The 72,089-nt window shown below is 45.9% G+C and overlaps 1 protein-coding gene across 4 annotated transcripts; it reads left to right on the forward strand.

Moving 5' to 3' along the window:
- Nucleotides 1–357: 357 nt before the first annotated feature.
- On the forward strand, nucleotides 358–43,448 carry znf516 (zinc finger protein 516). 4 transcript variants are annotated; one of them, XM_018750286.2, is made up of 5 exons: nucleotides 358–958; nucleotides 29,594–31,592; nucleotides 34,917–36,152; nucleotides 38,615–38,719; nucleotides 42,293–43,448. In XM_018750286.2, the coding sequence occupies exons 2-5, from the start codon at nucleotides 29,822–29,824 to the stop codon at nucleotides 42,496–42,498; spliced, it is 3,318 nt and encodes a 1,105-aa protein (XP_018605802.2). In that variant the 5' UTR covers nucleotides 358–958; nucleotides 29,594–29,821; the 3' UTR covers nucleotides 42,499–43,448. The 4 variants fall into 4 exon arrangements, with proteins under 4 accessions (XP_018605802.2, XP_018605803.2, XP_029104020.1 ...); XM_018750287.2 differs by having other exon boundaries at nucleotides 358–834; XM_029248186.1 differs by lacking the exon at nucleotides 358–958 and adding an exon at nucleotides 24,439–24,494.
- Nucleotides 43,449–72,089: the final 28,641 nt, after the last annotated feature.

A 72,089-nucleotide genomic window follows, 5' to 3' on the forward strand; every position in this document is an offset into this window, starting at 1 on the left:
GGAACGGGGGCAGTTTATCAGCGCAACGGCTTTGGCGGATCGGACGATCGCAGAGCAGAAGAACAAGAGGACCGGCTGTGACGTGTGAAACGCACACTGAGGAGCGTCACGCTTTTTATTCACATCTACATTTTCATTTTCACAACGGGAAACAGGCGCCTCTTTCCGAATGGTTACAGTATCGACGCCTATGCACGCAAAGCACTTGGAAATTAATTAGTTACAATCAAATTAATCAATATACTCAAAAAGATAATGCATGATGAACGTGGACTGCACTGCTTCATTTTAATTTAACTACTCTCATCGATTACCATTACCAATGGCAAATCATGCATTTGAAATCATCCCAGGTTCAATCATGAGACGTACAGTTCTGGATGATAATATATAACGTGCAGCAACTATTTAATCAAACTGCACAACATCATCATCGTGTCATGCAAATGAACTAGCCCGTCGCGATCGCCTACTACTGTAACGCGTGTTCGGCGCAACAACTTCGGAGACTTTCGGTCCCCCCCAGCATCCGCACTTGTTTTTCTCTGCATCGCCAGAACTTCTTGCTGATGAGAGGATAAGAGATTTGACACGGGAGAAACCATCGTGGCCTCAGGTGCAGCGAGAGCCCAAACTGACGTAGGAGCGCGGGCTCGCGTGACGCTCCCGTCGAAACGTCTTCTTCTTTTGTGGTGGTGTTTCCATCATCAGGCGCTGTCCCGCGCCGTCTTTCACCTTTGCCCATGCAGATGGTGACTGACCGGGGACGAAGCCGTTCTGGGAGGGGGGGGGATCATCCGCGTTTCGATTCAGGACATTTGTGCGCCATTGAAGGTAATCCCTGCTGGAATAATGGACGCGGCTCACTCATGTGCAAACGTAACATGCAGTCTCACCTTCAGCTGCTTTTCCCCCTTTATGATGATCTCTTATCTGAAACACTGATAATGCTGCGAAGGTAGGCATCGCTGCTATTATTTCGATCCCGTCTTACTCTTAGTTAGGGCATGACGGTCCACAATGTCTTCTTAGATCTCATTTATAATGGATGCATGCTGCTCTCTGAGGTATTATAATCATGATGGAATAACTTTCCTTCCGAAATGCTCGCGCGAAATGCCTCAAACGCGCCTTTGAAAACAGTGCTGCTGTAAAAGTAGCGAGTTGGTGTAACGGCGGCGCTTATCCTTTATTAGGCTGTGCGCTTGAGCTCGTTGCAGTTCCAAAGTAAGGGGTGAAATGGATAAAACACTCGGGAGAAACGCGCTGTTTATTATTATTGTGCGTCCTCATAGCTCCACGGTGTTGAATTTTGAACACGCGAAGGAAGGACTGGGCTGCGGCTTTTCTGGTCTATTTTGGGAAGTTGTGGGTTGTGACCGTTTCGCAGACGCGAAATCAACTTAACGTCGCAGCTGGGAATCTCCTTGGCAAATAAAGCTGACACCTCATTTATTCTTTGCGAGTGTTTATTACAATTGCATATGTGCTGTAAATGCAGGCAGAGCGACTGAATAAGCCTGGGAGACAAGTGAAGTGGGCTGATGGATTGCTGCTCCGGCTTACTTGTTTATGAGCCGACAAAGGGGCGTTCGGGCGTGTTTCTTTAATATTTTTACTTTGAAATTCTTAGCAGTCGAACTTAAAAATAAATAAATAAATAAATAAATAATCACAAGGTTTATGTATCACGTTCTGCAGCATTTCTTCCAGCAACGCAAATGGCAGTTGTGGAGATTGCTTGCACATCCTGTTAGAAGTGTTTTCATGAATTCCTCTTTCATGGTACTTCAAGAGCTAAAATGTTGCAATGCTTTTGGCGTGCTTGCATTTTACTGATCTTGACTTTTATTTCTTTCTCGAATGGCGCAGAGTGAAATGACTAACGTATTTGGTGTGACTTTTAAACCTAGATTGGCGTTGTTCTGGAAAAAGCAACTTCTACATAAAGGGGAAAAAAAAAAAAAAAAAAAACTTCTTGTAACACACCCGTGCTTTTAATACACCCGAAAACAGTAATAGTTAAAACTGAAAAGGACATTTCACATGTCGATTACTTAAAGGGCTTCAATAATGGTTTATATTTTATCACTAGAAGTTTCATTTTAAATGCAAAAAAATATATGCTGCCTGCCAAAACCTCAATTTCCTGAAATGAATACTGAGCTCATTCATTGTCGGTGATACGAGAAAAGACAGTTGACTTTTCATGCACACGTCAGGGAAGCGATTTGCTGGCTTGTAAGTTGAACGCAAGACGCGTTTGGATTTCCAGTCTGAATGTTTTAGTGCGTTTGCGACGGACGGTTCTTATTAGTACCTGCGTACAGTTTCCTGGGGGTCAAGTCACGTGTGACATGTCATGTGCGCAGCATCCTTTATTGTTGGGGTGAGCGAATGCATTTGATGTAAAGCTTTATAATGCTCGTGAGGGGTTACAGATCCATGAAAGAGCCTTCAAAGTCCACTTCGTCCATGAACACAATAGCAGTCGAAATAATTGTCTCGGCAACCCCCAACACACACGCACACAGACCCAAACTAAGGAATATATGCAGTGGAGGATATGGACAGCAATGGGCCTAATGTTGTTGTTGTTGTTATTATTATTATTATTATCATCATCAATAATAAGAATGAATCAGTACAGAATTGCTCCGCGTGTCCGAGAGCTTCGCTCCCACCAGCCACCAGGGTTCTAGACACAATACCCATATTCAATTCAGTGGGAGGACTGTTTCTACTGACGGAGAGTAACGGAATTGCTTTTCATAACCCACTTCCACAGTGGGAGGCCAACGAACGACGCCGGTACTCACTTTTTTTTTCAATAGTAATTGAGGCTCTCGAAACCAGGCCATTCGACACGGCACGCGCTCCCCTTCTCAACGCGCAAACGCGTACGTGCGTGGGCTGCGCGGAATTTGAAAAGCAACTTTTAAGCACTTGTCTTACTTTGAACATCACGGGGCCACTGTAGTATATATACGGTGGAGATGTGTTTCGGCTGGTGGAGTTGCTACTGTAGCTAGTGGCGTTACGCCCCCACGAAGAGACGAAACTCTTCCGTTTGCACCTGAAAGCGATAGCCGAGCTGTTCGAACGCAATTACGGCCTGTGGGCGGGGCTTGGACTCCTTTCCTTTCTTTGGAGCGACTTTGTTCGCGGTGACGTCACGCGCACGGGCAGGGTGCGTTCGCTCCGCGGAGCGAGACACCTACCGCCGCGAGCCGCAGGGGGAGACCCTCACTTCTACGGCGGGCGGCGCTGGGGGCCACTGGCGCGCCGCTGGAATTCTGTTCACGGCGCGCGCGCGCGCGCAAGGGCGGGCGGAACTTTGAGGAGGAGGAAAATGTGACAGGGACAGTAGTTCTAATAAACGGAAGCGATTTCACCGGCTAGTGGATGGTGGCAGTGCCCGACGCTTTGTGAATTTGGTCTTTTTTTTTTTTTTGTTTTTTTCCCCCCCGATCATCTCTCTCATTCCCCGGAGTCTCTGTGGATGTAACTAAACTGGAGGGATGTATATGTAACTGCGCTCATCTTGCGTTGTGTGCCACCTCTAAGGCAGAAATCCTGCGAGGAAATAACACTTTAGCACGCCGCGAACTTTTTTTTGGACGACGACTGCGCTGACAGATTTCATTTTCTCGTGCTGAACTTTTTTTTTTTTTTTTTTTTTTTTTCCCCACAAGAGTCCCTGAAACGCTCGGATGCTGTTCAGCGAAGACTACACTTCGCGTGAGTTCATTTAACGGAAAACTGCAGTTTATTCATAGCAGCAGCGTAAGTATAATACGCCCTTCTCTTAAATAACTATGTGGGCATGATGATGGTAGATTGAACGAAGAGCAGACGGGGAAAGCACGTTGACGCTTATATATGATAATGATATCGATGCTGTAAATTAAGTGTGCGGAGTTTCTGTTCTGTTTCAGAAACGCGTAACTTATTACCTGACACAGTCGACGTGCGCCGAACTCGATTACGTACAATTTTGAGACACAAACATGCGTGATGCAAAGCGTTCTCCGTTCCTGAAATTTGCATGTGGTTCAACTGAAAGATAGCGAGGCGGATGGATGTTGTCACAAGAGGAGCCCGAGTGATTCCCAATGAGAGGAGCTTGCGCTCCGCTCGCGGCCGCAACAGGTTGACCTCCCATGCGGGACCCCCCCCCCCTCCTGCTTGCTGAGGCTGGACGGCTCTACATCACCAGTCTCTCACATTTATTCATTTCTCTAAAGCCACTTACCCTTTTTCACCCATTGGTACCTGGCTCAAGGGTACTACAGCTGAGACTTGAACCTGCAACCTTTGGGTCTAAGGCAGCAGCGCTAACTACTGCCCCACATCAAAGTCTTTCTTGGGCCCCAAATCCCTTTAAGACATCGATGAAAGCTAAGGACCCGCTCCTGGAAAAATATCCAAATACATTTTTAAATATCGGACCGAATTTATTGTACTGCAGTTGATTACCTTTACAGTACATTTACATTTATTCATTTAGCAGAAGCGTTTGTCCAAAGCGACGTACATCTCAGCAAAAGTACAATTTCGTGCAAACATGATTAGAGAAAGAGGCATGGCTGCAGACATGTGATTCTTAAGTAAACCTAGTTTGTTACCTTCCACTTGATGCACCGATGTTCATCGCTCAAGTAGGTGCATAAAACACAAGATAGATGAATCCTGATAACCTCCTTCCATTTTTTTTTATTAATATAAGATACACAAACAATCACACACAGTAGAATTGTGATCTTGTCAGTCAGTGCCTGGTAGCATTCTGTCACATTTTAAACTTTTCTTTAATTAGACTGTGTTGTTTAGTTGGACTGTCTTATTGTTATTCTGAGTCACCTCGGTGAATGAGGTGTGTGGGCTGGTAACACTGCATAGAGTTCATTGGAAGTTGCTTTGGAGAAAAGCATTGCTTAAATAAATAAATAAATGCAAATGTTGCAATAAGATAAAGCATTTCATTGGTGAGGGCGCAGCGGTGCAGCAGGTTTGGCCTGTGCCTGCTCTCTGGTGGGTCTGGGGTTTGAGTCCTGCTTGGGGTGCCTTCCGACAGACTGGTGTCCCATCCTGGGTGTGTTCCCTCCCCCTCCAGCCTTACGGCCTGTGTTGCCGGGTTAAGCTCAGGCTCATCGGGACCAGTGGTTTTAGTGTGTGTGTGTGTGTGTGTGTGTGTGTGTGTGTGTGTGTGTGTGTGTGTGTGTGTGTGTGTGATTTCTTTGTTCGGTTACTGATGTTTAACATAAAAGGGTCTCACTGAGGGTGGTGTGGTGGGTTTCTCCTGTGCCTGCTCTCTGGTGTGTCCAGGGTTCAAGTCCTGCTTGGGGTGCCTTGTGATGGTCTGGTATCCCATCCTGGGAATATCCCCCTCCCCCTTTAGCCTTGCACCCTGTGTTGCTGGGTTAGGCTTTGGTTCACCACAACCCTGCTTGGGAGGAGTGGTTTCAGACAGCGTGTCAATGTCACCGATTCAGTCTGCTTACTAGTTTAATAAACAGCCTGCCCTTAAAATTGGGGAACTTCTTGCACTGATTTCAGAATTCCATTTTTTCAATGTTGTGGCTCCATGTGGCAACATGTGGAGCACTTTGGAGCAAATGCGAGATCGCAGATTGTATAGCACCGGGTGGATCTGATGCCCCAGATTCAGACCTCAACTCTGCTTTATCTGTGGCATCTCAATTGACAAAAGACCCATGCTGTTGTTGCTCTGCTGCTTCTGAGAATGGGCTCATCAGCATTTATATTCACACTGGGTAAAATGCCTCTTTTTCTGGGCGTTTAAAAAAAAGCTTACTGCAAACACAAACACTGTGCGCTCTCTCATTAGCAGGTGTGTATCATATACACTGCTTCAGTATACTTAGTACTACCGCGTGAGCAGGAAACCAGGAAGGCAAACAACAACGTTAATTAAAAGAAAACAGAGTGGTTCAGTATTAGAGCTACATTTTAAACTCTAGTACCATACTGGGTTCAGGCGTAAGTTTAAGTGAGAGATGTTACGGTTTTTAGGGGTTACAGACCACGGCTATAGTTTCAGTAATGCTCCTTCACTGCGATTTCATGCTGTCATTTAGCTGCTGATCACACACTTTTATCCGATGCAGCTGAAGTCTGCCAAGCTTGCAGGTACACACAGCATTAGCAGAAGTCAACTTCCTTAATCACTAAGCTGCCTACTGCAGTATCACCACTTCCTGTGTAATTTGTCCTTAGAAATTAGGGTGGAGGATGTCAGCGGTGGACGTGTGTCCTGTAACCCGTCGGTAGCCTCAGCTCGCTCATTCGTCGGCCTTTCTATGTCAAAGGCTTTCCGAACAAAATTTCCTATTGAAGTTTTTGCCCCCCCCCCCTTTTTTTTGTGGGAGTTAATTGGAAGTATCGTTCTCGCTGAGAATATTCGGATGCATGTTTGCGACCTTCCCAAACAAAGGAGACAAAGCTGCCATTGTAACGGATCGGCAACAGATTACTGAAATGCCTCTTTTACGGACTCAATGGACTTTCAGTTCCTTCGTCTGGCCTCGCAAAATGTCAGCTTTTGCATCTCAAATATTTTCAAATATTCATTCTCATGTTGCTCTCACAAGGGTTTATTAGGACACGATTTGCTGGTTTTCATTGTGTGTCGCTTTATCCATTGCCCGGTTCTGTTGCGTCCTTCATAGTTTGTGGCCTGTTTCAATTGGAACAGATTTGATGAGGTAGATTTTAATCACTGTTTGAATTTGATGGGGCAAGAGGATAGATGTGGTATTATTTTCGAGAGAAAAATGCCCGATGGGTGATCCCATTGTAAAAGTACACGATTAGGGTAGGGATGTGAGGTACACCCTGGCATCTCCAATGCAAAAAAAAAAAAAAAAAAAAAAACTGGAATCAATGAAAAGGACAGCGTCTTCCTAATGGAAGTTGTGAAGGGCATCGTTTATTTGTATGCTAAAAGTCTTGAATTCTTTCCACTTGTCAGAAGGGCTAGACACCATGCCTTAGAGATGATATGCTCGCCTAGCATGTGGTACCTAATCCTGCTATTAGGGTAATCTTCTTTATATTGCGATCGATATAGAGCATGCATGGCAGCTATCGAGAAAAATAGCGAGCAAGAATTAGGGCAAAAGAAAACTAATTTAATAATCATTGGGATTAAGGAAGTGGGGGGGGGTGGGCTTTGAGAGAGGGATTTAGCGCGCAGTGCTGCGATTGGTGTGTACAAGTTGGTGGTCTTAAATGGGGGTCGGCTTGCCGCTCTTTTCAGGGTCGATTAGGGATTAAAGAGTGTATTTCCCTAATTTTAGCACAGACCGCTGCACTGGCAGATCGTCTCCATCCTCATTTAGTGCTTGCGTTTATCTGTCGTATTTCTAGTAATTGTCTTAATTCCTAGTTCTTCATAAGGTCCGTTTCCGAAAATATTCGCGCGCATTGGAGTGTAGCAGGAGGCCAGATGCATTGAGAGTATTGGTGCATAAACTGGAGTGTAAGCAAATCTATTATTCACGCAGCTGGTGTACTAATGAATCATAACTGGCAGTGCCTGGTGTCAGAACTTTGCAGAACTTTCAGCGCACTTTGGTTTTTTGCCAGCACTCTCAGCTTTGTATTCACACGTGGAGAAATTGAAGCGGCGCTCTGCAAACCGCAGCCGCCGTCTCTTTCGTCGGCAGGGCAACTGGGCAATGTGGCAAAAAGGCTATAAGATCAGGCACAACCGCGCGGTCCGTCTTCCCGGCAGGCCTGTGAGTCACTCGACTTTCCCCTTTCGCAACGTGAGTCGTGAACTAAATAAGCGAAACCTCCACCAGCGTGACTGAGGCCCTCTGAATGAATAGGTGGCTGTTAATTAATGGGCCGAGAGTGTAAACCCCTCCACCCCACCACCGTGCTGGGCCACCCTTGGTACTTGTGGTGTGCGAAAGCCTGGTGAACCAGAGATGTTGCTCACCTGGCACCACTCACACCCCTGTATTGTGACCGGGGTAGGCGGCCTGTCGGGCACCGATCTGAAAGAACGAGGACCGAACGCCGGTAAGGTCCACGTGTGTTCTCGTCGAGTCCAGATTGTGTTTCCCACCACCGCGAGAATGAGCGATAGAATTGTGCTAAAATCTGTGGGATGACTGGTAAACGCGGCGATCTCGTACCGTGGCTGCAAAACTCTCGCACGGAAAAAACGTTGCCATTAAAGGTGTGGATCTGTGCACATGTTGACTGTAAATATTTACAAGATACAAGGCAGAAGCGGTTCCATGACATGAGATTTGGTAAAGAGTCTAACTCTGCCGCATTAGTGTTGTTTTATTTGTATTGCATTTGGAGGTACTTTGGTCATTATTACAATTTCTCATTACAAATTATCATACATTATTCAATAATTGTATAAAAATCAAAGATATGGCAGCGCTCCATTCCATTTCTGGAAGTTTCCATTCATTTAGGTTATTATACATTCTGAATATGAAGACCATGGAGAATATTGGTGGTCTTCGTAGCTCGGGTTGATGGCAACCGAACACCTCAACATTCTGAATACGTTTGCAGTAAGAGTTCGACCAAGAGTTCAACCAAGAGGACCATCATTGGAGCCCATGTGACTTAAATATTTGCCCTCTTCCTTAAGTTGTGACAATTAGTACAAGAGTTTTGTTGTTCCCGAAAGTAAAATATGATTAAAATTGACAGTTATTTACACCACTGTTGCAATTATGTCAAAAAAGGTTCCTTCTTGGAAATGCTAAGCTGACTCAGAAGAAATGTAACTCGATGTGCTACTTTTTAATACTCACTTATTATCCAGAAACTGTACAATTGCTGTTCAGTTGGAACATGTTCCACTCCCTTTCCTGTCACCCACAGTGTGTTCAGTCTTCTTTTTAGTTGGCTGAAAAATCATATTCCTGTTGACAGTTTTACCACTCGTTTACCCAGATGTACTGTTGCGTTTACTTTCGTGTAACAGAAATTGTGGCTTTTCCTCAGTGCTCTTCCAGTGGAAGTCCTTGGGATCGTTTGTAATTTAAATCAGAAATTATTCACCGTGTAGTCAGAGATGTACGCGCACTTTTGAGTGAGATTGTGATCTGCGGCGCGCTGCATGAAAAGCGCATTATTTGTGCAAATCCACTCCTACTGGTCGCATAACATGGCACTGTATTACTTGTATGGCACTCTGTTACAGCCCTGTGTGCGTTTCTAAAAAGAGCGATAGAAAACGGAGCGAGTCAGAGGCACTATTGACCAGCGGAGCTGTTTGTCAGCCCCAGATGTCAGTAATGCATGGAATTGATCTCTCTGTCCTCTGCATGGCTTGCTAATCATATCTGATTGAAAGGAGTGTTTCTATAAGTACATCACGTACCCCAAACACGTGAGAGTGCAGAGACTCCTGAAACGCTCTCCTTTGGGTTGGCGTCCGCAATGACATGTTTTCTTAATGCAATTAGTCTTCCTATTAAATCACTTGGAGATGAAAAGTAACTACAGATTTACAAAACCGCGATTTATTTTATAACGTTACAACTAGTAATTGTGACATGGGCAGCACAGCGAATAGCGCTGCTGCCTCACGGCGCCTGGGTGGTGCGAGAGGACGTGGGCTCGATCCCCGCTCAGTCTGTGTGGGGTCTGTATGCTGTCTCCGTGGGTTTCCTCCGGGTGCTCTGGTTTCCTCCCACAGTCCAAAGACATGCTGTTCAGGTTCACCCAAAGTATGAGTGACACAGAGAGAGTGTGTTCCACTGCTATATGGGTGAGTGACCCAGTGTAAGTCACCGTGGTGAATAAGGTGTGTGGCCTGGTAACACTACATAGAGTTCATTGGAAGTCGCTTTGGAGAAAAGCACCAGCTAAATAAATAACTGTAGTGTTATTATTATTTAGCTGGTGCTTTTCTCCAAAGCCACTTCTAATGTTGTTGTTGTTGTTGTTATATAGTGAAACTATTACAGTTATTTTCCCTTGATTTACCTTTTTATGTCGCTATACAGGAATTATGAGCATGCAAGTGAATGTCACGGTGTACCTGTGTAACACAGCTCATTGTATCCTTTAAGATGGAACACAGCCTGAAGGCCATGAAACACAATGAATGAGGGCTGCCATCTGTAAAAATGCTGTTTCATACAGTACAGCTCCAATGGAGAGGCACGAGGAGGTATCAGAGTGTACCTTTGTGTGCTTTCAGTGTGCCAGCAGCTAGTGTGTGTATGTGCCAGCAGGCTTGCACAAAGAGCCTCTGACAGTAGACCCTCTCTTCTCTTTTATGAATGCATAAGTCATAATAGAAGATCTGTGTTTTACGTGGGCTCAATCCCCCGGCTCGCGCTGCCGTTTCTCTCGCTCCGTGCTGCGCCCTGTCCCCGCCCTGCCGCGTGCCCCGTCCCCGTCGCGTCCCCACGCCCCTCCCCTTCCCGAATGTCTCGTCCATTTTTGATGAGCTTGGCGTGCGGGACTGCTGGGCTCACATTGCAGATCGCCACCAGGCACACGGGATCATAAAGCCTCAGCCACGGTGACGTCGTGAGTCGAGCGGGCCTGTTCCAAATCAAAATCAATCCCACCCCCCCAGAAAAAAAAAAAAAAAAAAGCGTTGTACTTGACACCTGTGCTTATTGCCCGTGTGACAGGAAGTCCCTGCTCTGCTGTCAGATGGATTTCCTGTTAGACAGAGGTGTGTCCAGGAGAGTGCAGATGCGCAGATGCTGGCGATAAAGCAGTATGACCTTGAGGAGATCCCAGTTTTGCTGGCTTTGCACGCCTCCTTTCTAAACTCCGCCACCAACGTGGAGCAGAGTAATTAAACTCTCTTGCTGAGCGCGGTGCTGCACAGCTGGGGGTGCATGTCGTAATTAGATTAGCACTTCTGCAGTTGTGGCAGATCCTGCTTTTCAGTAGATTCTTTGGGAGGCCGGCCCTGTCATTTGAGGTTCACGCCATTAGGCCCATTGATTAAAATACTCGTACTCGGTCTACTGAAAAATCGTGATTGTCTGCAAGGTACAAGTATATTTAAATCTGTAGTCCTCTACCCTCGCCACTTTTTATAGTGCCCACATGTTATTTTACTCACGTTTCAAGTCAGTTATTACTGAATGTAAGTAGTCCTAAGGCATGGTCGTGGCGGTCCAGAGCAGGGTCCACCCAGGGTGACGCCGGTTTCGCTTGGGGAAAATGCGCCTGAGTGGAGGATGCATGTTGGCCTGTGAAACAAGGACCCGTCTTTATGGACACTGCATGTCATATTTTAATCGGCAGACATATAGTTAACGTAGCTAATGGATTTAATTGAAGTTTCTTATTGTTACCTGAGAGCCAAAAAGGAGGCGCAAATTAAAGTAGCCCCATTAAAATCATCTGTGCTCTTTGTCTTCTACCATTGCGATAATTCCCAAACCAAAGTGGTAGGTAAACTGAATGTATTATTTATTTCCTTTTATGTAATACTGTCTTTCTTTTAATTATTTATCACGTCCAGAGTACAGAATTAACTGAAACAAAAAGCTGGGTTAATATCCTTATGTCATTTGTGAAAGCTTGGTGACTTTTTGTCTGAATTATTCATGAAAGAAAATCGTAAATATCTTTAGGCAATATTGAATCTTTTTCCAGCTAATGCGTTTATTGGACCCGGAGAGCCGGGCCACATGCGGGACTGTTTGGCGCTGCGGAGAGGCATGCAGCTCAACTCAACTTGCCAAAGTCATGTAAAAGGAAGGAAGAGGGGAGTGAGGCTTTTTCTGGGGTCCATCTACAGTTTGCCACCTTCTCCACCTCAAAATGAGGGAAAGTGGCCATTGTTTTCCATAGTACTCTGCATACCGACGGCTTCTCTCTGATTACTACGAAATTTCAGGGTTTGATTTTAGACCCCGAAACACACACGTATTGTAGTGCAGGAGCCGTGGGTTTCGAAAACCCGACATTCCCCGAAGGGACGTCCCCATCTGAAGGGTTAACTGTGGTTTCCAGCCCCTTTGAAGTCTGTGGTCCGGCAGTGGGGGTTGTACAGTAAAAACACAGACAGGCGCCCCCTCGCCTGGCTCCTCCCTTACCAGATCGGTCCCAGATCGCAGGCCCCCCGTGTCTTTTCACTTCCCCGGCTCCCACATTGTGGCCACATGGAGGAGGAGAAGCGACGTCCAGGCTGATCCGCAGTAGTAATAAAAGCAGAGGCTGGAGGCAGATCCCTCTGCTCACCTCCCTTATGCAGAGTTAGGTTTCCCGGTGTAAGGTTACCAGGGAGACCCGCTCCTTTCAGGTTTGACGTTAGCCACCTCTGATTTTGCCTCTCTGGGAGGCCTCCGGTATTAACGCGTAATCTCGTTTTTGGTGTAACATTAACACATCACGTGGCTCACTTTTCGCCGTAACGGGACGTATAGATAGCGGATTCTGGCCTTTTCTCGCCTCCTTTCTCTTGTTAGGGATTTCCTCCCGGGATTTCCTGTAGGTCCATGTGTCCAAATGATGCTTTTTTTTTTTAGTCTGATGATTTTGGAAGGCGCCCACTGGCCAGTACCCGTCAAGCTCACCAATCAGAAGACAGCCAAGTATTAAAACTTAGATTAAAAGGTTTAGATTTCTCCATTTGGCTTTCTTTTTTTTTTTTTTCGTGGGGACAGCCCAAGCTGTGTTGTATAGTGTGGTATAGACAGATGAACTTTATTGATCAGACAACTGTGCAAGGTCTGATTCTGCCGTTCCCTCACAAGGTCAGCGTTGTCCGCTCGATGTGGGGTTGGGGGGGTGGCGCTGTGCTGCTCACCTGACACTTAACGCTGCAGTCAACCTGCACTCAGGACTCATTCATCCTTCGCTGCTCTTAACAGCAGACCTTCCTGCAGTCACTCTCACATACTTCAGTTTAAACATGCGGCGTTTCCCTCAGTAGCGTTAACTGGCGTTCAGCCGAGACCTTAGTCCAAGGCGAAGTGCAAGGTCACGCACTCATTCAGCTGACGCGACACACACAGCGTGCAGTTTTGATTCACCAGATCACCAAACATACGTGTCTTTGCACTGTGGGAGGAATCCCATGTGAGCATGGAGAGGACATGCAAACTCCTCACAGACCGGGCTCGATTTGAACCCACAACCGCAGTGTTTTACACCTTCTTTAATATTATGAATAATAATAATAAAAAAAAACCTCAGAGTATTCCAAATAAGCTCTCTCCCGTTTGTTTTTTGGGTTTTCAAACGGTACAAAATGCTCTGTTTTTTACCCACTAATATTCCTTGATTGTTTCACAGCAAGTGCCGCTCAGTATTCTTCCCTTTTTATTCGGGTGGCATGTTATAAATAATAATAATAATAATAATAAAAAAAAAACCACATCATTTGAAGTGATACTTTCAGGGACTCCCCCTCCAGTGAGGGACCTCGCACAGGGCATTACCTCCGTTTCATGACCAAGAGCGCTGTCAGCTCACCGCAGTGCAGAGACACCGTCAGAGGCGACCTGCCCGCGATAATCTAATCCCTGTCCACAGCGCTTTATTTAGAGAGAAAGCTAATGCTGTCAGATTACACCTGGGCCACGTTCCAACGCAACCAATCAATGCGGAGCACGGCGGTCGACAAAACAAATATTGAATGCGTCTGGTTATGAATGCATAAATGAGTGGTGCGCGGCACCTCAGGTGACGCTTAATTGGAGATGGCGGGGCGTTGTCTCGGACGGTCACGCAGCTACCCGAACAGAGCGCTTCCGCTGGTCTGGGCCCGATGAGGGAGGATGGGGTTCCCTTCCTGCTCGGCCGTGCGGCGGGTTACCCCGAGCGACCTTCGCTTGCGGCAAGGCTTGATCTGCCTGGCTGGGAGGGGTATTGCTGAAACACGCTCCTGTCTCCGTGTTTGGAGGACACGCAGCGGTGTCACAGGCTGAGTGGCTCCTTGCCCTTATGTAAGCATCCCGCATCCAAACTGCGTCGCGGTCCTTACATAAGGGCTTTCGGCCGCTTCCCGCCTTCATCATCGCCACTCTAAATATTTACCTCTAGCAATATTTTATTTATTTATTTATTTTTTTTTGCTGAATACGTACCAGAGCTCATTGGCATGCTTCGTACTTAAAACTGGTAGGGAAAGTGGTCATAAATCACAGTGACTGCACAAACATGCCATATTTATGGTGAACATCTATTCGTTTTTTCCTTCTTTCCAATATGGGAAAGTCTTGCTGCCTAGATGGCTCTTTGTTTTCCTCATAATGTGTGTAAAAAGACAAATAATCCATTCAGCACTTAGCAAAATTCTAAAAGGACTAATCCTTGCTTATTTGTTGTGTAACAGGGTTAAGGGTTTAGTGCCGGGGTTCACTCTGGGAGCGAAGGGCAACTTGTACTCCCATCGCCATTCGTGATGCGCACTTTGCGCCAAGGCCTCCGGCTTAAAAGAGCGAGAGGGGGTTCGGGCGACAGCAGCGCAAACCGTACCGTCAGCTGATCGGCCGCCGCAGAAGGAGAAAATCCCGGACGAGAGGACCGACTCGTTCCTCTCCGCGTTGTTGTTTTCCCGGCTGAGCCGGCGCCACCTTCATCTTTGTCAGCGGTTCTGTCAAAGGTTACGGCGTGACTGAACATTAATTACCCAAAAGCCTTGTTATTCACCATCCTTTACCTGATGTGCGTGATGGATAGCCATGTGTCTCTGCCGGCGTGTGTATGGTAATTTACTGATTCTGGAAGCAGGTGAGCCGCACTTCGTACTGACATCCCGAGATCACGAAGGACGAATCCCGGGTGACGTCTAAAATTAGAGGCATGCGGAACAGCGGAGGCCTAAGGTGCACGTGGCCACGGGGAAGGGAGTAATTAGTCATTGCTGAACTTTCTACGGTCTAGGCGCATTCCGGCTTGAGCGCCGTTAAAAGAATACATGGTTAAATCCTGGTATTGCCAAATTATGTGTTAATTTCACAGATGTATTTCTCCAGAATAGCTTATGATTTGAACACTAAGCTACTCACAATGAGCCATTTTTCCCTCCATCGATTCAGGGTGAGAATCTTGGTTGAGGGTACTTCACTGAGAATTGGGGTTTGAACCCGAGCCCTTTCGCTGCAAGGCGATAGCTCCAAGCGCTATGCTTCCCTGCCGCCTCCCAAAGCCCTGCACCCGTCAGTGCCGGGAAACAGCACGTGAAGAATATGACATGCACACACACACTGTCTACAACCACCTCGTCCTGAGCGGGGTCGCGGTGAGCCGGAGCCTAACCCGGCAACACAGGGCGCAAGGCTGGAGGAGGCACACCCAGGACGGGACACCAGTCCATCGCAAGGGACCCCAAGCGGGACTCGAACCCGGCCAAACCCGCTGCGCCACCACACCCCCCCCCCCTCCCCCCGTGAAGAATTTCTAAAGTTTAAGTTTTTCGTTCTCTAGCTGGCGTGTTCTTTAATCTCAAAAAGCAGAGCAAGGCCAACGCGACGGCGCGTTTTATTCCGAAAAGGCACACCGAACACATGCTTGTTGAAAAGTTGTAAGCGCGCTCGCTTTGTACGGCACGGCCGTGCGTGTGTGGGTTCGCCGGAGCCGGAGCCTCCGCGCCTCAATGTGAATGCACGTCTATCTGACCCTTGGGCTGAATATGAAAAGCAGTTGTGAGCAGTCCTTTGCTGCGAAGACAAAAAGCATTGTTTGCCACAGAAAAGGGAGGCATCACAGCGGTGGCGGTTATTTTCCTCTTCACGTCGCAAGGTACCTGGGTCTGGGCATGTCGGCAAAGCAGAGACAATTTGCACAAAGACTGTTTTAATTAGGATTCCAGAAAGCTTTCAGGGAAGGAAATAACGCTGCTGGTGAGCGTCAAAGCTATTTTAAAGGTATTTTCTGTACTCATGAATGCGGTTGTGTAAGACTTGGGCAAGAATGGGACGGAAAATAGGGTTTTTGCTTTTGAGAATGACATTTTAAAATGACACATCTCTTAATCGCTTTGCCATTGTTGGCTTGCGGCTGCCGTAACAATTGCTGTCTTTAGCAGCCTGCAATATATCTGGTTTTCCGCACGAAGCTGTCTGATGTCCGTTAGGGGGATGGAGCTTCCCATTAAGTGTTACTTGTGCCATTTGGTGCACGTTGCTCAGCCAGGCCCTACGTCTGTTTACCTGCGGCAGCATCTTGCAGCATCTCTGCAGCAGGCCGGCAGGGTTAGGCAGGTAGGGATGGATACGTGTATTGCAGAGGTATATAGAACCGCTCAAAAGTATTTTTCCATATCACGTTTCTTTTTTTCTCTTCTTTTAAAGACCGAACCTTTCCCTTCTATGAAAGCAAAACAATGCAGATAAACCTTTAAGATTTTATCATAACAGCAGTTGTTTTACCCCACTTTGCATTGTCAGCTTGCTTGTTTGTTCGTTGCTGCTAAAACCAAAATTAATCTGGATCAAAAGTCCAAAGGTGGGTGTAAGACGACTGAGGAACACTTTTTGGGGGGGGGGAACTGCATAAGAAAAACATTTCTGAGCAACATTATATAAGATAACCGGTAAGATAATGTTCTTTTTCATGAAAACAAAACCTTATCTTATATACCCAGAGCATTGCCGAGAGTGTAAGTGTTCTTCCGCTTGGTGAAATATATATTTCTTTCACGGGTAATGTTTTCCTTCAGTCCCTTATAATAATCTATAACACTGTGTTTTGGGAAAAACATTTTTCCCCCCTACCATTAGTTTTCATCAGACCTAATACTGAATTAAGGATGGTCTGAAACAGCCCATTGTATAGTCCCACAGTGGTAGGGTAAATGGCATTCAAGTCTGTCCAGAGCCATCTTACCGAACAAAGCCGTATTTACCAGGCCCTCAGCTGTGACCTCAGTCGTGTCCCATACCCGTCGTCCGGAGCGCGGCATGCTGCTGGGACTCGACGGCAAAAAGGGTGTGCTTTGTGAGAGCGTGAGCAGGGGAGCGAGGAGAACATCGGTGATTTGACATACGAGCGTGGACGCCTGCTGGGGACCGTCCAGCAGACACGTCTGGAGGGCGGAGCCTAGCAGTGCCATCGGATTAAAAAACAGACCTTTTGCGTGTTGAATTTAATCCCTGGATCCTGCGCCAAGGCTCTCTTTGTTTGTGCGCCGTTGTGCTCCATCACCTGGACATTGTGTCTCCAGATGACTCTAAATGACCACCAGCATTAATGTGTGATGTGAAATCTCAGCTCCCTACTCAATATACTGTATGGGGAATAAAGGGTGAAATATTCTAAGGGCTCATATGTTACACTGCGACACGTCTTCCAACATAAGTTTTGTCTGGTTTTTGTTAAAGACCCCCCCCCCCAAAAAAAAAAATCTTAATACTTACATTCATAAAACAAAAACAGTAGTGTTCGACACATTTCGTTCTCACAAACATAAACTCAGCTGTAATGGGTGGATTGCCAGCTCTCACTTTGTCGTCCAACAAGTCACATTTCCCCGAGTCCAAAATTAATACCAGATGCCTGTTTAACTTATTTTGCCCATTTTTGTCACGTTTCGGTAGCTTGAAAAGATTTCCCTTGGGAAAAATTGTTTCTTAAAAAAATTACTGGAAACATTTATACATTAAATAATACAATTTATAATACATTTCCCAGTGCTGCAGCAGTAAGGAATGGAGCCCCGAGGAGCTGTATGATTGCTTTCCGGGAGATACGCGTTCTCGACGTACATTTATATTTTGCGTTCAGTCTTCGGAAACGCGCGCTGACGGATTTTTTTCATCTTCTCCGTCCGACTGAATGGGTTCTGTGTTCTGTGGTGCGTGTTTGACACACTGCCCTGGCTACAGCTGTTCTGAGGTCAGAGTAACAAGTTGTTGTCTGCCATGCGCTGCGCTGATGTAACACGCAGGCTTTAACTCTGCAGCTAAATAAAGGAATTTTACAGGCACCGACAGTCACGTACACCTACGCGGACACAGCGATGACTGTGCAAAACACACACGCGCGCGCGCGCAGCCATACTTACAGAAAGAGAGCGCGAGGCACGCTCAGCTGGAGCGGTTGCTTAGCGAGAGGTGTCGCGCTCATGTGACCTGGGCACCAGTGTGCGTTTGCCATCTGCGCGTTGAGCGGCTCAGGCCCCTGTTATACACGGGTTTGCTGAGCTTGTCAGGACATCTGGCCGAATAACGGCCGGACAGCTGACTGGACGCAGTGGCGCTCCGAACAAAGGCGGCGGGACCGAAAAAGAGGCCAGAAGAGCTGGGTATCACCTTCCCGGGGTCCGTGCGAGATGTGCGTGCCGAGCCTTTCCTCTCGCCGCACGCTGTGCTTGCTGCTTACCTGTGCCCCCCCCCGCGGCTCTTCTTTAACAGTCGTCCAGCCTTCCGCTGTCCCTCGACAGCTGACTCCTCGATCACCTGCGGGCACATTAAGCAGGAGCTGCGAATTTCCCCGTAAAATGGGCAGGGCCGGATTCATAATTAGGCAGAGCGGGGAACCGGCCTAGGGATGCCAAGATTTGGGGGCGGCAAATGTTGCGGCTAAAATCGAAAAAGAAACTGTGATCGTATAGAAAATATTAAGAAGAATAAAATAACTTCCTAAAAATAAAGCAGCAATTTTATTAGAAAATTGGAGATCTCACACCTTATATATATTACATGTTGTATGAAAGGGTAAATGATTGTAAGCATGTAATAACTGTCACCTTAACATTGTGAGTCGCTTTGGAGAAAAGCGTCAGCTAAATGAATAAATGTAAATGTAAAAATCGTTGCCGCTCCGTGTCATTGAAATGTAACAAGTGTGTAGTTTTCGTTTTCTATGAAACAAACTGTCAGTCTGTGAACTTCAGTCACGAAAATGATTTTAGTCAGTATTTTAAGATACGTTTGTGCTCTCTGTATATGGAATGTTCATATAGTGTAATATATCTAGCAATAGCATTATTATGCATTTTATTTGCATAATTACATGAAATAAATGTTATATATTCAAAATATATCTTCCCTTCTTTGTGATCTGCATGTATTGATATCTGAAATATTTTTTTTATGTGTGTATTTACAAGTTTTACATATTTTTCTCAGAAAACATACTTGTTTTAATATATTTATTTATGTGCGTGTACCTTTATTAATTGCCAGATAGAAGTCTAAGGGGTGCAGGACTGATTGTCGCCCAGGGTGGTGCCAGAAATCGTAGCGCCGGCCTTGGAAATGAGACCGAGTTGGTCTGCGAAGTAGGAATCTGTCCTTCACACGGTCACGCGAGAGCGGCTGGGGGCCCAGGTCCGAGAGATCTTCCGCCTTCCCAGCACGCGGTGCGTCAGCGGGGCAGATGCGGCGTTCGCGGATCCAGGGTGGCGCGGGCGGGGGCTGCCGGCTCGAACCCGTGTCTGTGCGCTTTTGCCGGACCGCCGAGCGCCGGTTACAGAGCAGCGGCAGCTCGGCTCGCCGCGCATCCCATCCCCTCTCGATCGGCCCTCGTTTCTGTTCTAAAAATAATCCTCAAGGGGTGAAGCACGTTTGGACATATGTTCAATATGCCAGCGTAGCCAGCATTCCCGAAAAGAAGGTGGTTTGAGGCTGATGTACCATGGGAAACCCAGTAACAACAGCTTGTGCGAAGACACGAGTGGAAAAATGTTAGCCGAAGTGCAAGTAACAAACCCCCTTTAGCTTTGGCCCATTTTGCAAGCGGTGTTTGTTCATTCCTTGGGATGACTGGCTTTTGGAGACATGAAGTTCTTAATTTGCTCTCAGGATTTTCAAGATTAATCAGATAAAATGCAGTAATCCTTCCAGCGTGAAAACAATGCAGCTATAGTACACCGCGCTGTGAATTTTTACTCTAGTGGTAACTCAAGACTTGAGAGAGCAGAAACAGGAACAGTTTCCTGTGCAAAATCATACGTCTCTCTCTCTTTTTTTTTTTTTTTTTTTTTTGTCTGCGGAGGGCTCGGCCTGCTGTTAGCTTTGGGATGGACGCTGCTTGCTGAAGATTAACCGCTAAGACACTCAAAGCTGACATGACAGATATTTGGTCGCGTCTCGGCGAGCCTCTATCAGTTTCTTTAAAGCGTTTTCCTCTCTTCGTCGCCGCGTGCGAAGCTCTGCGTGAGCTGCGTTAGCTGCGCAGGCGCAGTTTTCGCGCTCGCGTGACGGACGACTGAACACAATTTCGTCAAATGCCAAACTCGTCACGTGATGCTGTTAAGCCAAGTAAGCCAGTTAAAGCGTTATCGTTCTCACGTCCTCGCAGCAGGTGGCGCAGTGGTTAGTGCCGTCACATGATTTGGGTCCGAGTCCCATTCCTGCCATAGGACCCTTGATCATTACCATGCTTATAGATGGGTAAATATTCTTGAGTTTCCAAGCATTCAAGCCTAACATTATCAAAAAGGACAACAGCAACATGTAATAAATGCAGTGTTATATTGGCTATATTCTGATGAGGATTGGGCTATGTCAGGGTGTATTTATTTTAACTTGGTCAAAGAAATACTAAAAATCTTTCCTTCATTGATTCTTTCATTAGCGGTAAGTGTCGGTGGCAGTGCTCCGGAGCCCCGAAGAAAGGCATCTGCTGACTAATGGATAATTGTCATAATATTATGTACAAGACCACATGACTTGGCACGTCTAGGAGCATTATGTATGGAAATGGGAAAAGAAAAAAAAAAGAAAATCATTCAGGATGCCGAATCCGAGGAAGTTGCCGCACAAAATCAGCAGTTACGTGAACTCTGCGGAAGTTCACGCGATCGCTGCGTTTCCAGATCGGCTCAGAGCTGCTTCGACTCCGCTCGAGTTCATTCCCCCGCCGCTAACGCTGTATGACGCGCGTGTGGCGGCTGCGCTCGTTTGCCACGCGGAATCGTGTTCGAGGAGCCGTGGCGCGAGCGCAAACAGCGGCGCGGAGGGGCTGCCGGAGGTCGGAAAGCTGCGTGAGAAAAACGTAGGAGGCTGCTGGGGTCACAAGTGTCCTGTTGCATGTGGAGTTTGCACTGCGACTGGATTTTCAGAAAGGAAAGAAGAAAGTTGGTTATTTTAAGGGTGTGGGTGTTGTTGTCGTCCCCCCACCCCACCCCACCCCACCCCCATGGCGCTGATTGTCTCACAGCTGTCGACTCCATTTTGGCTTGGAGGGCTCTTGTACCTCATTCACATGTAATCAATGGGCGGACAAAGAGGAAGCGGGGCCATTCACTGTCTGTCAGCGGTGCTGCGGGCCCCACGGGGACAGGCGGACCCCGGGGGGGGGCGAGCTCGGTCTGATCCTGCTCCTGCCCCGGCCCAGCTTACCCAGGCGTCACGGCCCCCGCTCGCCAGCACATTGTACCTGGATCCGGCTTGTGTTACGCTCGGCTCTCGGCGTCCGGCTGCGGGCGTTGATTCTTATAGCTACTGTTGACTCTGTTTTCAAAATCTTTTAGATGAAACACCGCCATCTGTAATAATAATAAAAAAAAAAACTGAGTGTATGCTGTTATGTAGGGAAGCTGAATATACTGTAATAGCTACAGTATGTCTTTATTATAGAGTTTTACAGGGCTGTACAGTTACCCAGTGGGGGAAAAGGTGTGTATACACACACACACACTTACATAAATTGATATGTGTATATTTATGCATGCATAGCTCTGCCGCGCATATCATATGTACATACATAATATACAAATGTACATATATAGGGGTGTGTGAGACAGCCGATAGCATAGTGGTTAGAGCTACTACCTTTGAAGCCACAGGTTTGAGCCTCACCTCTGGCTGTAGTTCCCTTGAGCAAAGTACTTGCCTTAAATGGCTCCAGTAAAATTACCCAGCTGTTTAAATGGGTGAATAATTGTAACCTTAACATTGTAAGCTCCTTTGGAGAAAAGGTCGGCTAAATATGCACACACCTACAGTAGGAAGTGTGTGTGTATATATATATATATATATATATATATATATATATATATATATATATATATACACACTTACATTATATATTTGTCTGTGTAGTAGCAGTCATTTTTGACAATGTTGTGTAAGTAGCCAATACCTGACGAAATTGAAAGCCCATTTATATCCGCGCTTTGCCGTAACAACAGCTCCGCAGACAAGGACTGCCGCCGCGTATGTTTCTAGCGAGTGACGTGTTTTGACCCGTAAGAGAAGTAATTTTTGTTCTCGTTTCCTTGTTTTGCGACCTCTTCCTCCCCGAGCCTGTTCCCGATCTCCGCGGCTCGTTCGTTTCCGGCGCGCGGGCGACAGTCGCCGCGGACAGCCGGCCTGCGGTTTGCTTCTGCTTCGACCTTAATTACGCTCTCGAGCGCGGAGCTTCCCTTGTTGAGTCGGCGCAGCACGCGGCCGCTCCCTCCAAAATCTAATCTGACAGCGGCGGGCCGGACACCTGCCGTCGCACCCCTCCTCCTCGCCCGCCGATCCGTTTGAGGGAACGAGCGAGCGAGTTCGCGACTTTAGGGCGCTCGGCCTCTCGAGCGGACGGCCCGCGCGGCCCGGCTTTCTCTTTGTGCGCCGCTGCCCAGACGTCTCCCGGCAGGGCCCTTGGCTGGGCCCGCGCTCCCTCCGCGACAAGGGGCGCCCCCGACCCCCGCTGTCCCATTGAGGTGCGGACATGAGGTGTTGTGACAGCTCCGGGGCGGCCCTTCGGGACTCGTGCGGCGAGGAGCCTCGGACCCCGCTGGGGCGCGCGATGCGGAGAACGTCCTCGCTGCCAGCCTTTGGTCGCAGCCAGCTGGTCGGCTTTGGACACTTACAGCTTCACGCCTTCTAACACTGATCGTTACATCTCTGTTTATTTCTCATGTTCTGCCACCGCTTGTCTGTGTTGTTGAAAAACAGCACGCTTGGTGTGTGGATGACGGAGCTGCGTGGCTTACGCTGGAAAACTCAACGTCTGATGTGCGTCGTAAGCCTCGCGAACTTTGCACCGTTTCTGTTGAGTATTGTACGTTTTTGCTCTCGTGTCGCATTTATTTGCATCTTTATTTCCTCTATATTCTGGTTCTGGCTCTCTTCTGTTCAGTTGTTAATAAAATAAAAAAAAAAAAAGAGAACAACGAAGTGTGTCGGCTAAATGCAAAAGGAACACAACTAAGATAAGTAGATAAAAAAAGTTTAGTCTAATATACAGTATGTATATGTATGACAGGGCCTAATATATGTATATGTGTATGTATATAGGGGGTGTGGGTTGGACCGGGTCCTGTTCTGTGGTGGGTCTGGGGTTCGAGTCCCGCTTCGGGTGCCTTGCGGCGGACTGGCATCCCGTCCTGGGTGTGTCCCCTCCCCCTTACGCCCTGTGTTGCTGGGTTAGGCTCCGGTTCCCCGTGACCCCGTATGGGACAAGCGGTTCTGAAAATGTGTGTGTGTGTGTGTGTGTGTGTGTGTGTGTATGTATATATGTGTATATGTACTGTGTGTATATATATATATATATGTGTGTGTAGGTATAGATATATATATGTGTGTGTGTGTGTGTATACACTGTATATATTTGGGCAGGGCACAGTGGGTTTGATCGGGTCCTGCTCTCTGGTGGGTCTGGGGTTCGAGTCCTGGTTGGGGTACCTTGTGATGGACTGGCATCCCATCCTGGGTGTGTCTCTTCCCCCTCCAGCCTTGTGTCCTGTGTTGCTAGGTTAGGCTCCAGCTTGCCGTGACCCCACTCGGGAGAAGTGGTTTCACTCAGTGTGTGTGTGTGTGTGTGTGTGTGTGTATATATATATATATATATATATATATATATATATGTATGTATGTATAAGCTGTGTTCAACATTAAACTTTTGCTCGAGTTTCTTTAGTTGGACACCACTTCTGAAGAATACTTTCCAACCACTGACATGAAGACAGGAAACATGCTGTTTACGCAAACCTCCTTTATTCTTATTTTAACCTACATCCTGGATGTTCCTGGATTTTTCCCAATCCTCACTGCTCGCTGGTGCCCCATGCTGATTGTTTCACAAAGCTCACACTTTATTTAGTCAGCAACTCCTGTTTTTTTTTTTTTTTTTTTTTTTTTATACGCAGGATTAAACGGCAGCGGTTTAATGAGTAATTGTGGAACTCGAGGGCAAACCTTAATGTTTCATCAGAGGCAAGAAACAAGTGGGTGATTATTGACAGTCACGTTGCAATGTGTAAATTCCGTGAGTAATTCGATAACGCTGTCCCTCTTTTTTGGGCTCGTAAAATAATTGATATGGGAAGGAAAAAGTGGTTGTTGATGCAAGGTGTCATTTACAGAGCCCTCCAAAATGGCACTATACAGTGAAGTGACATTCTGAAGTTTAATAAGAAAATAGTACACATGTTCAACGGTGTAAGAAATCCTTCTTATCTCGCTCTTACACATGTGCTGCAGTGCAATTCCCGGCAGCGGGTCACCTTTGTAAACAGGATGCTTCTCTGAAGCTCCCCTGACATCAGCTGCTCAATTTGAAAAATGTTGTGGTCTTGTTTGACGGAGCCCCGAGATCGACTGACGGTGGGAATTTGGGTCAGCGGCGTCGAGGTAAGCTGTCGGGGAAGGACCACGTCTAGAAAAAAAAAGCCCCTCCGTTGTGGCAGCGCAGCCGAAAACAAGCCGTAGTGCAGTTGGAAGAGGGCGGGATGTGTGTGCTGCGATAAAGGCCCAGCGTGCCACAGAGATACGAGAAGTTTCCAGAGTCAAGCACTGCAATTAGGGCTGTTCTGGCTTTTTATCTTTATCTCCGTGCGAAAACGTGCTCGTCCTTTCTTTTCTCAAGCCCGAATAAGACGCGTCGTCGCTACGAGTGCGGAGCACCGTGCGGACGTTTAACAGTGAGTTTGTCGTCGTCGTTTGCATCCCGGGCTCGTGAATCACCGAAGAAATAGGCGTAGAGCAGCGAGTGCTGTGATTCACTTAATCTCCCTCCTCGTGTGTGATTGAAAGGCATCCGCGGGGACGGGCGTCCGCCGCAGCTGAGCCGATCGCCCTTCGTGCATGCATTCCTTCTAAATATTATTTCTCCCTCTGCTCTCTGTGGTGGGGCCTCCAGTCACACTCTTTGTCTCTTTTTCCCTGGATGTGGGAGATGAAATGCAGTTTGTTCGTAATGGATTATCGATTGGTCTGAGAACAGACAGGCCTGGAGGCCTCAGCCTCAGCCTCAGCCTGCTGCCACCGCTCTTCTCCCCGGCGCTGAATGTGCGGTTTTCACGCGCGGCTTCATACGTGGCGTCTCGCGCTCCGTCCGGCCGTTGGAGCTCGGGGGGCCTGGCTCCGCCAGCGCTTACTGCCGGCACTAAGGGTCTGCTCATCTTAACTGGGCGATTGCTGAGGTGCTCATGTGGAGCGTTCTGGTGGTATGTGGGTCAGACACACCGGATCTCTAATGCCCATATAGCTGGGACAGCTGGTAGCGAAGTGGTTAAAGCTGCTGCCTTGGACCCAAAGTAGTACCCTTGAGCAAGGTACTTACCCTAAATTGCTCCGGTAAAAAAAATCACCCAGCTGTGTAAATGGCTGAATAATTGTAAGCTTGTAGTAATCGTAACCTTAACATCGTAAGTCGCTTTGGAGAAAAGGGTCGGCTAAATGTAGAATGAATGGACCGGTTGGCGATGGAGGTATGTACACCAGGACCCTGTGGTGCATCGACTGAAAACAAAGAAAAAGCATTGAATGTGTTTGCTAACGGTCTTACCAGTTGTGAAAAGAAAGTAAACACCACGGTTTCCTGCCTTGAAGGGCGTGGGCCTGCTCTCCACAATAATTCCTCTTCTCCTTCGTGCGACGCTCAAGCGCAAGGGCTCTTTCGCACGAGCGCGTCAGTGAAAACCCGAGACGGCTCGCGGCGTGGAATTCGGTGCGCGGGACGCAGCGTTGATGGCAATAGGCTTTCTTACGGGAAAGGGTCATCATCAGCGCAGGACCTACAGCGTTCTTTCTAGCTGAAGCTAATCTCATTAAAGTCCAATTTAGGGAACATGTGACTGGTGCATGGGTGACATGTTTAACTCGCAGCGCTGGCCGCATCAGCAGGCTGGTCTTTGGTGCTCAAAACGTTTCGATCCGAAAAACAATAGAGGCCCTGCTGAGAAAATGGAAAGGAGGTTTTCTGTGATGTTTGACTGGGAAAGAAGTGGTGCAGAGGTGAGCTGAGAACACAAGGAAACTGCGGCGCCGCAAGGTTTTTCAAAGACTGGAAGAAGGAGCCTTGAGGAGCGCGAAGATCATTCCGTTCCCTCCAAAGCTTTCGCTCCTCCAGAAATGAGTCCCTGCAGTCCCCGCAAGTCACTGTAAACCCGTAGGTTTTTGCCGCACCGTGTTTCCGCCCTACGGGCTCCGGTTAATCGGCAGCGACGCTGGGCGATTTGTCTCGAGTGAGGAACTCGGTGCGGTCGAAGCTCCCCGGTATCAGAGCTGGGCTGGATCGTTCACTCGGCTTTATCTGATCCAGCAGGGAGCAGATTCCGCTTTTGGATTACGCCCCCATCCTCAAGCACTCCTAGGTCCAAGGCAGCACAAGCGATCGCAGTTTTGAGCATCACGGGTGGGTGGGGTGAGTCTCACACGGCGGTGGGGCGGTGGTCCGTGATGAGCGCCCCTATTCCCCCCAGGCGAAGCACATGGGGAGGAGGTCTGCCGGCGAAATGAGCACGTGCTTGTGGACCGCACCGCGGCGGTGAATGGACGCTCTGTACCAGAGTATGGCTGGCTGCCTGTAACCCAGCTCTGGAGTCACAACAGGAACCCTTCAACCGAGTTCTCAAACATCTCGCCTTCTCCGCCACTCTGCTGCGACACGAGGTGATGTAGTCCAGGACGCTGGTTTCACAAGTTGTTGATCTCAAGTTCTTTTATGCCTGCTCTCCGTCTCCTCTGCTCACAGTTTGCTGGAAACATTATTAGCTGGGAGGAGTGCTTTGGAAATGCTTCCGCTGGTAAAGATTTTTCATTATCCGCTGGAGTTTGAGCCCAATTATTTGATTGTGCTCTGAATCGCATCTTTGTTTCATATAGAAGAGTCATTGATAAGTTTCAAAATAATAGGAAGAGGAGATTACAGCTTTATCAGCTGGCCTGCTTAAAGGCCATATCTATTCATTCTTATTAGTTATTCATTTTGCTGATGTTAGTCTCCAACGTTATATTTATTCATTTAGCTGACACTTTTCTCCAAAGCAACTTGCAAGTATTTACCCATTTATACAGCTGGGTAATTTTTACTGGAGCAATTTAAGGTAAAAATACCTTGCTCAAGGGTACAACAGCCTGAAGTGGGAATCTTGTGACCTTTGAGTGCAAACATGGCAGCTCTTACCACTAACAGACACTGTTAAGTTTGTATGTTTGCCAGTAAGATGCTCACAATTATGTGCCTATTTAAACAGCAGGGTAATGTTTACTATATCTGTTGAGGGGGGGCGCGGTGGCGCAGTGGGTTGGACCGGGTCCTGCTCTTCCGTGGGTCTGTGGTTCGAGTCCCGCTTGGGGTGCTTTGCGGCGGACTGGCGTCCCGTCCTGGGTGTGTCCCCTCCCCCTCCGGCCTTACGCCCTGTGTTACCGGGTAGGCTCCGGTTCCCCGTGACCCCGTATGGGACAAGCGGTTCTGAAAGTGTGTGTGTGTGTGTGTGTGTATCTGTTGAGGGTAAGAACTTTAGTCAGTTGTACCACAGTGGGAGTAGGATTGAAACCTGGGTCATGTTTAACTAAGTGCCCCTAATTTATCCCTCACTGTCATTCATCCACCCATATATAATGCCAGTTTTTATTAGTGCTAGTGCCAGTGTTTTGCTTGAGACTAAACCAAAAATTTCATTTGAACCCAAGATCCTCCACATCCATGCGACAGACCAGCAGACAACGCGCACCTTCGGCTGTGAGTCCAGCATTCGGGATTCCTTCGGGTTTGTGGTAGAGCTGTCGTGTGTGGTGTGGAGTCACTCTTCTGATTTGGTGCTGAGAATTTAGAACACTCTCATCATCCTCATCATCATCATCAATAATAATAATAATAAAAATAAACCAATTCATTTTACAGTTTTACGGTCTTTATCTTTTTGGATGACGTTCTGCCTCTGTGTATTTATTTGAAAGCCAGCTTGCCCTTTATGGAATTGATTTTCCTTTGTTTTGTCATGGGTCTCGTATCAACTTTTTGACACTGCCCCTTTCTGTGAAATATGACAGGAGTGAGTGGATGACTGAGGATCCGCCAGTGTGTCGCTGAGCTTCTTTCCGCCGTAGGAGACTGGGCATGGAGGGGGGTTCACGCTCAGGATGTCATCGCACTCATGGTCTAGACACTGATAGAGAATGATGACTACTGCTGCCTATTGGTTTGCTGGAAAAGGAAATTGTGTATACGCATCCTATCATTTAGCCCTGCTTATTTGTACGTTAATATGCTGCGTAATTGATTAGTGTATTTAGTCTTAATCCTTCCTGGCACTGAGCAGCCCTGGGAACGCGGCAAAGCAATGGTGCGCTGTGAGTGTTTGCAGGCGCGATACGGTGCTTGAGTATGTGAGTCGAACTGAGGCTAAATCGAGAAAAAAAATCATTTTAAAGGTAAATTGGGAATTAGCGGACAGTTTGCATCCCAGTGTTACTTTGTAGCTTCATAGTTGACAATATCCCCATGTTGCCATACCAAATTTTGTGATAATATGTATTTATGATGATAGTAACAAAGCAATGCATCCAACACCCATTTTAATCGTTGTGTCCTGGGTAGGGGTTGCGATGGTCCGGAATCTATTCTTAAAAACAGGGCATAAGGCATTCATCGCAGGGCAATCGCACGCACGCACGCACACACAGGGCAATTCAGAGTCATTAATTCACCTGAAACACAACATGCAAACTTCGCACAGAATGAGCACTGATTCAAACCCACAAATTCTGAACTCGCAGCTCAGCGGCTGTGAGATGCCAGCGGTACCTGCTGAACCACCCGGTCACCTTGGTGTAATAATACATCTTTTTCCTTGGTTGGTTGAGGACGAGGCAGAATGAGCTGTGCATTGAAATTTCAAGCAGCAAAGTTTCTTTATTCCCGTTGCTTCTCTCTGCGGTTCTTAACGTTGAAATCAGATTGTCTCATGTTTAAAGCTCTTGTTTTCTCACCTTGGTGTCTAAAGTGAGCGCGGGATCCTGGATGAAGGATGTCAAAGACCTTCACAGTTGTGTGAATGAGACACGAAGCGTTTGGAATTTTGCACCGCGCATCCATAGCGGCCTCGCCGTGGCGGAGCTGTGTCGTGCTGATGTCAGTGTTTTGTCTCGCCATGCCTTGCATTTGTTGAATCAGCTGCCCGTATGAAGGCCTCTCGAATGTTTATGTATCTCAGATCCGCAAAGCCCAACACAAACAATCATCACCGTATTGCCTTTTCATAATTCAAAGATCACTCCACCGAGCGCTGCTCCCATTTTATGCTCTAAATTTGTGGTCACAGTCTGTAAAAAAGAGGGAGAGAGGCATTCATTTACCACGGTATGTGTAGGGTGCCTCACACGCATCTTCTCACGTAAAGAGAAGATGAATGAAAACTGAAGAGCTGACTCAGACACTGAAGTGGAATGCTGGGTCGGTGCCTGTTTCAAATCTTTCTCTTGTTTTTTTTTTTTTTCCTGCGCAGCTCCCAGAATGAACAAAGCCATGGGTGTGTGATGCTTGTGTCGGAAATCACACACATGTCAAACACCAAAGCGGAGTTAATGTGAAGGAAGAATCCAGGAGAAATCAATAATGACATTTGGGAAGAAGACATCAGCAGGCGGCGCATGACTGACAGGAAGCGGGACCTGGGCGTCGTGGTGTCGGACCTGACAGATCATTACAGATAGCGAGCAGCCCGGCGGTGGCCATGAACCCGGGCGAGGCTGAGACGGAGAAGCTGGAGGCCTCTGTGGACAAGAGCAAAATGAAAGGGGGCAGAGCTGACCAGGACAAGTCCCTTTGCTACGCGTGCAACATCTGCGGCAAGAGCTTCCCTTTCCAGAGCTCGCTGTCGCAGCACATGCGCAAGCACACCGGCGAGAGGCCCTACAAGTGTCCCTACTGCGAGCACCGTGCCTCCCAGAAGGGCAGCCTCAAGCTGCACATCCGTGGCCACAAGCTGGGCACTCTGAGCCACGGCTTCGAGGAAGCGGACGGTGAACTGGCGGAGGCCGGCGTGTCCGAAGGCCTGGGGGCATGCGCCAGCCCCACCGAGAGCACCTCCGCCTGTAACGGCGTGCTGCACGACGGCGCCAAGGACGATGACGGAGACAAGGTGCCCTCCAAGGGTGCCAAGAGGGACAGGGCTGCGCTGCGATGTGCCCTCTGCAAGAGGAAACTGGGCAGCCGAGAAGAGCTGGAACGGCACGCGCAGCTTCACAAGCCCTACCGCTGCCGGCTCTGCAGCTTTGTGGTCATGCGTGAGGACCAGCTGCTTTGCCACATCGAGAAGATGCACATCACCGTAGAGGCAGCCGTGCCGGAGGCGGTCGATGGAGAGGCTGGCCCGGACGGGCAGTCCGAGGGGCCCTTCCCCTGCAAGCTGTGCGACAAGGTCTTTGGCCAGGCCTGGCTCCTCAAGGCTCACACGAAGAAGCACCTGGCCTCCACGGAGCATTGCTGCCACGTGTGCGGTCGCCGTTTCCGTGAGGCCTGGTTCCTCAGGAGCCACATGAAGACCCACGGCTCCAAGGCCGGCGGCCGGGGAAAGGCCAAAGGCGACTCGGAACCGGCGGCCACCATAAACGACGTGGTGCAGGACGAGACGGCCATGGTCAATGGACTGTGCCTCTTTGAGATCTGCTCGCGGTGTGGGAACCTCTTCCATGATCAGGAGAGCCTGCAGGTACACGAGAGGGTCCACACTCACGCCCACAGGATAAACGGCAAGAGGCCTCACAGCCGCAGGAAATCCAGTGACGACTTGGACTCGTCGTCCGCCAAGAAGCTTTTCATGGAGGGCCTGAACCTAAGACCAGCTGCAGCCAAAGACAGTCCCATGGAGGAAACGCTGGGGAAGCGCATTCCGGAGCTTGACCCAGTTTGTAGCTACCAGGCCTGGCAGCTCACCACCAAGGGCCGAGTGGCCGAGGTCTCGGATGCCGGGAGATACCTGGGCTGGGATGAGGTGCTGGAAGATGCCGACGTGGCCTACGATGAAGAGAAAGGTGAGTACACCGTAGTGGGACCGGAGAGGTGCCGGCAAGAACCTGGGTGCCACAGCACCTCTGGCGGACAGAGGAGGCGAAGCAACGGAAACAACGCCCGGCATCAGCACCGCAGCAGTGGCGGGAGCAGTTGCCAGCCGAGCCCTTCCTGCGTCGGAGAGGTCAGCCCAGAGAGCATGAGCGACGCCGAGTACCGCCCACCGTCCCGCCAGAGCCGGCGGGCCTCCCAGAGCAAGAGCGCCGAGTGCTTCGAATGCGGCAGGGTGTTCCGCACCCACCACCAGATGGTGCTGCATTCGCGCATGCACCGCAAGGATGCCCGCTCGGGAGGGGAGAGCAGAGGCCAGGGGGAGCGCCTGGGCTCTGCCAGTGAGGCCGAGTCGGGATCTGCCAGCCGCCCCAGCACTCCCGGGTGCGAGGACTCGCCCCCCTTCGTTGTGGGAGAGGACACAGCTGGCGACGCCTCTCTAGGTAAGGAATTCATTGGTATTCATTAGCGACAGGGGAGTGATGACACAGTATCCCGTTTCCGTCCCATTTCCATAGCACCGGACTGCCCCGGACTGCTGACTTTGCTCATAAGCACAGAAACGGTCATGTTTAATGCCTTTGAATTGATGCTTTCTCCACGTGAAAACGGTCGTTGCAGATATTTAGAAATATATTCTTAGAGGACCTAAGTGAAATTTAAGGACGTGTTCCGAACTCATTTAAATATGTTCATTTAATGTTCACCGTTTAACCATTTATGTTTTCTTCAGCGGGTCGTTATGTAGCTATAAGAACCTTAGCAAATGTTTTGTCTAAAGCTGTGGTGACTCAGTATTCGGTAACATGTACAAATCTTGCCTGAGCTTGAAAGTGCAGCGTGTTTCACTTCGGATATGTGTCAAATTAATGAATCTTCCTCTCGTTCCACCCAGTTGCCAAATTGTCTTCTCTTCTTGTATGTCGACACGGTTGGCTGACAACCAAAGCGGTAGGCCTTGCAGCAACTGTTTGCTGCATTCCCCGTTAAAACTACCTACATTTGTAAGATCTGTCACACAGCTTAATTACCAAACCACAGATTATGACTTTTTGACATTTTAAATCAGAAGTTGCTGGGAAATGTTTTTTTTGTCACTTTTGGAGCTCGTGTGAGTTGAATTTTTTCAATAGTGGAAATTCATGACACCTTGTGGTCAAAAGTGGGACTGCATCGCGCTTCCCTCCCCGAAACACACTCACACACACGGAGGAACCATATGACACTGCATAGCCTGCATGTTGTGTTTTAAAAGACATTTATTTAGCTTTACATAAGTTATATTTTCCCCAGATATTATTAATGCATTTAAATGATCAAAGTATGCCTTCTTATTTTTACTACCAAAAGGCATAATATTATAGGATGCAAATAAAGGTATTAGAAAAGAAGTTGTTACAGTGGTTGTTTTATGTTCTTTGTACGCTGAACGGAACCGTTTTACGCAGACTGTTTAAGTTTCATTAGGTAATAATTCATTTATAAAGACTGAAAGTTGTGTACTTGAATGAGCTCATTACCAAAATGTACATTTTACAAGTTTTCTTCAGCTATAATTGTAAAGCTATTTCTGCACATCCTGCCACAGGAAACTACACTCAGTATATATTGTCGCCCCCCCCCCCCCAACCCCCCCCCAAACGAATGTCTCTGTAAAAATCCACTTACCTTTTTTGGTCAGACTTCCTCTCCGAGACACAGCTTCGAACTGTAGAGTAGCAGGACTGGAATTCCATATGGGTTGGAGATGGGTACCATGGTAACGGAGGTGATTTAAAGGGGCTTCATGTGGTAACATGGCTTTTCCCTAAATCTCTGACATGTAGCCTGACTGATTCATAGGAGAACACACACACACACACACACACACACACACACACACACACACAAAGAGGGTTGCCTCTGAACCACTTTACCCCTTTGACAGCAGTGGGCTCATGTCCTGCTCCTGTGGATACACTCCGCCCCTTCCTGGGTCATGTGACCGGCCGCTCTTCAGGGCCTTAGCGATACGTATCTTGTCCACATGTTCCCCCAGAAAACACACCTCAGGGCAGTTTGGCTGCTCTGCTTCCCCTTCCTCCCCCACATACAGCAGCTGTAGTGAGGAAAGACTCTTTGTGACCAAGGTGTACCTCGGTAAACACACCCTCACCTTGGGCTTGCTCTTGGGGGGTGTCTGCTGTGCCCTGCTTTCTCAGAGGACAGAAGATAAACTCATGAATCTGCTTGTGCCACACATGGTGTCTTGGTTCCCACCCCAGTGAACATTACACTGTGTCCCATGAGCTTCATTCAGTGGTGCTGATCTCTTCAACTATATTCCATCAGCAGCCAGCAGGTGGCACAGTGGTTGGAGCACTCACCTTATAGTTACTCATTTAGCTGGTGCTTTGCTCCAGAGTGACTTACAGTGTTAAGGTACTTTACAGTTATTTACCCATTTCGACAGCTGTTTAATCTTACTGGAGCAATTTGGGGTAAGTTCGTTGCTCGAAAGTACTACAGCCGAAGGTGAGACTCAAACCTGCGACCTCTGAGTTCAAAGGCAGCAGCTGTAACCGGTACACTGTCAGCTGTCCCTCCAATCAGAGCACCTGAGTTTGAATCCCACCTCTGATGCAGTACCCTTTATCAAGGCATCCTCCCAGGGCTGATGCAGTAAAAATTACCCTGGCGTGTAAATCACTGCGGGTAGTGTAGAGCACAAGCCTACCGGTGTAAGTCAGATTAATGAGTAAACTGAATGAATTCCACGGTGAGGTCAGCTTGCCTGTTGATGTTTCCAGCACTTTCCTCACATCACTTTGCAGTGGTGTAAACAAGTGTCCCTGATAAACACACACGAGAGTGAGGCCCACCGCGTGCTTCTCGTTCTCACGTTCTTCTGGACTGTTGGGTAGGGTGTTGTTGTCAAATATTGAGTCCACGATTTGTCATCGCGCTCTTTTATACAGCTGCACACATCCGCTCACATGTATTTATTTAGTGGACTCTTTTCTCCGAAACGACAACGCTGTTAACATCCTGACGTCGATTTGCCCATTTAGTCTGCTGTTGACTCAAGTAATGCAGGGTAACTTCCTTGATCAGGACTACTACAGCAGGAGGTGGGACTCAAGTCCAAGGATGGCAGTTGTAACCACTACGCCACCTGCTGGTATTTGCCAAAGTGCTCATTCTTCACAATTTTGTCATATTTAACTACAAGATCCCTCACCTTCCAGTTAATTCAGTACATATTGCTTTCAAAACCCATTTGAAATGTTGTGTTTTAAAAAAAAAAAACATCACTAGGTCTGGATCAAACTGAAATCACTAGAATCATGAGAAAATTTCCTAACGCTAGTTGTTTTTGAAAATGGCATTATACAGCAGCGCCACCTAGTGGCGGAACCTGGTCGTTGCGATAATTTTTTTGCTTTCCCTCCTGGATTTATTTCGCTGAGTGCATTTTATGAAACAAGATCCTTTCTAACGTTCTCACTTGGGAAATGTAAATCTGGGGCTGGGGGTTTGAGATACTCAATACCCTCTGAACATCTGTCTGTGAAATAATTCTGGCAGTGTAGTTACTGGCAGGACGACAGCTGTAAGGTAACGAGAACAGTTAACAAAACTGATTTTTCCCTTAAAAGAAGTGTACTTAGACGATCAACTTCTGTGCAGGTGTAACTGTGTAGTGATAAAACAAGTTTTTTTTTATTAATGCAGCACACCGTTCAGGGGAGCATGTTAAAGTGTCTTTTTGTGTGTGTCCTCCCCAGATAAAAAGCCATACATCTGCAACCGCTGCAATGTTGTGACGACAGACCTCTCCTCCTGGCTCTCGCATGTGAAGCTCTACCATAAAGAGCAGGGCGGCGAGCCTTCGTCCTCGAGACCGAACCAAATTGAACCCAAGTCCACAGAGGGCGAAGGTGCGGGCTCTCTGCCTGCGGGAGCAGGAGAGGGCACGGAGTTCCCCAAGCTGAAAAAGGCTCTCCTGCAGGAGCCCCCGGTGCCGTCGTCCCCCAGAGGGGGGGCTGCTGGGAGCGCAGCCGAAATGCAGAATGGGACCAGAACTCGGGGCAAGGTGGACTCGGTCCCGCTCAACCTGACTCTGCAGGCTGGGAGCCAAACGGCCGGGGTCGGATCCCGCCTGCAAGGCTCCATGGTGACGCACCAGTGCACCAGCTGCCCCTTTGTCACCCGCTACCCCGAGGTGCTCTGGATCCACCAGCGTGTCTATCACAAAGCCAACGGTGGCACCCCGGCGGCCCGGTGGACCCCTAAGAGGCGTACGGGACCCCCGCCTGCACTGGATGGACAGGAATGCCCGCCGCTTCCCCCCACATGGGTTCCTCGCACCCGCCCCCCAGTCCCCGGCAGTTCCAGAAAGAGCAGGAGTGTAGAGTCCAGCAGCAGCTCGTCCAACAGGGACTCCAGCTCAGTGTCCAGAGCGCCGCCCTCTAAGTCACCCTTGCATCCTGCTAAAAAACACAAAGCCAGCAAGCACAGCGCGGAGGAGGGGATGCAATCGAGACCCCGGCTGGAGCCGCACCCAACAGCAGACTCGGCGGCTGCACCGGAGAAGAGCGCTGCGGGATGCCCTCGGAGAACCGGCAGCCCCAAAGGCAGCAGCCAGCTGGAGAGGTTCTCGCTGCCCCGGGAGGGCTTGGGCTTCATGCTCTCCAGCAAGCATGCCCTGTCTGAGAACGCCAGGGGCGCGACCCTCTCCTCCCACCCTCTCCCAGGCAGGACCCACAACCAGCAGGAGACTCACGGTCCACGGCATGGCGCGGACCCACGGGCCGCCCCCGGCTCGGGCGCTGCCTGGTCACGGAGCTCCGCCCTGCTTGACGCACCGCCCTTTCTGACCCAGGTGACGAAGGAGCCGTCCACGGACATAGCGGAGCCTCCTGGGGGCATCTTTGGCTTCCTGAAGAGCTGCAACTCCCATGGCCTGACGAACCTGTACCAGCGCTGGGGGGGCCTCACCGGTAGTGCGCTGGACCACACAGGTAGGCTATGTGATCCCCCGCCCCCGCCACCCCATCAGACCCATCCACATTCACAGTGTCATTTACATTCATCCCTCGTGTTACAAATTCAAATGACAATTTCAAAGATACAATGGTTTTTTTCCTTCCCCACATAATTTCTCTTTACTTGCATTTTCTTCAATTATCCATTTGCAAAGATTTCTCTCTGTTACCTGCATTACGACATCCAGACCGCCTGTCTCAAGCTGACCGCAGCGCGGTTCACAGGGCACCGAAAGGTCATCCTTCCCCTGGAGTTTTCCGGAAGGCCAACAGGCAGCAAATGCCGCCCCCTGCTGGTAGAGTGGGGTGGTGATGGGGCAGAGGAGAAGCGGACGTGCGTTTCTCGCTGGTGCCCTCGATGCGACATGCTTTTACGTCTGTCGCCAGAATAAAACGTCTCCAGACCCAGGAGGCTCCCGTCAGGCTGTCGCCGTGACCCGGCGTTGACCGGAGTTCCCTCCTGCCGCTCCGCGATCCTGCGCTTCCTGTAACTCCGTTAGGGTTCCCTCCGTGACATGTGCTAAATGAGTGGCAAACGCTGGGGTCCGTCCCTTGGCCTCCCGCGTCAAGAAACGCGGGCCAGGTGACACCCGTGAATAACTATGGGCATGTAGAACTGCCGCTTCGGGCTCCCGTCCTGTATGTGGGTTACATTTACGCTTTTTTCCAAAGCAATTTCCAATATTAAGATGCTTACAATTATTTACCCACTTATACAGATGTATAATTTTACTGGAGCAATTTTAGGGTAAGTACCTTGCTCAAGGGTACTACAGCTAGAGGTGAGGTTTAAACCTGCGACGGTTGAGTCCAAAGGCCCCAGCTCTAACCGCTGCGCTACCGGCCGTCCCTGGCTGTGCGCTTAACTCCGCCTGCATTGAGTTTGTGCCCTCCAAAGTCATGTCTCGTAGACAATCTGAATTGCCCCTTGTGTGTGTGCGTGTTACGTTGCTGCGCTGTACAGATGGCTGAGGGACCGCAGGCAGTCTAGTGCGGTGTACATACTGTACGTAGCACTGCTAGCGCTCTTGATAGCGGCGGGAGCCACGTTCGCGTCAACGATGGCTGCGTGTCGCCGTGGAGGGGAGCATCTGCGAAGGGAGCGCAGTACATGTAAATGAGCTCGGAGCGCCGGGGTGCAGTGCGCGCCCGTCACCGCCAGCGTGGGCTGTTGAAGCGCTGCGCGGGAGCAGCATATGCGCGCGGAGAGGCCCGAACGTCGAGCGCGCGCGCGAGGCCGACGGAGGCGCCGGGCGACGTCTTCATCTCCGCGCGCCTCCGCGACGGCGCCTCGGCCCCTGCCGCCGACGGGCTTCCCTCGGCCCCGCTGAAGGGTCGCAGCTGCTCGGGAAGCGGCCCGGCGATACGAATATGTAACGCGCCAGCCGGAGCGCGAGGCGCGCGTCCGAATTAAGGCACCAGCTGCTTCGGAAAAAAGCGCAATTACGAAATCCATATTTCATGCCTTCGTGAAAGGCTTCTTTCCCGAGGTCAAGTAAGAAAATTTGAAACAAGCAGCCTCGCCACGCTTCGCCCCACTGTAAGGAGGAGCCGCGCTCCGAGACAGATGAGGTTTCTGTCAGATGTCGGGGGAGATATCGTCACGCTCCTTTTTAGCCCTTTGAGTCACATACAATAAAGTGACCTTTCGAAAATGGCTTTTTTCGGTCCTGTTTTCCCCCTTTCATTAGTGCCTTTCCATGAATGCTAATGGGTCTGGGAATATGTATGGCAAGGCCAGCGGAAGGGCGCAGCGCCACCGTCCTGCCGGTGACACGCTCAGTCACGGCTGTCTGTGCCCATGGCGGGGTCACGGTGCCAGTGGCAGGCAGGTAGGCGGGGGGTTTGTTGGGTTTGTTGGATTTGTTGGGGTTGGGGGGGGGTGGCGACGGCGGTGATGGGGTTCCTTTCCCTCTGCAGTCACCGGAGAGGCCCCCCTGGGTGGTAGCTGGGTACCAAGGGAGCGGCGCCGGTTCGATCCCCATTACCTACACGCCGCGTCTCCTGCCGTACGCGCGTCACTTTGATTCGGCGTGATGCCGGCGGCCGACAGAGCCGGGGTGACGGCTGGGAAAAGCGCATCCAGCTGCTCCGGCGACGGAGGGGGGGTGGGGGACTCGGGCCGGGTCGGGGAGGGTGGTGGCGGGGGGGTGCGCACACCTGACATGTGACATTGCTGCGGCGGAGCGGGCACATCACAGGGCCGTGCTTTTAATTCACTGTAATTTATGCGCCTGCGTGCGTCGGAGCTGTCAGCCCCTACCGTGATGCAGTCTGACAGTTGTCATCCAGGCCCTGAAGGTAGCCTCCCATAATGACACATTAGACATACTAATGGGCTTTCCTTCGCTCCATTTTTTTTCCACCCAGATGTGTTTTCTTCTTTATCTTTAACTTGTTTATCCCCCGCCCCTCCCGCCCCGCTCTGTCGACCGCAGGGATACTGAGGTCGCTGGTCCGCCAAGGGGACTACCCCTGCCAGGAGTGCGGCAAGAGCTTCGGCCAGCCCAGCCACCTCCGCACCCACATGAGGTCCCACACAGGTAGGGTAGAGAGACGTGCGTGTACGCCGTGCAAGGGGAACGACGAGGAAAAAATATCTGTAGAAAAATATATTTATTATGCACGCACGCACACACACGCACACACAAACGCACGCGCGCGCGCATATCCGGTGGGTCGCAGTGGTCCAGAGCCTATCCTGAAGGCACAGGGTGCGAGTTTTATATGCATATTATACACATATTTTTGCACATACATAAAATAGGCAGTGTGTCTTTGTCTCTGTGTGTATTTTTTGTCCTTGGATGACAGTTGTTTTTTTTTTTTTTTTTTTTTCCCCCCTGAACAAACATCATCATATTTGCGTGTGATACTGACCTGTGAAAAATTGTATACATTATTAATCAGATGTCAGTCTGGGAGATGTAATTGTGCATACTGATGAGGAGGGCGGCCACCAGCACCGCAAGCATCAGATGTCCATTTCGACATAATTATCGCACCGTTTGCACGCGGGCGAGAAGCAAAAGACGGCAGCGAAAAGAAATCCTCGTGTCCCTTTGCCGTTGCGAGGCTCCCGTCGGCCGCTCCCTGTCGACATCCGAGGGATTAATCCCGCAAAGGCCGCTGGTCCGGCGGAACGGGCGCTACACGCACTCTCTCCGTCACGACGGCTCACCCTTATTGCGGGAGACAGAGCGATAAGTAACTTCTTTATTCAACGTGTGAATGTTGAATGCGGAAGCTGCCGTGATGTGAAGAGACAGGACCAAATGGTATGTAACGCAAGGACAGAGCCCCCCCTCCCCTCCCGCCACCACTGCACACATAGTTATAATTAATGTTGTCAGTGATTGCTTTCTTCAGCATAAATGTCCAAATTAAAAAAGGCCATGGGCCCCGGGCCTCCATTAGCATACACTCTAACTGTACGTGTCATATTCAATTGGTGGTTTCAGTCCGCAAGCTGCTCCTTCCCTTTTTTTCCAAGCGGTGACGGTAATCTGTAATGGTCTCAGATAATGCTCTCCAACTGGAAGTGGTAGGTCTTAACAAGCCCCCCTGTCCCCGTCCCCGTCCCCTGTTCCCACCGTGCTATTTGAGTCTAATGGACTCGAAGGTACTGGAGTTCACGCCAGTTACACGGAAGGCCCCGATCGAGTCCTTTGCGTCCTTCACGGTTCCTACGTTAGAATTTGCTGGAGTTCTAACCCTCGACACATTTTCTACATTCTTATTTATCAGTGTGTGGGGAATTTAGATGAAGAACGCTGTCTTACGGGTGTCCTGGTGGCTCAGCGGGTAGTGCTGGTGCCTCACAGCTCCTAGTCTTTGGGTTTGGTCTCTGGGTTTGAATCCAGCTCAGTCTGGGTGGCATTTGCCTGTCCTCCCTGTGTTTTCGTGGCTTTCCTCTGGGGGCTCTGGTTTCCTCCCGCAGTCAAAGGCATGTGTTTCAGGTGAGCTGGTGACTCCAAAGTGCCTTTAATGTATGACTGTGAGTGAATGAGAGAGTGTGATTCTCCCACAGTGGACTGGCATCTTATCCAGAGTCCTGTCTCATGCCCTGTGCCTCCAGGATAGGCTCTAGACCACGCAACCCTGCACTAGGCACGCAGGAATTACTAACGGACGAAGGAATGGATGGAATGCTGTCTGCTCACGAATCCAAAAACTGCCCCGTTACCTCCCCAGTCGTCGCTTTCCCCCGAAAACGACTGATTCGGACGAGCGTAAGGTCGTTGGGGCCGAGAGCTGAGACTGAGCAAAAGTGCAACTTGTGTTTTAATGGCAGGGGAATGATAGAAAAAAAACGTTTTTATTCCACATTACTAATGAAATTGGCGCAAAGTTATATTTCAGACACCACGGTGGTATGTAAGGCCTAAAATACCCGCGGTTTTGTTTAATGTCGTTATTTTTCCGTTTGTGCTTTGAGAAAACGGCTCGTGTTTTATTTTTAAGTTTCCTCAGTCTTCAAGGGTCGCTGCCTTAATGGCTGTAATTACAGCGCAGACGTTCCTCCCCGCAGCTCACACGTGTGTCATTGTTCGCTTCTTTCCTTTACGCCGCGAGTTTTCCGGAAACCGTGCTGGCGAGCTGTCCGAAGTGGCCAGTAAGACTGGGGGACGGGGATATCTCTTGGGGGGGGGGGGGGTGTTTCACACCGTCCTTTGGATTCATAGTCCCTACTATGTCCACTGCACGCTTCTGAACTCATCTCTTCCCTGGGATCTCGCTCAGAGAGGAACCCACTCTAAAAACGTTCGAGTCGTCTGTCATCCCTCATCCCTTCTTTGAAACAGAAGGGAAAATTATCGCTCTAGTTATTATGTACCTGAAGTCTTTGTCCAAGAAGCCTTTTGCCGTCACATATTTAAGCAGCAGGGTATTCAACTGTGTTAATTCAGGGTAAGGTCCTTGATTTAGGGAACCGCAGCAGGAGCGCTGAGATTCGAACCCAGGGCTTTCACGCTGGGATTCGAACCCAGGGCTTTCACGCTGGGATTCGAACCCAAGTTTTTTCCGAGTACATAAACACGTTGAAACACTCAGACATGCATACTGATGATGGACCGGCTTATTTGATTGGACCTTTATGTTCACTGGGCGCTGCAAATGATGGATTGGGAAACAGGAGAAAGGCCAAATTAAGCGTATCGACGGGGCTGTTCCTTGGCGACAATAACCTTTCGATTAGTGCAACGCGTTCTTGCTTTGCGAAGCTCTGCTTTTTCCGCAGGAAGTTGGAGAGGGGAAGTCTTGGTCGATGACAAACTGCAGGCGAGCCGCCTGCTCCGGGATCCCCCGTGAAATTAACGTGATTAATTAATTGGGTCTTTTGAACTTTTATTTTCCCAGTGATAGATGATGATGCAATTATTTTCAGGCTGCTTCCTGACAGTTAGTGACTTGTCAGTAATTAATTTATTTCTCAAAACAATAATTAGGTGCAATTAGCCGGCAGTCTCATTTGTTTTGTTCAGGTGCGTGATGGATTTCCAGGCGCTGCTTAATCAAAAGCAGTCAGCGCTCCTGATGACAAAATAGAGTGTAGGATGGGGGCTTTGCGACGTCTCCCTGCTTCCTTAACCACGTTTGGTTCCTCACAGTGGCTCGGAGAAAAGGTACCTGTCTGGGAGAAAAATAAACATCTGAACAGGTGATCACGGGGGTTTTAGAAGTTATGAGGAGAAGATTTTCGAAGTACGGACAGGAAGCCATAGCACGCGTGTGTTGCGTCGCTCCGTTTGTTCCGATTTGCAAACGCGTCAGGCGGAATGACTGATGGACCGACGGGCAGGAAACGAAGGTCGCGCCACCTTGTTTCCGTCACCGGGAGGACGTGTCCCGTTCGCAGTTTGGTTTGTCCAAGCAGCTGAGAGCGTGAAAGCCTGGCCTTGACCCTCCCCAGGGCAGAGCAGCTCGCTGTCCCCATATGGTCCGTCGGCATCCTGTCCGTCACGGTCGCGGCCCCTCCCTCGCACCCCCGGTTCCTGACTCCCTCCCTCCCGCACCGCTCCTGAAAAAAAAAGAACCGTAAAACATGACACTCCAGCATGTGGAGCGTGTGCCGTCTGACCTCCGTGTGTTCTCGTGTGTCCTGCGCCCTGTAGGAGAACGGCCGTTCCGGTGCCAGCACTGCCCGTACAGCTCCTCCCAGAAGGGCAACCTGAAGACTCACGTCCAGTGCGTGCACCGCCTGGCTTTTGAAGGGGGGCTTCAGCAGGGCAGGCCCCGCCCGCCCGGCCAGCCTGCGGAACACGCCCTGGAGGACCCGATCCAGGATCGCTCGGTGCCCGAGACCACCGTGCTGGACTGAGAGATGGCCCCCCGCCTCTGCGCCGAAGCCTCCGGGAACGGGACGGGGGACGCCAGTCTGGCTCCTTCCTCTGAGCCCAGAAAAATTACACACTGCACTGTTACTGGGTCATACAGTCTAGCGATATTGGGCAACCGACTGTTTACTGCACTCCTCCCCACGTTCGTCCCCTTTCTCTCACGGCAATCTGACCTGAGACGCGCCGTAAGGGTACGAGGCCGGTGGCAGTCGTCCGGAAAGCCGAGGCCCCTCCGCCGCGCCCTCAGGGGCGGTACCAAGTCCGGACGCCATCGGACCACGCGGGGCGCGGAGAAGCAAAGACCGTTCGATCCCTTTTTGCGTTGTGTCTTGGTTCCTTAAAACCGCTTTGCTCAGGCGGCTTTCTGGATGTTGAAGCGCAGCGGCTGAAGCGGTGCGGTCGGGCGTCAGACGCAGCGTACGCGAAAGACGTGACGTCTCCTTACTCAGGACTCGGACAGGGCCGAATTCCAAAGGCAGAGCGCTGCGGTACCAGCGGTACCGGCGAGATACTATTGCGGAGCGGAAGCGGAAGAGTGCGGTTGTTTTGCTGGCAGCTGCACTTGTTCAAGTTGGGGAGGACAGTAACACTTACCATGCTATACTTGAATGAGTTTGTGTCTCTACCTGGCAACCTCACCTCTACTGATACCGTTGTGTTTTCTTTCTCCCTCCTGTTCCGAATCTACTGGAGTGTAACGATATGTTTTTTGGTAAATGTAGCTTTCACCCAGACCCCCCCCAGGACTGAAAGCCATTGTGAATATGCAATGATCTGGCCTCTCCAGGGATATTTATTGGGCTGTGAACCTGGACCTGATGCTGTTGGCTGATATCGCGTCCCAGCTTTTTAAGGTATTGCACTGTAGACAAAAATGCTGCCTGGTAGCAAGAGGAATTGATTTTTATAACACCAATGCAAGAATTTTATAAACTCAGCTATGTTTTCTAAAAAAAAAAAAAAAAAAATACGAAACTAGAATTTTAAGAATATAAGTCGTTGTTAGATTGTACATGTACAATACTGGCAGAATCATTCCTTCTTGGAATGATTGTTATGTGCATATATGTATGATGGAATACATATGTGTCTTTCTGATGGATGTAATGTACTGTACTTGAAACAGCTTTGTATTGCCTACCAGTGTAGTATGAGCTGATACAGCAGTTTTACTAATGTTACTGTACAGATGTTACCTTAATTGTGACTGTAACTCTTCTGTATGACGTACCACATACATGTGACTTTTAAGCATGTGAAGAGAAGGGCTCTCCTCCTTCTCTCTAATCAAACCCTTTACAGCATCACACACCAAATGAAGTTCTTGGTAGACTACGGTGCACTTAGTGCTTTGACTTGCTTATTATTTATTGTTTCTTTCTTTTTTGTTTGGGGGGGAGGGGTGCTTTAATCTGTTGCAGTGAAAAAAAAAGTTCAGATGTGTAAGAATATTTTATTGCTCATCTTTTATTTTTCCCCCTTAATTTTCTTAAAATTTTGTTTGATTGCCATTGGAGTTGAACGTGTGATTTTAAATGTTGTCTTCTTGTAGAACCAGCCATAAAGAAAGTATACATCCATAGGTAGAAGTTTACGGAATTTGCAAGTGAAGTTACTGCAATGTGGAATTCAGAATTTCAATAAGGTTGACTTTTTTAGTACATTACTATTAGCCGGTCCTTCATATGTTTTTTTTCTTCAAGATAAAAATAAAAAAGAAGAAAAACAAGGTAGTAACAAATATGAAAACTGCTTTTATTTGGTTTTGGCAGCGGTGTTTCCCACTTAATCAGCCTGCTGGTGGATCAATGGAAACAAAAAAAAGAAAAAAAAAAAAACGTAACAATGTTAGGTTTTGGCAATTTATACATAAAATTAAACAGACTTTTTTGCTTTGAACCAAGGGTTTTTTTTTTTTAAATGAAAAGTTATGTTTAAGTTTATATTGATAATTAGAGAATTTTTCAGAGAAGTGATACATAATTTTGTGATTTCTTTGTGAATAATTTAGTGTTATTAAATAGACTATAAGAAGACAATTTAGAAAATGAGAATTAGCTGCTACCTGGCTACTACCATAGTAACCGCTTAGCTACTAGTTGAGTTTCCAGAGGAACCACTGATGAGGTTCCAGCTTTTAATACAGTTGTGGTTTTGGTTCAGAAATTCCTGGTGTTTGAAGGGAAACGTTATTGATGGCAAGTGATTTGTAAACAGTAGATTACAAATTCACAAGTGGATTAATTTCTCTCCAGCAGATGACAAGTGCTGGCCTCGTAAATCAAATGTTACGAAGAATATAATTCTGAATAATTCTTTTTTTGTAATTTCAGCCCCATGTATATCAAAATAAGTTCATAATGAACTCCGTTTTTACATTGAATCGACACTTAAAGTTTTTTTAAACCGAGTAGTTTATAGCTACTTAACATACTAAGTTCACTTTGTAAAGTGGAGCAATTAAAATGACTTCAAATTAAGTAAACTATTAAACATTTTGAAGTTTGCTACAGCTTAAAGTGTATTTAATTTTGATATACAACTAAAACTATTAATGTATACATATTTTAGTAATCCAAATCAGTTAACATCTTCATAAAGGAAACTGTGATTAACACGAGCATGTCACGTACACATAATGAAAATATTTGAATGACCGAGGTAATCTGTTCTTAGCACAGATTTTTACAAAATCCCAGTTGACAACATTTTTAAAGTAAATTTATTCTATCTGGCATCAGTTCCATGTCTGAAACAGAAGCGTTACCTCTGAAACTTGTTTAACTGCATTACTATTCAATCTGTTTGCCAACACTTGTGCTCAAGGAAGCTGGCATCTCGAATCTGGGATTTGAACCAACAACCCCCCTGCTTTATGTGTCAGATATGGTACAAATTTCTCTTTGATCTCCCTACGACCTGACCAGAAAAAAAGAGAAAAAGCTGACCCTCGCATTTACTTTGCTGCAGCCTGACAGAAACCGGTCCCAAATTTCTGAGAAATGTGTGTTTATGAGCAGTAGTGCATCGATTTTCCTCGTCATTTTGGTTGCTCTTCAGAAGGTTGTATTTAATGTGTGTGTTTTTTTGTGTGACTCCTAGTATTTATTTTCAGTTCCTATGATCAAAAACTAAACCGTATTATTTTGTCATATTATTTCTAACAGGACTTAATCCTTCCACACGAACTGTTGCTAATAAGAAATACTCTACCTCTCGATGTGCGCCATTTCTCAGCTCTCAGCTTTCGTTTTGTACATTGTTCAAATTTTAAAGTTCCCACATTAAAGATATTAATGACACCTTGTTCTGAGCCGAATTGTTTCTGCCATCTGATGGGGATGTTGCTCACAGGTATATCCACTTGACAGCGCCATGCTCGATGCAGCAGCGGGGAGCCTGCGAAGGCGCGCTTTGAAGCTCTCTGTTTGTTTAGATGCGCCTTTAGCAGGCGCTCCTTTGTAGGTATTTTGTTCTGCGCGCGCTGAGCCACCTTCATGTTTGCACTGCAAGCCAAGTCAGCCTGGAAATGTCCCCGAGTGCCTGGCTCGGCTCTCTTCCGCGTGACAGTTCGGATCGTACCGCTGCAAGGTTCCGTGACTGGACTCGGCAGCGGGACCCGACACCAGCCCGGCATCTCCGGCCGGGCGCTTTGATTGAGGTCGGCCCGCTCTCACGCCACCCTGGGCCCTCTGGCAGGTCACGGGGTTCACGTGGATTAGCGCCGAACGGCTCCTCAGTGAAGCGGACGAGCTGCATTGATCTGTTCCACTTGTGCAAAGCGCAGGGACCCCTGACAGTGTGCGACGAACCAAAGGCCTGAGGGGGAGAAGGGGTGGGGAGTGGGATGGAGCATGGTAGGTGAATTAGGACACATGCACAGTGACCACCAAACCCCCTTCACCAAAAAAAAATGTTTTCAAACTAAAGTGACATGCCCTGCAATGGGCTCGCATCCCATCCAGGTTGCACCCTGCCTCGTATCCTGTGCTCCTACATAGACTCTGGACCACTGACATCAAAACAGAACGCATCCAATTGTACATGAAGAAAGGACTTTATCAGGAAGTGGGCCTGCTACTACGTGAAATATGAAAGGGTGGAACTGCACACAAGCTGACTAAAAATGATGATCTGACACCCTGACGATCAGTGCAGTCGACACAGTGTGCAGTGGTAGCAGCGGAAATGGTAGCAGGAGTGTAAGGGCTTCCTTCATGCTGAGATTTAAGAAAAATGCAAAATAAGGTTGCCTGGCATCATCTTGGGACAGTGTGTCCTCATTGTAAATAATTTATACAGAGCACAATGAAACAAGAACTGAAAACTGAGAATTTAAAATGATTGAAATGAAATGCATTTTTTTTTGGGCTAATAAAAACGACATTTGGATAAGTTAATGATATAAACTTTTATTTTAAAAAATAATTAGGCAAAATATTTTGTATTTGCTTTGTTTAGCCCGATGCTTTACTATGTTTGTTTTTATTTGCACTAGTTCCTGAACTTACAAACACAAACACAATAAGTAATGGATTAACACAGGCATCCCTAAGTGATGACGACATCCCTTGATTTATTCGCTTGTTAGCTTGTGTAAAAACCCCACATAAAGTTATAATAAAAGGCTTATTTTATTGTTGGGTTTATTTAACTATTTTTGTATATTCAGCTACTATTAAAACTTAAGATGGAATAAATTTATTCAACTAAAAGTTTTTTGCTGCATAAATCCAGCACCAACGAAAATCTAAACTAAATGCAACTGTTTCGGTGTGATTTGCTGCCAACTAATGGCTGGGTGTGGAAGTGCAAGTCAGTTTCACGCTACATATGCATTGTAGGAAACAGAAAACCTCTATTAAAAATAAATCATAAAAGTGCTTGGATCCTTGACATTTGAAATTCAAACTTTCCCGACATAAGATGCCAGCGTACTTAGCTGATGCCTTTGTTCAAACAGATTTACAGAGATAACTTATTCCTTCTACGTGTAAGCGCTGATTACAGTAAATGTGACATTTAGACTTTCATTGAGCACTTGGGAGTGTTCTGCACTAACGTGTTCCTGCTTCGTGTTTCAGGCGCTGCATTTACGTTCGATTTACTCGCCCTAATCGTGCGCCACTCGCTCGGACCGATGCCCTAACCACGTCGGCTGTGCCAGCGTGCCGACGCAGAACGCGGTGTCCTACTTCCCATTGCAGTGTGGCGCAAGAGCTGCGGACTCGGTCTCTGGTGGCTTCCTAGCGGAATCGAGGCCTAGGAGAGCACTGAGAAATGGGTTATTCACTTCTGGACAATCCTTTTTTTATCTGTACATTTTAATCACGATAAATAATATTCCAAAGTGCCAATCCATAAGTTTGTTCTGTGAGAAAATGTCTTGCGATGTTGAGATATTTCTAGAAATTGTTAAAATGATTGCTCATCTATATTCAGATCTTTTTATATTATATACATACTCTATAGACACACAAAAGACACATACGCATATACATTTATTTTTACACTCTTCTTATGTTACGCTGTAAATAGGAGGTTAATGCCAGGGGAGTGTCAAACAAAATGAGAAATACTCACATGAAAGGCTGCGTCCCCATGTATCATCAAGGTTACAAGGAATAAGATTTCATCATTCCATAACAGCAAGCGGAATGTGCCGGAGCCTCTGCTCTGGGTTCACCACAGAGCGGCTGATTAATGTTTTTCTTGGAAGCGCAGAATAATTTGGGTTCTTAATGGCCCTCTCTTGATTCTTTGTACAACAAGAAGAGAAATAGGAGTGCTTTTGGTGTTAACTAAAAGTGCTCAATTAATGGCATTTGAAGCATGCACTCTTTTTTTCAACATCAAGCACATCACTTACAGTGAGATTTGTAACCACAGGTCAAAACATAGTAAAATATTTTTCTGGCTGATGGCTTAATGCATACTTAGGGTGGGGCAAATTCTCTAATAAATGTTAGGGTAAAACTTGGAGACAGTCTGAGGACAGCAAAACTTTGGGCAGCTCCAGAAGCCTTGACAGTACTGCTGGTTTTTCATGGATATGTTTAAATTATTCATTATCGATAACCGCAAGCTCCCCAGGGTCCAGAACCCATCCCAGAAGCACAGGGCGTGAGGGCAGTGTGCGCTCTGGATGGAACACCGGTCCATCGCCTGGCAACAAACACACAAAGTATGAGAAACTTCAACATACCAGTTCACCTGAAAAACACCTTTGAACTGTGGGAAGAAACCAGAGCACATGGAGAAAACTGAGACAGTTTTGAACCTACTGTATGTTCAAATCAGCAACCCAGGAGCAGTGAGGCATCAACACTACCCTCTGCGCTATCCGTACCACCCTGGAATTTTTAAGCATCCGCCAAATACGCTCAGTTCAGAAGAACTGTAAGGTGCTCTGTTGACTTTTAGCTGGATACCAAATAATTGCTCCCACATGTATGTAGGTATTATTACTGTAGGTCTGCAAAAGTCCCATTTAATGAACTGAAGCTTGATACAACATTTGTGTAAACATTTCGCTTGACCCCAAGGGAGCATCACTGAAAAGAAATGGCTAAACAACCCAGCAATGGCAGAAGACCCGGGGGATATAAGTCCCATCGGGAAGGAGACCACGGACAATCCTGACGAAAATGCTGGCGCCTCAAATGTCCTGATGCAAGAACATTTCCGCTGTTAAATATGTAAATACCGTGCTGATCAAAGGTTCTGGGACGGCAAATGCCATAAAAGGTCATGACCCAGAACCTGGGTAGTAAAATACTCGGGGCGGTCTCAGAGTGAGCGGGAGTGACAGCTACCACCAGGCATTCTGCAAGAGAGGGACCTCCAGTAAGTGACCTCTGCCTTCTGCCTCTCACCACTCTGACAGTAATGAATGTAAAGATCTGGTTATGCATATCAAATGTTATTTACTCTCAAAACAGCTGAGAAAAAAAAAAAAAAAAACACTGCACAATGGCCAGTTCATATTGTTTGTTTTTTAAAAAAGAACACATGATTCTGGAGAAGTCATATATTCATATGGAATTTTGGCAGCTTCACTTTGGAGACGTGCTACTGCGTAAGGTTAAGTACTTTGAGAATAATTGTTTAAAAGACTATATGTCTTTGAAAGACTATATGCTTGTCTGGACTGGAGATGTTGGAGTGCTGTTATATAATGTACACCTCTTCCCAACAGGATGAACATCCACTGGCATTACATAGAGCAGAACCATGCATTAACCGTGCATTAATAACACAAAAATTTGGCACGTAAAAAACACACATTTATATAATTTCATTTATATAATTTATGGTTATTTATAGTGGCACGAGGCACATTGAACTTCATCCAATGATTACTGCTCGAACAATACGATTGTGTCCCAGTGTTTTTCTCCATTCTGAGTTCTGTCGTATAGGAAATTCTTAAGGGAGCTCATAAGAGTCTTAGCAGAATGTGGATTAACTTTAATGTGGACGACCTCAGAACTAACCTTGATCTCAGACAATGAGATATTTTAGTCCACCCCCAGCACATTTATGTTTTAACATTCTGTGCCATCGGTTTATGACACAGCCTGACTTATATCACCCTGCACAAGAATTAGTTGGATCTAAAGTATGCAAATCACAACCTATTCACAAGGCCCCACTTTAAAAGTGAAAATGATTCCCAGGACCAACCATGACATTTAACATCGCCTTCACTAATTTGTGTTTAATAGCCAAAAAGTGATTAGAATTAACATTAATGACATTTCATACACCCCCCCCCCCCCCCCACATTAATTTCCCCTTTTGCTGATACTTAACAGCTAATGCTTGTGGCTGATTCTCCCAGCTTAAGCTAATGCAACACTTTGTCAAAAATCCTTCAGTCGCCAGCATTGCCACCACAATTTCTTCTGAAGAGGGGGAAAAACAGAGGAATTAAGAAAAAAAAAATTTGGACAGTAAATCCTTGAACATGAGACCGGTTCTATCGGTCACAAACTCTTCACCAATCTCTGCGTTTTCCCATCAGCATCGTGGAGATTAGCCGGGGTCATCTATTTCGGGTGCATCTCCTAATTCAGCCACATCTCTTCCCAAACAAGTGCTGTGCTTTTCATCAGGCTTGGGAAATCACTCAGAGGATGAAATAATAGGAGGGAGGCTGACGTCTGCTCTCAGCTCCTCCGCAGCGAGCCCAACCCTCTGTGGCTTGGACTTTTTTGCAAGACGCACAACCTATATTCGTGTCATGCAATGCCAAAGTATCGCAGTCCTTTGAAAATATCACATGTACTGCTAAGAACAATGTATGAAAATAATATGCGGTATGTCACGGTGGACACTGTAAATTAGAAAAACAGTAACTGGTTGCCATCATGTGCATTATTTTTTTTCCACATGCAATTTTCTAAGAAAATGAATGAAAACCTCATTCAAAAGTGTACATCATAAATTCACTACTTGCTTTCTTGCATTTTTTATGTAAATATCATTGTGCTTCTTGATTCTTAGTGTAGTTTTCAGACTATACAAACTTTATGCAAGAAATGTTTTTTTTTTTTTTACAATTTTGCAGAATCCTGATTTCCAAGCTGCTAAAAGGTCACAGCAAATACAGAAAAATAGGAAATTCAATCTAATCTGGTAATAGCCCTGCTATTTTGCTGCATGAATGCTAAATATAGAAGACACTGTGATCCTGTGTTTCAGCAACAGACATAACACAACTTTACCGCCTATAATTAGTGACTTGCAACAGTACACTGGCTCCTCTCCTTACCAATTATCACATTTTCAAATGTACAAACTTTTTCCAGTTTCCTCATTTAGTCTAAGTTGCATACTTATCTCATGTATAAAAATTCAGTCTGCAGAGGAGCGAAGGCAACCTGTATTTCTGCATCCAGCCAATAGGTGCCAGTAAAAGGCACCGAGAAAAAACAGTAGTGTGGGACTTCTTTCGTTTGACTGACTTCCAAACAAGGGATGTGTATGTAATTAAGGTTTTATTAAATCTGATTTAAAAGTACAAATGCATCTGGAATTACAGCAAAAATGTCAGTAAACCGAGTGGCCTGTGTGTGTGAATATATACACAGTATAACACACACTTTACAGTATGTGCTATTGTGACATTTCACTGCACGGTTCCACAATGGAGCAACATTGGAAAATGTGTCTCATTAGTGAACGGGAAACAATAGCAGCGAACCACGCTGTACTATAGTATTCCATCAAGACAAGGCATGGTCTTCTTCACTCTACAGGCAACAGCATCACACTGGGGCAAGAGTGCCGACATGTCCTGACCATGAAACGTTTAGTGTTTGGCTGCAGCTCGGTCAGACCTCGGTTTCCTGCTCTTGCTACAGCTGCACACTTCCTGAGGGACTCGACAGGATTGGCCTGGCCCAATGGTGATGGACAGCCCAATCTCCCGGCTGGACAAGTTCGAAAAGGACATGTCATCCCGGCCCACCAGTAGATGCCAAGCTCAGCCTTTTGGTACTAAATACATATTGGCAATATGTCTGTGCCAATGCCATTAGTGGGACGGCTTGTATTCCTGTGTAATTTTCTCAGGGGCCCCTTTATTGGCACCTGTGATTGGAAAAAGTATTTCAATCCTAGCAGAGTGGAATTGTGATTAAGCCTCTCCAAATGTCCTGTGTTTTAATGGACAAACGGAGAGAAGTGCTTCTCCCTAAAAACAATACAGCAACGCACCACTTTAGGGAACTATCGCTAATGCTGGCGTGCAGTTTTTCGCTGGTTTTTTCGACTAACTGTGTGTGAAATGAGAGAGCATGTACTGTATGCATATGCAAAAGGCAGTACCGGAGCTGTATACATTAACACAGTTGTTAAATATTCATATAAAACGTACAATGCAAAATTTGTGTCCTTTCCATCTCATTCATATATGATCTGTGTGGGTATTTTTTCATGGTCTTTCATGTAAAAAAAAAAAAAAAAACAAAATTACTCACTCTTTGCTAATAATCACTGGTCCTCACTTATGGCTGTTGAGTTTCAGAGCCCATCCTGGAAGCACAGGGCTCCTTTGAAAAAAAAGGCATTAAAAAATTAAAATGCACTGTAGAAATCCTATTTTTCTCAGCCGTGGCCTCTTAGAGATGGGATTAGGTTTGTGGCCTCGGCTGTGGGATACCGTAGTTCGACTGGTGGCACGGGCCACGCGTGCTATCCTGGTGTCGGTAGCATGTGTGTTAGTGCGTGTGACGGCCCTGTGTCTGACTGAGCGATGAGATCGCTGCCACCATAAGGAAGCGAGTAGAAGCTTCTTAAAAATGTTGCTAAGATGCCTTGACCTTTGGTGATGTGCTAAGGGATTGCTGCACATGGTGTGTGATACCAAAGTTTGATTAAGCCCATGTGCCCCCCTCCTCCCCCCCATGGGATGGTGGTATATTTTCTCATTTCCACGTTTAGTGGAAAAAAGAGCTAAAGGCAGCATGGATACGTGGTTGATGATTCCGCTCACAGGAACCGTTCGCACTTCAGCTGGCGGTACGAAAAGAAGGACTCGCAGGACCCCTTGACCTCTAAGCTCCCGCACGGGCAGGCGGGTCGGGAAAAGCCGCGCGCTCCCGTGACGGGCGTTCGTCGTGCATCTTTCCCGTACCGCCGCCAGACGTACGCCGGGAAGCGCAGCGCGGCCCTCCCGACGGAGCGGCGCGTGTGGGATAACAGCCGTCAACGTCACATTCACAAATTCCAGCTCGTGTACAGGGGCCGTGTTCTCTGCATGTTTTAAATAGTGTGAAAGTGTCTCTGCGCACTGCCTAAAGTTGTTTCCATTGCACACCAGGGAGTAGACTTTGTCACTGGCAAGATAAATACATTCCTGCTCCGAAAACCAAGTAATTTGGGTCTTTTGTATTACACTTGACAATCACGCTGGAATCTTTCACCCCAGAAATGCTAATTACTCTCAGCAGGAGTCAGTTATGGAGAAGGGCGCTGGAGTTTAATGTATTCCGCTGTTGCTGTAAAGTCTACAAAATGCTGCACACTTCACTTTCCGCAACGCACAGCAATACCTTAAGCCAAGTGTTGAAGGATTATTGCTAATGGGGTTGCTTTTAATTAGCCAAGTATGACTTCACGAAGGTGAACGGAGCGCAGACAAGACATGCGCCTATTTTTACCGCATTACATGTTGCTCCCGTGTCTCCAAAACTTCCACGGTGAAGTGTCTGTCAAGGTGCGAGTTGCTGTACCAAGGGCATTACAGAATCAGATTTATAAGAATTAACAGAGATCAGCAAAAGCTCTACCATGCCATGTCATTTTATCAGCCACACCTGATGTTACATCGTCAAGAGAGTGTCAAAATGAGCAATACTAAAAACACAGATTTTCAAAAACGAAACAAGTACAACGCAGGTTTCCAATACTGCCCATTAATTCTTAAAAAATATGTTTTCTTAACTTATTAGACTCCAGGGTAATCTGTAAGCGGATTCCAGCCTAAAGCAGCCTTTTCATCAATTAATATTATCAAAATGCACAATGAAAAATTCTTAGATAAGTATACTGTATGTTTCCCCCCCAAAAAATGGTTAACATTGTGATAGAAAAATTGTGATCGAACTGAAAGTATGTTGTTCCCACAGCCACCAGCAGATGGCGCACGATGGCAAGAGGAGAGCGCTGTAAAAAAAAAAGGTATTGAAAGGGTTTGGCCAATGTTGCAAAACCGGAAATTCTCCAGAATTTTCTTAGCACTGGAGTTAATAGTCAACAAAATTTTGTTTTTTTTTTTTTTTTTTTTTTTAAAAAAAGGTGGGGAGAGAGTCATGAAAAAATCAAAAGAGCCGACACTGGAAAGACCTTCCTGTCATCGTTCGTAATAAGCAGTTATACCAGATAACAGCAAAAAAATAATAACTATGCAAACATTTTCACATAAATTGCAATGGCTCTGCACATGCACATACAGGCCGAAAATACGTTCATAATTATTTTGTGTTTCCTTATTCATTTGTTTATGTGGAATTCAATGATGAAATGATCACTTGTTCAGAACTACGGTTCAATATTCAATTCAACGTTACACAACCGTTATTGACACAAGTAAGGTATATGTCCCAATTTATTTAGTGAACATATACTAAATGATTAATATATACACCAGGGAATCTCATAATTTTAATGAAAATCCTGGATTTGCCAGGTTTCACAAGTGGAGACTTGTGTAATTGTACCCAGGCGCTCTGGAGGTAGTGTATTTGTATTGCCCCCTCCCCATTTTTTACTAAAGCACTGAAGGAAAATGGCATATGTTTTGTGTTGTGGTACAAGTTACACCTACTGCTCACATCTCCACTTCATGAGAACAGGCTGCCGTGGATCACTGTTCTACATCAAGGTGTGATACATTTACAGTTACCTACCAATTCCTTTGGGTCATCTCAATGAAGTGGCATTGTGTTACTAATTCCATAATCTCACCTAACTCCAGCACATTGCACAGACAATGTGTTATGCATTCAGATTTCTTCACTGTGCGAAATAAAGGGAACATCTGACATTTTTTTAAGTGCATAAAATTATTCCAAATTTTGATTTTTTTTCACCGTTTAAAATATCTTGGATAAGTAAATTCAAATGCCTTACCCAGTTAATATAATTAAAAACAAACAAACAAAAATGCAACATTTCCTTAAAAGCATTCATTATTAAACCTTTTAAAAACATAGTTGCAAATCTACACTGAATTGCTATAATAATAATAATAATAATAATAATAATAATAAATTGTAGCTGAGCTGAAACACTTACACAGCTAGAAAAATACACACACACACACACACACACCCATATATATATAAAAAATATATATATAAAGTAGGCTCAGTGGCCAATCAACAGTTTTTTTCATGCATGCATTATGGTTTGATAACGCACATATCTGCATATGTGCTATAACATGTGTTGTAATTATGTTACAGCTGTTGTTACAGGTGTTGGGCACAAAATAAAATTCTTGTTATTTATTCCTGCCAGACAGGGAGGTGAGAATGGCTTCAATAATATTGCATCAGGTACACATTTCAATATCTGCAAATGTCCTTTTCACTGAATGGGATCTTTAATGTAAATATTCTTATTAGATTGAGGCAATTAATAACACTCATTACTGATGAATGCAATTGATATTGACAGTAGATGTGTGGAATGGATACAAAACACACGTACTGATGGTTAAAATATATTAATTAATTTCCAGAATGTGTTATGACATTTTACAAGTCACCTGCACTAATATGTGACCAACAAATAAACTTTACTGGTAAAAGCAGATGACCTCATAAATTATTTTGCCACTAGTCTTCAAAGTCCAGACCTACATGGAAACAATTTGATAAAGAAAGAAAATTACATTACAAGCACATGTTTATATGTACTGCTAAATCAATGTTTATATTTAATATATTTATGTTACCAAATGAAAAAAAATTCTGTGGTGTTTCCATTGTTTTTAATTTCCTTATCTCTCTTTAGGTATTATTGACTCACACTGTAAAGAGCTTGCCATAATAAACAGCGGTCTGAGACTGCAACTGGAGCACTGATTTCCCACAAGCCTGGTGGCGCACATTAGCTGCCAAAGGGGCTCTATGGACTGGCTCCTGTGAAATATTCTGCTCAGCATTCTGCACATCTACAATCTCCTTGAGCCGGTTTGTCTACAATGTTGTATACCTGAACTATTGATCTTAAAGTCTGGTACTTCAGTAAAAAAATACAGGAAGAAAATGTGACCGAATGAATTTCCCCCAAGTCACAGCAGAGGCAGTATAGCACACACGCCTCTCACGGCTTTCGATAGAAACCTTAAAACTACACCAAGCAATTAAGGATACCACAGGAGACGTGTTTAAATAGCCACTATGAATTCGTATTTGAAACAGTACAACCCAAAATATTTCATTTTGTAAAAAAAGAAATATGGCTGAAGCAATAAATTATTTATGGGGTTCTTTCCTCCGAGGCGACTTACAAGTTTAGGTGTTAATCTAAAGATTTACCCATTTCCACCACAGGGCTATTTTTTTATTGGGGCAATTCAGCGTAAGCAACTTAATGAAGGGTCTTACAGCGGAAGCAGGAATTCAAACCTTAGTCCTTCGTTGACAAGGTCACAAATATCACAAATATAAACCTCTAGGCTACCTGCTGCCCCACAGAGCAGAATTTTGAAAGCAGTTATGTTTAATAAAAATGTTTGAGTAAATGTGAACTAAGTTTTGGTCATTTTTCAGGTGTATAATCAAATGAATACTTTTTAACTAGTAATGAACCTGGGTAGGAGCAAATAAAAGTAGTAGATGCACTTTGCCATTGTTGATACAGGACACCGAATGTCATGACACTGTCGGACTGGATCTTAATATTTAATTTTTCGTGACAGCAGACCTCAGTAAAATTGAGCTGTTTGTCATATTCACAAATTGAAAACTGCCAATTAAAGTAAAACAGGGCAAGTTTTGTCTGTAGAAAATATAAAATAGTCAAACCATTCTCTGTTCATTTCCCAGGGTAGCAGGGAGCAGAGTGATTAAAGCTGCTGCCTTTGGACTTATTTTACGATCCCTCTTCTTCCTGTAATACCATTGAGTGAGATAATTATCCTGAATTGCACGCACACATTGTCTGAACCGCTTGTCCCATACAGGGGTTGCAGGGAACCGGAGCCTAACCCGGCAACACAAGGCGTGGGGCTGGAGGGGGAGGGAACACACCCAGGACAGGACGCCAATTCGTCGCAAGGCACCCCAGGGGGGACTTGAACCCCAGACCAATTGGAGAGCAGGACTCGGTCCAACCCACTGCGCCACCGCACCCCCCTGTCCTGAATTCCTCCAGTAAAAAATTACCCAGCTTTGTAAATGGGTAAATGTAGGTAGCATAACATTGTAAGTCACTTTGAAGAAAAGTATTTACTAAATGAGTGAATGTAATTCTGAGGTATTAACTGTACCAACTGTAATTGCTGGGATCAAAGATACATGAAGCTTTTCGCTGAATCTCAGCTGTGAGAATTCTGCATTACCTGTTGCTATTCTGCACAGGCACCAAAAATCTTCTCCATGCCAAGAACTCAACAACAGCCAGAAGCCACCTGGAACCCAAGTACAGATAGCTGAGAGCCACAGGGAAGCCAAGCCCCATGCTTGAAGGGAGCACTGTAGTCTCGCATGACAAGGATCTGTTGTCCATCTAAATATACATCTCTCCCGATCTCCTTTTGACATTTGTTCTATTAGCTCTCCTCTTTAAGCCCCTTTGAGCCATTTCAGATACACTCTATGCAGAGCAACCGCATCCAGCTGCCCTGTCGCATCTGGTTTGCTGTTGAGCATCACAGTGGCCACATCATTGCTAGGCCCTCTGACAGTGTCAGTCATCTGCTTAAAAGACATGGATCACATCCAGTGCTATAAGCAGCAAAACTGAAAGCCCATTGCCACAGGGCCTGTGGAGTAGATAATGTTAAAGGGTAGTGGAGGGTGTTTTTTTTTGGCAAGCAATTTATTTATTTATTTCTGTCTCATTCAGCCAGGAAGGATTTGGACTGCATGTGGATTAAAGTGACAGCTGGTCATAGGGTGAGGCTAGGCCTCATGCACAACTATATTGATATACTGAAGGCCTGGTCTGGTGGGTCTGTGAAGATGTGGCGGACTGGGACATGAACGTAACCAAAAGGCATTCGCATTAATTGAAACAAGCCATGATTCTTTATATCAACTTATTTCTGGTGTGTAATGTTCCCCTTTCGAAACATTTCAAGTTATTTAATTTAACATGCCGCTTGTGCACCAAACAGGCAAATAAAAAGCATCAACTCGGAAATCTTTAGACTCATGTCACCCTCTGTTCTTATAGGAGCTAACATGAAACATAAGCGGCCATTGTTCATAAACTTAAAATCCGTTAACACTGTAAAAAATGTGAAACACTGAAAAATATGTCATCTGTATCATGTAAGGTGAATAATTCTGTCTCCTTCCATGTTACATTTGTTCAAACTCAGAAGGCCCTTATGTAATTATTAAACCATAATATGCATTTACAGGGCTAGCTGGACAAATGACAGTTTTTTCTGTGTTTGCAGAAGATTGCTGAATGGCAGCTTAAATTCAAGGAACATGAACTATGAAAACCATGCACAATGTATTGCTGTGAATATTTAGATTGTGCATGTTCACGGCAATCCAAGATGTTTTCAGAAAGACCCGCATAGAGCATAAAACAGAAATATGCGAACTGTAAAGGAAACATATGCAACATAATATATATGAAAAATGTTTAAATGAATTCATTCTAACTCATTGCTTTTCTGAACTTGATATTAAATGGAATTGCACTCCATGAAGAAGTATTAAGGTACTCTGCTGAGACACTTAATAAACCTGGAGTTCATTTTAGGCATACAAGCCTTCCCCTGACAATGCATACAGCACTCTGATCAGCTTTTTACCCCCAAAGCAGCGATTTATTTCCTTTTCAACACGCAAAGCCAGTTTTTTTTTCTTCAAATTGCACAGGTTTTAAATGAAAGTATTGATTTAAGGTCAACTCTTTGAGGATTTAATTTGTTTTGTAGAATTAAAGCAGGTAACACATGATTTTACAATACAGTACATTTAAAGAGCTGCATCTATTTGCATTATGCTGGCCCCCTTTCACACTCACTGAGACCTTAATGAATTTGGATGCATAAAGCACTAAATATGCACATGGGCTAGACCTGGGAGATTGTGCTCGTGTAATATGGATCTCAGGTATACAAGCACTGCAGAAAAGGGCTTTTTCCACTAGCCTCTGCCTGTCCTTCAGTTTGACAGGTAACTCACCTGGGGTCTTTGCGTTTCCAGTTAAAATGTTAAAAAGCTATGCTGGGCCTTTCCACCTTTGTTCTTTTGATATCACGCTAAGCCCAAGCATTAAGCTGTTCATTAACCCCTCTTCCTTTTTATAGGCACAAGATTAAATGTGTTTTTTCGTGACAGAGGTTTCAAAAGGGTAAGTGGGTGGGGGCGTGGAGTTTCCCTTCCCCACTTTGGCATTTCATATTATATTTAGTAATAATCACTGGTATCGCGGCCTCTCCGAGTTTTTGTTCTATATCCTGTGCACGCCGGCCCCCCTCGGCGATCCGTGTCACCTTATCCCTCACTGTGGCTTTGTGTGTCTCTGGGCGAAACAAAAGGGAGGGAAGATGGGAGAGGCGTACAACACAAGTGTGTCATTAACTCTTTTCTTCTAAGGGGAGTGAGACAGTAGCTTGAGCTGCAGAACAAGGATCCGCCAACATGTTTATTAACACGTCTGGTGCTTCAACAGGTACATTGTTTTAGAACCTCTCTGGGCTCATGTTTCGCTTCCAGGAAAAGTAGCTGAAAAGCACTTGCTCTGTTGCTCCGGTCTGACTTTATCCTCTGCTGCAGAGGATTTCAGGGTTAGTGCGTCTCAACTCTGCGCATCTCTTTGTATAGGTTGCCGATACAGTACATGAAAACAAGTTAAAAGGTTAAGAGAGAACAATGATAACAAAAAGCTAAAAACCTTCCAAATTTTTTGCACCACTGTTTCCTTTCATGGTATTTTTTTTTCACTCTTCCTCTGTTCTTGATCTTTTACTGACTGAAGTATATTAAGTATTCTGTTCAGTGAGTACTCTGCCTGTTCAAGGTCTATAACTGACAGATTAGGGAACCGCAGGGGTCAGCAAAATGTAATCATATCGTGCAGAAGAAGACCACCCAGTTCCTCCTCAGCAAAGCGAGATATGAAGAATATCTGCTGAGGCTATTTTGTTTTCCTGAAAATATTGCAGGCATTCCAATTTGGGGAATTGTGTTAAGTCCAAGGTGTGCCCCACATTCTGTACTGTGCTTCCCAGATTTTTTTCACAATGACCTTCAATGTAATAATTGGCTGCAGAAAAAGGTAAAGGTTCCAAACTGCTTTTTATTCACATTCAGTTGTTACCAGTGACTGCTGCTCGGTGCAGGGTTGTGGTGGTCCGGCGCTTATCCTGAAAGGATGCAGTGCGAGACGGGGTACGCCTGAGACGCGATGTCAGCTCATCGCAGGGCACACTGGTTTTTAGAAATGCCGATATTTACAGACATGAAACGCATTTTGAAAAGTGGTAGAAAAATTGGTAATGGACATCGCAACGAGTTTTACATAAAATGAAGGAAAGTGGCTGTGAGCACCTTTGAAAAGAACAAATGAAATTAATGGAGCACAACTGTAAACAGCTATTTATTTATTTATTTATTTATTTATTCACCGATATTGCTTTTTTTATTAGCCATTATTTAGCTGACACCTTTGCCCACGACAACTTATAATGTTAGACTTTTGAATTTTAAACGACTCATCAGTTTATACCACTTTTACTGGAGCAATTCAAGAGGTACTACAGCAGGGGCTGGGACTTGATCCTGAGTCCTTTACAAGACAGTCTTGCTGCAGCTTTGTAAGATCATCCTACCATAAACTTGGGCGAAATTGGTGGCAATTTCACTTTCACATAAAAAGGTAGGGGCAGGGGCAGAGTTGTGACTACCCGCTGAAAATTAAATTTTGAATGGTTGTTTCTCATGAGGTTATGACAGGGAATTTAACAATGAAATAATGCATTTTTCAGAAACCCTGGAGAACACTTGATCACCGTTTGCCTGATCACCGGGCTACACCTGGTTTTATGAAGATTTTTTACAACACAGGAGAAAAATGCTGCTGCCACAAAACATTTTTTCCACAGGCTTTGGAAAAAATGGAAGAAAGTCATTCAGCATTCTGCCTGTGAACTTTCATGATATTTAAATCATGCTCAAAATTCCAAGATATTCTCTAATGTCTATATTAGGTTTCACATCTACCCATTTAATTAGAGTCCAATCAGACACAGAGCCCGAGGTATCTGTTCTGGTCAACCTGAAAAATGGCCTGCTCTGTTAATTAGCACTATGTGCTTTCTTTATGCTTAATTAGGATCATAATAATCTTTAGCCCTTTGTATTCCATAGGCTTTGGGTTTACATATGATTGAGGTGACTGGTAAACTCATTATTATATAAGAAAACAAAATATAGTAGCTCCTTGGCTCTGGGTTTGGGCAAGGATTTGAATCACTGATAGGTGTTGGACAACCGTGAACCAGCATTTGACAAGCAGTCATGTATAATCAATGGATGGAGGGATGCACTTTCTATCACTTACCAAGCATCCTAACCAGTTAATGTCAAGTCATACCTTTACTTTCCTTGCTGATAAGTGAGTGCTGCTACGATTCAGCAGCACAAGTGGAACATGTTCATCTTCTTCTTGCGAGTCACTCATTTCTGAGTCTGCCCTGTCTCTGTCTCGAAGGAATATAAGGGCCAGGTGGTCGTCTTGCAGTTAACAGATGTTGAACCCAAATACCTTAGATTAAACAGTCAAACACCCAGTCCCAATCTCTTTCCAGCTATTTCTGGATATCTAGACAGAGAGGTATGGAGAAAACCAAACTTCCACTGCATCATTCAGCGTACGTAAAACCACAGCTTCCCCGTGAAAAATAAAGTCTTTGTGTGTTTAACATGGCTCGAACCCAGTCATGCTGCAGATTTAAGGTTCTCCTTTGGTTCTTCTGTGAGCCATATTGGCAGAAAAAGAGTTCTTTGCTGGCAGGGTTATGAGATTAAACTTTTTTTTATAGGTGAATTCTGTATCCAAAGCTATTTGAATGAGTAATTTACAGTAGCAGCTAAGTGTCCTTTTTTGTGTGCGCTATTGTGTACTTATTATGCCGCAAGAATTGTCCAATGCAAACAATAGAACAATGGAGAGCTTTCTGTGTTTCTGCTTAGGGAAACATCCTTACAAATCCAAATTGTGTTGGCATAATTGATTTCTATAGCTGTGGATATGGATATCCAAAATGTTTTCTATAAAGCTCATACTGATTAAAGACTGGTGGGAGGCTAAACTTAGCAGTGAATACCAATGAGACTTCCCCTTTAATCCAAACAGAATAGACACAGCCGATCTCTGATAGGGTACACCTAATTTACACTTAATCATTTTATGAGGGGGAGTGGCTATGAACATGGTTCAGTTCTGGTACTTGCTAATCTTCTCACGTGGAAGGAAGCCTGCATTTTTTCACAGTATGGATTTTTTTTTTCATGGCATTATTGACAATATTTAAATGCCAATACAGATCTGTCTTTCCAACAGATTAAATTTACCAGACGAAACTCTATACGTATTTTTAATATTTAGCGATATCCTAGATTCCTAGATTCCCAAGGAAAGAGGATATTTCATGGTGGACCTATTTGAATAACACAGACATAAAAGCTTACGTCCTAAAGATTGACAGCAACAGCAACAGGAGCAATAATAATAATAATAATAATAATAATAATAATATAATGACAACACATATAACATTAAGGCCACAAAAACACTGTGATAAACCTGAATTTTCAATGTTTCTGACATTACATAGTTTCTCTATTTTATTTTCCTCAGTCAGTGAAGCTAATATCCGTTTTTATTTGTAATGTGATCCAGTGTCAAAATTCTCTCAACTGATACCTTAGTACCTACCTAAACGCAGGTTAAAGAGTCAGCATTTGCAATATCATTGTGTTGCTGTAATATCCTCTTATAAACCAATTAAAATACCATATGACAATTGCAATAAATGGTGCAATTGGACAAATTTGACTATTTGACTCAATTCTGAATCGAAAACAACATTATGATCAATTTAAACACAACACATATTGCAGAAGTCTTGCATAAATGACAGTATTTAAGGGAATGGTAAAAAGATAAACTGAAACTTTCCAAGAATTTCAAACAATAAAAAGCCAGACAACTGCCATTCACCATTACACTGTTATGCCAATATTGCTTTAGCTATTAGCATAATATGACAGTGAGTGCTTAGCCTGCTTAATTTTTAATTACGAATATGTCTGAGATTTATTCAGTCTAGTTTACGCTTTTTTCAAAACATGTCATCAGTATTTCTCTGTCAGTTATCAAAGCTTCCAAGCAGCGAATCTATAAATATCCATTCAGAAAACCTATATTCTATAAAGAATGTGGCACTGGATGTCTGCATTTCCATTTTTAGGCCGTAGCGCAATTCCCCGAAGTCCCCTCTCCTCGCTGCCCTCGTTCTCCCTCATTCTGTGCCCGCTCTTCTGTTTAGCAGTAGAATTACAATCCGGCCGACGAGGCTGATGCATATTTGTGTCTGTTTCGGCGTGGAAGCCAGACACGGCGGGGTGATGAATACTCATGGCCGCTACGCCGTTGTGTTTTCATTAATCATGGCGGGGCGGCCGAGCGTACCTGGAGCGGAGCAGGCCGCAGACCAGCCTCCCGCTGGGGCGGAGGGCAGCGGGGCTCTGCCCCCTTCTTCCCCTTCCATTGTTTGTTCGGGTCTCCTCAACACAGAAGGAGGAAGGACATGAGGAGTCACGGGAAGGGGGGGAAGAAAAATGGACACAGCTTACAGGTCTTTAAACGTGATTTTGTTTTGTGCTTTTTTTATACTCCGGGAGGACGCTACAAGGGCTAATTTGGAGCGGCGCGGTGGGCGCCCGGTAAACAGCAGCAGGAAGCGGTTTGGCCTCGACGGTGGCTGCCAGCTGCTGGGGGCTTCGCTGTGCCCAATGGCACCCCCCCTCCCCTTGGCTCTCTCTCTCTCTCTCTCTCTCTCTCTCTCTCTCTCTCTCTCTCTCGCTCTCTCTCTCTCTCTCTCTCTCTCTTCCCCCCCCGTCTCCCGCAGAGCACTGATGGATAGACATGTGTCGGCACACAAAAAGAACCTATTTGGACTGATGTGTCAGCTCATCTTTATCAAACGCTGCACAGGTATATTCTGTCGCCATGCTTCATTACTCCGGAATGGCGGCTCCTCAAATGTTTGACTGTTCTGTTGTCTCCTCACCCTTGTCTCCCGCCAACCTTGCCCCCTCCCCCTCTCCCTTAGTTGTTGTGCTCTCTGTCAGGGAACTTTGCTGGGTGAGCAATGGAGACAATCGTGCGTCGGCTATTACGTGCCGTAGAAGAATGGCCCGGCGCTGCTGCGGTGATTGATGGATATCATTATTGCCGCTTTGGCAGACGGCAGGTGAGAGGCGCTAATGAGGACCCTCCTTGCTGCGGCTGACGGATGAGTGTCACCGCGGCACTATTGGCAGCCGATTGACGGGCACCTGGCAATTAGAGCTCCTGAGGGGCTCCATCGCCGCGGCTGACCCCTGTGTGACACTGTCGGCTAGATTAAGGAAACTTAGAGGAAAGCTGACAATTGAACTGTCATAAGGCTGCTGGGGGACATTTTTAAGAACGTGATGATATGGAGAACCAGGTTGAAGAAAAAAAGGGGAAAAAAAAAAAACTGTTCCTGCTTGTTTTTTCTCACTCAGGATACGAAAATGGTTTGGCCTTCCACTGCATCTGCAGGATCAAATGGTTTAATATTCAGGAAGAGGTATTTTGCCGCTCATATTTTCCCATTATTCTGACCTGAGTGTATGTTTTACTGGAAAAGATTGGACAATTTATTTTAGAGAACAGTTTAGTTTGTCCGTATTTCACAATCGCTGTGCCTTACTAGTCCACATAGCTATTTTGCAGGTAAACCTCATTTTGAGGATGCATTAACCCTTTCAGCTTTTGGTGTGTAAATTAAAAATGATTAAAATTATCATGAAAATAATATCGTCTTCGTGTTTCTGCTTTTAAAGAATTGTTTAAACCCCGTTCCGTTTTGGCTCAATAATTTTAGCGAGCCAGGTACTATAAAAACGGGCGCAACAAAAAAGTACCGGACAAATGGCACCGCATTTACTGAGTGCATGTCGTGCCGTATATCCCTTATTTCACTAAACATGTGTGCTAGACTCCATTTTTCAGGCTGTTGTGTCACGGCAATAACTCTTGATTCTGCGCATGGGCTCCCGAGTCGTGCTCCATTGTGCTTATGGGTGCGGTTGATGAAGAGGTGGGTTCTGGGAATGTCCGACAGAGCAGCCTCCAAGGTCCCGATTCATCTGGCGGACCGGAGCCCACGGAGCCGCAGAGAAGGCACCGTGGCCCATCTGAGACTGAGGAACGACAGGCATTACCTTTTTGAACCGGTACAGCAGGCCATAATGAAGAACAGGAGCCCTATAGATGTCATGATGATGCGCCATAAAAATCCAAAGGATTTATAATTTAGGAATTATATGACATTTAAACTAAATGTCACAGTGACACAGACATCCAGGAAACACTGAACTCTTCCTTATATTAGACATACAAATGGCTGCCTTTTTACAAAACGAAATTTAATTTGGGCCGAATATTTAGTGAAGTAGCCGAGGGGATGCAAAACTGAAGGTACACATTTCATTTAAAGTGAAATGTTTGTTTTCTAATAGAATCAGAATTACTCTAAAATTCTCAAAGTACTTTGACATCTTATGGGCAGGCTTCTGGAAACTTCTTTTCATTTCACAATTCTGCGATCGGATCCTACGAATAATACTGTACGAGACAAACCGTGCGTACGCTTTTCATTTCAGTTGCGCATAGAGGCATTTTTACAAGTTACGAATGTCATAATGAGGCCACAGGAACTTATGGAACCTGGATTGTGGGAAATGGTGTAGAGCTTCCTACATCACAATGCCATAGCGGGAGACAGAGTAGAGCCGCACAAGCGGAAGGAGGTCATAAAGTATCCCGTGAGCATGTCTTGTGTGTGACCAGCGTTCCCCGACAATGCTCTGAAAGAGAGAAGAAAAAATCAGACAGAAAAAAAAAATATCCATCAAATTAACACATCAGCAACTTGATTGTTATCTCCCATAGCTCTGTGTGGCACACACCCGCTCTGCTACAGGCAGCCGGCCACGACGTGATTTATCAATGCAAACCTAATAGCATCAATATGAATCTAACTAAAAATCAATATTTCATTACCAAATTGTTAGTGAGAATGAAGAAAAATGGCTGGAGTCGGAGCACTCTCCTGGGTAGGAGCATCTGGAGTTCAATGTGACAAGAGGAGTGATGCATGACTCGGGGCCTGAGGAAGGACACTGAGAGGACAGGACAGAGTCAGGGCCTAGACTGAACTCCCTCTCCTCTCTCCCTCCTCCTTGCCTTTTCTCTCATTCCCTCACCTCTTGTCCATTATTGTTTCCGTCTTCCTCTGTGTCCCTCTACATCATTTCAGCGCCTTTGACCATAAAAAGTTGAGGCATTTGCTAAAGACTTGTAAACTTCAAGTGCAACACTTTTTGCTTTTCGTTTATTTTCGGTCCCGCTGAGATGTTAGCAAGGTGTGTTCAGTTTCTTCCCCCCGAAACAGTATTTCCTCCTAGTATTTTTACGTGACCCCAAGCTACTCATTTTCACTGCAGCTTTGTCTGTAATAAGAGGAGTATTGAGACATCTTACTCATCTGTTAAGCTAGTGTCCATCTTTTATGGCTGTGACCTTGTGGAAAAATACACAATATAAAATCAATAGTGACACAATGGGCTAAAGGGGGTCACACATGAGCACATCCAGGTGATAACATAACACCATTTGAGCAGGAAACTATCAGCCTCTGTGCTTTAGCCCTTTTAAAGCATTAACCGCTAAGTATGGTTCTCTCTTGAGTGATGCATGTCTAGACAACCATTTTCACTTGGTACTTTGTTCAACATCTTTGACTCCAGTTCTAGTAGCATGTGTTGCATTTGGTGAACATTCAGCATGGTGCTCCTTGTCTAGAAAATGATGCAAGTTTTTTTTGGTAGAACAATAGAATGCTAGAACTTTGTGGTTATGTTTCCTGACATCTTCTGAAATTAACTGATTTTTTTTTTTTTTTTTTAATTTTTCTTCTTTTTTTAATAGTATTCATACTGTAAATTATGAAAAATTTCAGCACAGCCTTGTTGGAATAATCATTGAATGCACCTGGAAAGCATCTCTCTGGAGAAATTACTTTGTGTAAGTCTTTGTGGCAATCATAACTCTAAATATGTGAAATGGAAAATAAAATACAGAAAATCAAACTAGTTGATTTATTAACCGGCTGATTTGCTGAGCTCATTAAAATGAGCTCTTGATATTGCACAAAGTCTGGAACACAACACTTGCTAAAGAAGTGAGATTCGGGGTCTCAATCTCACAGCTTTTGCATGACAGCTTACGCTAATTGAAAATTTTCATTCCAACCGCTCAATCCCATTTTCAATATGTTGAATAAATGCTGTTAAGAAATGCAAATCCCTCACCAAAGCAGGGATCAATATGTACAATACCTTAAAGCATCCAACTAATTTTATTAAATCAATAAATTTATAATCCAATACTGTTCTTTTTCATGAAGCCAACAAGCTGAATATGAAATACAACAAAGCATAACATGATCTAGTTTTTCTTATTTTGTCTCTCCTTTTAATTTGTTTTCTTTTATTGTTTTTTTGTTTTCCTAAATCTTACTTGGTTATTTCAAGTGTCTTTGATATTTAAAAGTTTGTAGGACATGGAAGTACAGTAGAAAGTTTTCTAGAAACTTTGTACTGATGATATACCGCATGTACACTAGCAGAAACTTTTTTTAAAAATTAGTTAAAAAATACAATAGATACATATGTGATTTTCTTTATGGTTATTTGTGGCAATCTTCAAAATCTAAATGAAACATTCCATAGCTCATTAACTTGAGTAAATCCAGGAATATTTAGATCCTAAAGCCTCAACTTGTTGTTCTCAACTGTTTTTACTTTGTTATTTAATTGAGAATCACGTCAGCCTCTTGAACCAGGACACTGCTGCACTGGTCGCAGATTCGGCATCCCGATCTGCAATGCACCAAAAATATTTAATACATATTTGAATGCTAATCCTGTCTTGAATTAGCATTTAATTCCAATTCACCTCAGATTAAATTGTCTCTACATTTCTCAGATGTTGCCTCACGTACCACTCAAGTTTAAAATAAATGCTCTAAGAACAAGAAAAATATGTACAGCACGAAGCTGTATATTTGGGTGGTGTGGAGACACAGAGGGTAGCACTTAGTGTGCAGTATCTCAACCCTGGCGCTACTGCAACATATAAATATCAGCTGTTTTTTTTATTTTGCATATGTCCCCATGTTCCACGTGGAGAATTAGAAAGGCTAGTTTGGCCTCACCTTTACATGTTTTAGTATTTCTTTATTGGAAATCTCTATGCAAATTTGTAGAGGATGAATGGTGATGCAGTCTTGACACTCCATGAAATATGTGCAGCACATTGTCGGCATCCAATGACTCCTTCCAAACCACTCCAGTTAGCAGCTTTTTAAGTCTTATCTTCAAACATTGAGCTTTTAAAGTACTTACCATTTAAATGCTCACAGTTTATTTATCTAAGAGCCTGTGAGAGAGGTTTTAACATCCACAGACTGACATGCTTATGTATTTGAAGCCCCAGGGCAGATTTGCTAGAGTTTAACTTACACTTTCAAGGGATCTTCAAAAACAGGCATTTGATCATTGGAGCCGCATTGGAGCTGAATTCACAAAAAAAAAAAAAAAGCAGCTGCGTGACTAACGTTGAGATGCAGCCGTTAAAACAGAAAATAAAGTAAGATAATTCTCAAAGGTGAGATTGCTGCAGTGATCTCTATGGTACTTCCTCAGGGCTATAACAGCAAGATTTTCATGTCCATTGTACGGGTGTAAAATTATCAAGAGGCCAGGAAACAATGACCCTGTGTTCCAGCATGAAGAGTATCCAAAAATATATCTTTTTACTAAATAAAATTGTCCACAGACCGTAAGCAGAACCTGGTTTTTTAAATTTAATTTAGTTTAGTTTAATTTTTTGGATTTATTTCATATCAGCACACTACCCAAAGGCAATAAAAATAATGTTAAAGTCTATATTCTTCCACTTTTTGATCTTACCGATTACTGGTACCATATATGTTAATTCATCTGATGTTGAGACACATAGTGAACACAGCCATGTATCAAGGCACAGCGGGGCCTTTGCAGAAGATGTGAAAGCCTGCGTTTACCAGGCTGTTGTAAATACAACGAGCCCCATGCTTCTCAAACTTTCCCGAGACTACTGACTCTCATACCCCATGCTGCTGAAGGTAATTATTAGCTGCAAACCAGCTCAGCTTGAAGATTATTAGTGTGCATTAAAAGAGCATTCCTGTTATAATCAGAGAGGGAAACAGATGTTTTTAAGTTTGTTAGAACGAAAGGAGGCAAAGGGACTCAAAAACAAATCTGAGGGAATGGGAAAAAGGGGATGGGTGGGAGAGGAATTAAAAAAAAAAAAATCTGTAAATTTACACAAAGTGCTCCAGCTTGCTCATTGTGCTGATATCCTCAATTGTCAATTCAGCCACTTGCTTGAAATGAGAGAGACCAGAAATGGTATAGACAGTGAGAAAAAAACACCTAAACCAAAGTAAAAAGGATATTGTGAGGAAGGTCCCTTGTGTGTGCAGGAGCAGATGTTTTCTCACACATGGGCTGTTGCTGCGCTCATGTGGGGAGCTGCAGCGGGGGACCATCTCCGCATCATCTCAGCGCCAAAAATGCTGAAACGGTGGCAGTTAACACAGGGGCTGATCACAATAAATGGCATGGAGATACTACCCAAGCTACACTCTGACAAGAGCTTAGCGCACACCTCACCACCTCCCCCTAAGGCATGCTGGGAGAAATATGGATGGAGGGAATACTTTTCAATAAGGAGCCCATTTTTCGTGCCATAGTGATTCTGCGCCCGGTGTCAGAGAGAAAAAGTGTTGATGAGCAGTGGGAGTTGCTGGTACAGAAGGGAGAAAAATAAAACAGACACACTGACCTGCAGCAAGGTGCATGGGGTCAGGGGGGGAGCTCTCCAGGCCTTTGCCCGGCCCTTGCCCATGGTAGACAACTGAATTGACAACCAGCTCACCTCCAGGGTGCATGGCCTCTATTTTACATTCATACAGGGAGCGGTCCTGCCATGGTGGGGTGATGGGCACACCTGCTGGAGCAGGCTTCGATGGTGGAAGGGGCCAAGGAGTGCCCTGGCAGGGTAGGACCTCTGCTCATCGAGGAGGCAGATATACTGACCCCTCCGTCTTATGTGAGAAGCCCAAGCCCTCTCCCCCTCACAGCCCTGCTCCCACTGCTGGAATGACACAGTTAGCAGGTTTGTTAACTGGCATGTAGAGAGCCAAAGGGCATTGGGCACCAACGCAGGAAAACAAGGTTACACTTCACCGAGATGAGCAACAAGCAAGCCTATACCGTTGTTTATAAGATGTATACTTAATAAGACAACGAAACATAGTGTCATCCATGAGAGGACTTGACCCTCAGCGTTGCGGCGGCAAGTCAGCCTCACCTTCACGGTGCATATACATTTCTCAGCTGCATACCTGTGCAAGTTTATTCTTCTTGTTTATGGAAGGTGAAGTGCTCTGGGATATGACAACATTATGACAGCGGGGAAGCAAACGAGAAACCTACAAGTTCACAAAAACGAGGAGTCACGTTGTTCTCCGCCTGCATAACGTTTCTCTGGAAAAACTTTGCGCTCGGAAAAATACGGTTGTAATCGAGACTAATAATTGTTCTTCCAAGTCAGCAACACATTGCGGCACGTGCAGGAACTGGAGGCATTCTTCACCTCCCGTGCCAGCTATCTTGTCAAGTGAGAGCTGATGGCAGACGTGGCGTTTTGATTTTGAACAACCTCCTTCACTGTTGTTCTTCGATGAAAGAGGCGCGATTCGTGTTTTGGATTAGCGGCCTGCCGCACAATGATTCCTTGTTGAACAAATGCAGAGCAGATGGCGCCACACGCCTTGGTGAGAAGCCTCCCACACGGTCTTCAGCTCATTGACTCACCGAGTGTCACATCAATGAATTATCCTTGCGCGCTGATATACAGGACAAACCTACGCAGCACGCCGAAGCAACGAACACGGCAGATGCGTTTGAACCCAAGAGTGCTGCCAACACTTGTCCTCGTGAACACTTGTGAACCTCTCGCTCAGTTGCCATGTCAATCAGAGCGCATGATTTTGGGAGGCAGACACGATGAACAATCGAAACGTGATTGCTGTTTCGGTCAGGGAAATACTTAGACCTTTCCAGAGGCTTGCCTGCAGAAGAATCTGTTGTCTTGAACGACACTTCCTCTTGTTTATTGTTTGCCTCAGCGAAACGTGTTGGTTGTTACGAATGTACGGAGCCATCTGCAAATCTGCATAGCAAAACGGCCAGACAATATTGCACCGCCAGGGCCAAGATCTCATCATTTAAAAAAATGTCTTCTAGATGTAGCTGTCAGTTCTTATGTGCGTGGGGGACTTTCCGCATGTGCACGTATGTTTGAATTCAGAGGTGAAAACATTCCAATCTTCTCGCAGAAGCTCTATTTCATTCCTCCTCTGTGCGTCTGGACTTTCCTTCTTTGCACGTAGACAGTAAATATATATAACATATGCGCGTGTGTGCGAGTGTTTTAT

Source organism: Scleropages formosus, chromosome 23 (genome assembly GCF_900964775.1).
Source record: "Scleropages formosus chromosome 23, fSclFor1.1, whole genome shotgun sequence".
Lineage (NCBI taxonomy): Eukaryota > Metazoa > Chordata > Actinopteri > Osteoglossiformes > Osteoglossidae > Scleropages > Scleropages formosus.

Excerpts from the sequence above, each read along its gene's own strand:
- znf516 (XM_018750286.2), top strand. The coding sequence starts at position 29,822 with ATGAACCCGGGCGAGGCTGAGACGGAGAAGCTGGAGGCCTCTGTGGAC. Across the intron at positions 31,593-34,916 it reads AGCTGGCGACGCCTCTCTAG|ATAAAAAGCCATACATCTGC; the intron begins GTAAGGAATTCA and ends TGTCCTCCCCAG. Across the intron at positions 36,153-38,614 it reads TAGTGCGCTGGACCACACAG|GGATACTGAGGTCGCTGGTC; the intron begins GTAGGCTATGTG and ends TGTCGACCGCAG.